At 36.6% G+C, this 72,089-nt stretch overlaps 1 long non-coding RNA gene across 2 annotated transcripts; it reads left to right on the top strand.

Annotated features, from left to right (window-relative positions):
* Window positions 1-16,230: 16,230 nt before the first annotated feature.
* Window positions 16,231-53,508, top strand: LOC143686483 (uncharacterized). Of its 2 annotated transcripts, none has more exons than XR_013177186.1 (3): window positions 16,231-16,683; window positions 19,035-19,092; window positions 53,408-53,508. It is a non-coding gene; the product is annotated as an uncharacterized LOC143686483 (long non-coding RNA). The 2 variants fall into 2 exon arrangements; XR_013177187.1 differs by lacking the exon at window positions 53,408-53,508 and adding an exon at window positions 20,623-20,848.
* Window positions 53,509-72,089: the final 18,581 nt, after the last annotated feature.

Here is a 72,089-nt window from a genome sequence, read left to right as displayed (position 1 = left end):
CAGACAAAGATACTACAAGAAAAGAAAATTACAGATCAGTCTCTCTAATGAATAGAGCTGCAAAAACCCTCAGCACAATACATGCAAATCAAAGCCAGTAGCACATTAAAAGAATTATACACCGTGACCAAGTGGGATTTAATCCAGGTATGTAAGGATGGTTCAACATAAGAAAATTAATTAATGTAATACACTATATCAATAAATCACAGCAGAAAAACCACATGATTATCTTGATTGATACAGAAAAAGCATTTGACAAAATTCAACATCCTTTCTTGATGAAAACACTTCAAAGCATAGGAATAGAAGGGAACTTCCTCAGCATGATAAAGGAAATATATGAAAGACCCACAGTTAACATCATCCTCAATGGGGAAAGACTGAAAGCTTTCCCTATAAGATCAGGAACAAGACAAGGATGTCCACTGTCACCATTGTTATTCAACATTGTACTGGAAGCTCTAGCCAGAGCAATTAGACAAGAAAAAGAAATAAAATGGATCCAAATTGGAAAGGAAGAAGTAAAACTTTTATTATTTGCAGATGATATGATACTATATGTTGAAAATCCTGACAAATCTACAGCAAGCTACTAGAGCTAATAATTGAGCAAATTGGCAGGGTACAAGACCATCACCCCAACATCAGTAGACTTTTTACACACTAGTAATAATCAATCTGAGGAGGAAATTAAGAAAAAGAATTCAATTTACAATTGCAACCAAAAGAATAAAATATTTAGGAATTTTTTTCTTTTTTGTTTAGGAATAAATTTGACTAAGGATACAAAAGACCTATATACAGAAAACTACAAGAAATTGCTAAAAGAGATCATGGAAGACCTAAATAAATGGAAGGGTATACTGTGTTCATGAATTGGAAGACTAAATATAGTTAAGATGTCAATTCTACCCAAATTGATAGATAGAGTCGATACAATACCAATTAAAGTCCCAACAATTTATTTTGAAGAAATAGAAAAACTACTAACCAAATTTATTTGGAAGGGAAATGTACCCTGAAAAAAGCTAGAAATATCTTGAGAAATAAAAATGAAGTGGGAGGTCTCACACTATCTGACTTTAAAGCATATTATGAAGTGCCAATGGTCAAAAAAGCATGGTATTGGTATAAAGATAGATATACTGATCAGTGTAGTCAAATAGTGTTCAGATATTGACCATCTCATCTATGGACAATTGATCTTTGATAAGGTAGTCAAACCAACCCACCTGGGATAGAGCAGTCTTTTCAATAAATGGTGCTTGCAGGACTGAATATCCATATGCAAAAGAATGAAAGAGGATCCATATCTCACACCCTATACAAAAATTAACTCAAAATGGATCAAAGACCTAAACATTAGAGCTAAGACCATAAAACTTTTAAAGAAAATGTAGGGAAATATCTTATAAAATGCAATAGGAGAGCGTTTCCTAGACCTTACACCTAAAGCGTGAGCATTGAAGAAAGAAAGAAATGGGAACTTCTCAAAATTAAACACCTTTGTGCATCAGAGAATTTTGTCAAGAAAGTAGAAAGGCAGCCTACAGAATGGGAGCCTATATTTGGAGACCACATATCAGATACTTCATATAAGAATGATATTGTCCATATTTTAAATCTTCTGTGTGACACCAAAGAGAGATGTGTATTTGGTGAAAATTTATATTTTGGGTAGCGCATTTCCTAATTTAACTTGTATGGTCGGTTTAGTTGAACACCATAAGTACATGAAATCTTGAATAGGGCATAAGACTTTGTTGATTTTTCCAGGTTAATATGATGCTCTGATATAGCCAGATAATTTGGGCAGTGAATAAAGAAGTATTTGCAAGGTCCACTTGAGGCACTGGGGAGAAAGGAGGAAATATTCAACTTCCCCATTAAGAGAATTTCTGATATTCTCACAAGCACTAGGGATAACCAAATCAATAGGCTACACCCTCGATCTTGGAGTTCACTCCTATGAAGCTTATTTCTGCAAAGTATAGGCTAAGCCCACTTAAAATTAGGCCTAAAATCACCCCTAGAGAACCTCTTTTGTTGCTCAGATGTGGCCTCTCTCTCTAAGCCAACATAGCAAGTGAGCCCACTGCCCTTCCCCTCTACATGAGACATGACTCCCAGGGGTGTAAGTCTCCCTGGCAATGTGGGACAGAAATCCTGGGAGGAACTGGGACCCAACATTAAGGGATTGAGAAAACCTTCTTGATGAAAAGTGGGAAGAGAGAAATGAGACAAAATGAAGTCTCAGTGGCCGAGAGATTTCAGAGTTGAGAGGTTATCCTGGAGGTTATTCTTATGTGTTATATAGATACCCCATCTTAGTTTATGTTGTATTGGAGTGGCTAGAGGGAGGTACCTGAAACTCTAGAGGTGTGTTCCAGTAGCTTTGTTTCCTGAAGATGATTGTATATATAGCTGTTGCAGTATGACTGTGTGATTGTGAAAACCTTGTATCTGATGCTCCTTTTATCTAAGGTATGGGCAGATGAGTAAAAAATATGGATAAAAAATTAAATAATAGGGGTGACAAAAGTTAAAATCAATTGGGCCAATGGAAATACTAGTGGTCAATGAGATGATGGGGTAAGGGATATGGTATGCATGAGTTTTTCATTTTTTATTTATTTTTTTTTCTGGAGTGATGCACATGTTCTAACAAATGATCGTGGTGATGAATATACAACCATGTGATGATAGTGTGAGCCATTGATTATTGCACACCGTGTTTGGAATGTTTTTATGTTAAGAATGTTTGTATGTTGAGATTTAGCAATAAAAATATTTTTTAAAAAAGATGGACAGCATCAGTTCAGTTTGCTTATTTTTCCACACTTTTATGAACAATAATTACAGATATATTATAATTTTAATACATTTTTAAATATATGTTAATAAAGTTTAGAACCAGCATTAAAAGTTTGTCACACGTGTAAGAAATTCTGAGTGTAAATAAGTTCAAAGAAAAAAAAGACCAAAATTACAAATTAATAGAATCATAAATATTTATATAAAATAAAAATACAATATAAAAAGTTCTAAATTTCTCTCTTGTTTGAGGAATTGTAATTCTTACAATTTAATTTTGTATTGTTTTGAATGTTGAATATGAAATCTGTGCATGTGTAAGTCTGTAAGTGTGATTATTTAATTATATACACAGTATGTTGAAAAACTCTATTACTTGATTTCTCAACTTAATGAGTATCTAATTCCATGCATTTAAAAAAATTCGAGGGATTTACTTCACTTTACATTTGCCTTGGGCTTCCCTCTTTCTCCCAGTCCTTGACAATGATATATTAGTTCTAGTAAATTCCTACTAATTCCTTGTGTGCTAATGTACAAGATTGTATCTAGGTGTGAATGTAATCCATGTGTCTTGCTCGCACTAATTTTTGGCCGTTTCAATATTCAGACTGGCTATTCTTTTGTGGGAAGTCGTAGGCTACTATTTCTATAATTATCTCTTTCCTTTCATTTTTGTCTGCTGCTCGCTAAGCACAGCTGGCCTCTGCATGTGTGCGGTTCTATTAGCTCACCTGTGCATGGGTGCGGTTCATTAGCTCACCTGTGCATGCGTCTGGTTCATCTGTTCCCCGTTCCTTTCTCTGGGGAGGGAGACTGTGGAGGTAGGAGGTAAGAGGAGCATTAGGCTGCACTTTAGGGCACATGGAAAGATGGACGCAAGGCTGGGAACAAGGACCTTTGCCAATTCCATAATCTGCTGGGCTTCCCTCTGTTGGGCTAGAACCCACACCCTGAGCCCTCATGGTCTTTGGGCTCTTTGTTTTACAGAGTGGTAGAGCATTCTTTTGATTTACATCATGTTATTTATCATGTTTTCTTTTTTTTCTGAGAGCAGTCACCATGAATCACATACTAGAGTGCAGGAGAGGAGAGCAGCCGTTTCAGCACAGGTGTCCCTGAGCCAATCTTTCAATTATTCACCTTAATTTCTGTCTTGGTACCGATTCCTATTCCTAATTCTAATAGTCCAGAATGACTATTAGAGCTCCAGATAGGGAGCCCCCCGCTTCCAGAAAGTAGGATGGTGAAAAGGAGGGAAGAGTGGTTTACCCCGTGCCTTTAAGAACAGTTGGTTCTCTCGGGACACCCAGGTGTCCTGTGCCCTGGAGGGCTGCGCTCCTTCCTGCGGCTAAACCCAGCTGCTCTCCAGAATAGGAAATGTAATCCTTGATCGCACAGAGGCTGGAGGGCCACTCACAGTTTTTGTCTTATCCCCTGGTGTGTTCTCAGGGCCTGCTATGAAATAGGCATTTGATAAATATTGTGTCAGTGAATGAAAACTCCTGACAATAAGAAATCTGCAAGGTAACTAGTATTCCCCATTATACAAATAAGGAAACCAAAACGTGAATTTTTCTGTGTCTGTGGTAGGCTGACATATTTTCACTTTTTTCTATTAAAACGTGAATGTTCTTATCAGACGGCAGATGAATAATATGAAATGGCTCAAATGCTTGCTTTTAATGAGGTATAACCCAGAGGCCAAGTCTAACTTCTCTGAAATTTGACATTTAGATAATAAAATTGTGTCCTGTGGATATCCTCGGGCCCCCTGAACACTGCAGTGTCTGAAGGCAACACACGGCCCCACTGTCCCCTCTATGCTCACACAGCACCTCTGGGCAGTCAGCGGTCCGTTAGGTGTCAGTCCAAAGGTTAAACATGGGTCCTTCCTCATTTTCTCATTTTTTCCACCCAAAACTCACTCATCTGAAATGTTCTTCAGTGTGAATGACTTGAAGGAAGGTTTTGTTTGTTACATGTTGAAGGTAAGTAGAGAAGATTGACAAGTAAAGAAATCACATAAAAAGACAACCTCAAACACTAATATTTGTGTTTTTAAAAGTCTTTTCTTCCACGTGGGAGACCCAGGTTTGATTGCCGAAGCATGCATCCCTCCCTGCCAAAAAAAAAAAAAAAAAAAAAAGCAAAAGTCTTCATGCTGCCAAAGAGCTGGTCTCATTACCTTTTCAACCTGTAAAATACCCGACATCCGTGTCTTTCTCCCTCCCCCCACCACCCCTCCATGTGCCCTCTTTGCCCTCCCTGCTAATTCTCAGCTTCTATTTCTTTCTACTCTCTGGAAACTCCAAATTATTCTACTTCTGCTAAACATAATCATTCAGCTTTCTTCTTCAAGTTATTCAGCAGGAAATATAAAATGACATTCATTGAATAATGTGCATCCTCTGCATATGTCTGTGGCAGTTTAATATTTTGTGTGTAATTCATTTGCTGGACTTTGCAGAGAAAGGTAATATGCGCTAGGTGAAATATTGTTGTTGAGATTTTTTTTCTCCTCTCAAGTTTCTCTCTGAGAGAAGAAGCAGAATCTGGAGGTTGTATCTTTCAAACTAGCACTCAACATATTTATCATCCAAAAATAAACTTTGAGAATCCTTAAGAATAAAAAATATCGCTTTGAGGTTAGATTTTGCTCTTACTAGTTTTGATATATTATAAGTAATATTTATGATATAACTTTCTTCTCATCCTTATATAAAGATCCAATTATTTTTCACTCCATATTCAGTGGACTTAATGATTACAGAAAACAGAACAAATATTCCCAACAGTCTGTTCATGGTAAACTGCCTCATTTATAGTTATTGAAATTCAAGCCAGAGAAAGGCTAAAATATTTCTGCCAATTCTTAAATGCAAACTGAAACAAGTGAGTTATTTAAAATTAACCAGCTGGATCTATTAATGTTTATGTATATTCCAAAGGAAAAAAATGCATACTATTAAAGAGGAATCCTCTCAATTTATTGAATAAAATTTTTGATCTTTAACAATGCAAGTTCATTGAATTATCGGGCCTCTGGGTGGCCAAAATTTCTGAATATTGTACTTTCTGTATATTAAGTGTTGTACTTCCAAAAACATTTTGAGGAATTAAATAGAACAGAATGAATATCAGATGGATCCTATTTCCCTTAAAACAAACATTGGTTTAAAAATTAAGGAGGGGTTAAGCGTCCTTTTTCTGGCCCACATCTCACACTGCATTTAGTCCTCATGTCTTCTTGGTCTGTGATCTGTGACAGTTTTTTAAGCCTTTTCCTTGTTTCCCACAACCTTTGCACTTTTAAAGAGGACTGGTCGGACATTTTGTGGACTGTCCCTTGGTTTGGGTTTGTCTTATTTTCATATCAGTCTTCAATAACAGACCGCTTTTGAGTTTTATTTCCTTTAAAGTTAACAGGCTCTTGACAGACAGATAGACAGACAGAATGACACAGCAAATGTGAAATGTAGCAAAATGTTAAAATTGGTGAATTTGGGTATTAGGGGAGAGAATATGCTGGAGTTCTTTGTATGGGTTTTGTATTATTTTTGCAACTATCCCATAAGTTTGAAATTATTTCCAAGTAAAAAGTTCAAAGAAAAACAAAACAAAAAAAATGAACATTCTCTTGCTCACAAGAGTTTAACCGGAGACAAAGCTTCCACATGTTTTTTGCAATAGTGTTAAGGTCTGGCACTAACATTTCAGCACTCTTGCCTCTTTTCCCTTTGGCAATACCGTTTTTGCATCTTCCTGGAATTCAGAGTGTATGTCGAGTAAAAGCTAAGATATTTTGTACTATAGCTAAAAGACAGGAGGGAGTTCACGAGTTCTGAGCAGTGTGCTAAGAGCTTCACCCTCCCTCTGCGTAGAGGGCATGGAAGCCGTTTTGCAGATTAGAAAAAGTAAGGCTGATCTTTGTCTTTTAGAAAAGTTTTGTTCCCAAGAAAAGCAGGAATAGATTTTTTTCACCCTGATTGAGTTGGTGTCATGTATTCTTAGCTATCACAATATTCATGGTTTGGGGACTTTGAATTGGTAATATTCATGAAAAAGCATGATTCATTCTCCGTGATCTCAACCACATATAAATGTATGCTCAGTTGTGTCTATACACATAAAGGGCCTAGAAAGATATGTCAAACTCTTAAAAAAAAAAAAAAAGAAGGGGTTGCATTTTGTATTTTTCCAAAGCCCAAATATTCAAAGGCTTACAGTCCATTACAATCATCATCAATTTCTTAGCATCCAACTCAGGAGGATTTATACCTGTTTACTGTTTGTCAGAAATTTTTCTAGGCATTGGTTCCCAGTTGACAGTGTAAATGGAGGAAGATAGATTATGTAAGTATATATATAAATATGTGTGCATAAATGATAAAATGTCAGAAGGTGATAGAGATAAGGAGAAAAAAATGGAGTTTGTCTATTTTATATATTTTTTCTATATGATAATATGTATGCTACATATTCATTTTATAATGAATAATTACTTTCAAAAAGTACTTTTTTTCTTATTTATAAAAGAATAGTAACAGGCTTTCTAGATGCAAGTAAGACACGGTGCTTTATCTTTTCTTTATGAAAACCCCTTACCCATTAGTGTATTAAATCTTTATACATCAAAAGGCCTACTGAACCAATAAATTCCCTGGTATGGAATTAATAAATATACTCTTAAATTAGATATATATTTCTACAGATTTATGAAAAAATACAGAAAATGTGTTAATATTTGAAAAATAAATATCTTTAAATTTTTTTATAGATGTTTCTTAGTATTTCTTTAAATAGTTGTAAGTAATAAAGTCAAACACGCATACAAAGTCTAATCTATATATATGAATTGATATGCATGAAAGATTTTTTTTATCTACAGGAAGACAAAGATTTGTGGATGTGTTTTCACAGGGTCTGTGGTATAGAGATCAGAGAGACAAGGGGAATGGAAGCGTGCTATGCCAGCTGTCCTTTTCTTGTCTGCTGGACTTGTATGAGCTTCTAATGAAACAGGAGGCTTTAAGAGATTCAGAGTACAAGCAGAAGTGAATCACAAAATTGGCGAAAGGGACGTTCTTCTCAATTTCTTCATAATTCTTATGACTTTGGGAACACAGAAGTTTGGTCGAGGACCGCTGTTTCCAATATAGCAGCAGGAAAATCCATGATTTTCAAATAAAGAGTGCTAATGAAGGGCAGTGGCGAGCTGCTAGGCTAAAGTGAGTTTCAATCAGTAAATATTTGAAAAGGAAAACAGTCTAAACATGTCAACCAGGGTGATCCTTTAAAAAACAAGTTGATCTCCCAGTGGCTTCCTGTTGCTCATAGAATAAAAAGCAATGGTGATAACAGTGGTGTATATTCTTTGAAAGTATCCCCACATTTTCCCTCAATGATCATTTAATAATGGTGTGATTAGTCATCTGATATTGCTGTCCTTCACCAGGATGCAGCTCCCTGTAAGGACAGACGCCGTGACTGTCATCTTCCCCAGAAACCAATACGGAACCAAGCCCATTGGTTCAATGAGTGAGAGAAAGAGTGAATGAGTGAATCATCTTTCTCTCCTATATTAGGCATTTCCAGGGAAGTAAGGCAGATGGAGAAAAATTATTGCCTTTGTGAAAGAAATCTCCAAGATTTGATAAGGGAGAAAACTGAATGCAAACGCTGATGAGCTCCTATCTTCTCCTGCCAAAGTTGGAGGTTTGGGGATAACTTATTGTTTGACTGAAATTTGCAAGTACATGGTATGCTTTGCAGGTTAGTTCATCTGCCCGAGAGGATTCTTGAAATTGGTTTCTTCAACTTCTGATAGCACACGGGATTCCTCAGGCTTCCTCACATCCCTCCTTTGACTACCTCAGTTCCGGAAGCTTCTTTTATAGGAACACTATGAGGCTGTCTTTCAGCACCTCTAGTGATAAGATAACATTGGCCTTTACCCTTCATTTCTAAGTTTCATGACATTTATCTTCTCCCTCCTGTTGGTCCTTTCAACCCCTGCTGTCTGCCTGAGCTGCCTGTTAATCTCTTCTGATAGTTACCATCCTGACAGACGCCACAGCTCTCCACACAGACTCGTATCCTCTCCAAACCCTCCCTCCCTCACAGCTCTTGCTACTGCATATTTTTTAAAACCATATGTTCCAGAATATCAGGATGTTCAATCAAATTTTATGAAATATTATGAATAGCATAATTGAATTCTCCTTGCCCACATCCTTTTTCTCTTCCATCACATTTCCGTACATCCCTATCCCAGGTGTTTCTACTTTATGGAATATAAGAATTGTAACTCACCAAAGACCCATTATAAAACAGGCACCATTCTGTGAACTTTGCGTATATTTTCTGTAATTGTTACAATAGTCTTACAAGGTAGGAATTATGATCCTGTTTTCCAGATAATGAAGAGTCAGATATTGGGAATTCCTTTCGACAGAGTTTACAATAGATTCTTCAAGGCAAAGTATGCTGTGTGAGAGATCCTATGACTGAGAAATTAAAATTTAAGGGATGATTATGGTTGCTGAGTCATTATATAGATATTCCTTTCTACTTTCTGATATATTGGAATAGATAGAGGGAAATACCTGAAATCTTTAAATTGTAATCCGGCTGCCTTGATCTCTGATAACAGCTAAAAGCCTTTATCATGTGCCCTTGTGTTTGTAAAACCCTTGTGACTAACTTCACTTGTACCCATTTATCCAATTTTCGACTTTATAGTCTTGTGATCACTAAAGACAGCCTCTATTGTTTGTTAATGAAGGATCTTTGGACAGTCCAGAGCTAAGCTACCCCAAGTTGAAAGTTATCTTGATAACAAAAACTGGATCTAACAAAAAAGGGCCCACCTGACATGCACAATATCTTAAACTTTAACCTATAAGTCACCTATACCTCATTATAATGCTACAAATCATGCCCATATTAAGGCTGCCATTTTCTTACTTATGTTCTATGACTAAGCATGTAATCAATCTGTGCATGCTCAATAATTAGACCCCCCTAATTATGTCATCTGGGACCACTGTGCTTATTAACCTAAAACCTGCCCATGTTTTAACACTATAAAAGTATCAGAATTATTGCAGTTTGGGGAGACAGATTTTGGGACCAATAGACCATCTGATCTCCTACTTAGTACCTGATAATAAACTCTTTCTCTCTTTGAAATCCTGATGTCTCAGGAATTGGTCAGTTTAGCATAGTGGGCAAAAGAACCCACTGCCTTTGTCCAATAACAATCCAAAAATGGTTGATGGTATTTTCTCATTCTCTTCACTGCTCAGAGAACTGGGAGTAATGGAACTCTTCATCCTTGTCACACATGAGGAAGACCAAGAATTCCATACTTTTACTTTTAGGTATCCTGAAAAGTAAAAAAGGAATTGTGGGAGTTTTCTCTATTAAACTATTAGATAAGTCCCAAAGTTCCCCTGGCTTAACTCTGAAGAAGATAAGTTCATTTGGTCACACTGAGAACACAATTGGGCTTGATCTTAGGCCATTGCCTGGAAGAAGGAAAAGGCACTTTGAGTTTTAAATGGTGGTGTGCCTTTGGGACTATAGTGCAGAATTATCTGAGTTCCAGCGGTATCTTCTTTTCTCAAAGATGTTTCCCACACTGCCACCTGATAGATCTTTCTAAATAGAAATATATTATCTTCATGTAAAACCCTTCAATGGCTACCTATATACTTTGCCTAAGCTCCTTATTATCATTTATGAGATGCTCCAAAATCTGCATCACTGGGTCTATATGTAGTTAACAGTTCTTTCTTCCTCGCCCACCAGCTGTGTCCAGCCATATGAATGAGATTTAGTTGTTCCTGTGTACCTCAATAAGTGGGTGTACACTGTTCTCTCTGCTCTCACCCCTTCTCATCTTTGCCCTCAGGAGCATCTGCTTCTGATGGAGGTGTCCTATTTTTCATGTGTGCTGAGGAAGAAAGTGGTTGAGAACCACTGCAGGTGGATTTCTGTAGGATCAGTGTAACATCAACACTCTGTAGCAAGTATGTGCACACATGACCATCGCTTTTTGCCAGGTACATTAACCTTTCTGCATTATTCATGCTTGTATGCCACACAGTGGATTATAAATTGGCAGTAATTGAATGTATAAGTGTTGGGATATTTTCCAGAAAAATGGCTTGTATATCTGTCTTTCCTTTTTAAGATATTCAGCTTCAAGACCAATGGAGACCCTGATATTTGAGTTTAAGTTACTGAAAGAAAAGACCCTTTAGATATATACACGTAGCTTTATCACTGGAGTGCTGCCAAATCAGTCCTGCTATCATTAACTTGACTAGCTTCAAATATTATAAATGGTCCCATACCTAACATAAATGCCAAAAGATAGAAGGAAAACCAACCTGGCTTGACTATATTCAGAATGGCGAACCCAGATAGTTTTGAGAGACTAGTGAATTTATGGCAATTATAATTAGGCTTGATTTGTGGAAGTTAGGAAAAAGTAATTTCTGTGACCATGACAATTATTGTTTAAGGTTCTGTTCTCAGCAACTCCATAATGAGTCAGCTGCAAAAGGGAAGCTCAAAGGGCACATTCTCAACCAAGATTTGCAAATCACACAGTCTTCTTCAAAGGCTCCTTTGAACTTGAGGGAAGTAACACTTCAGGAAAGTGACGCTAGCTTCCAGTAATGAGCTCACTGTCTCAGCTTTTGCATCTTTATGATGCTAAGAATGCTTGATGGTGACTGACATGCCCTCTCTTTGAAATAGCTAGCAGGTCACAAAGAAGGCTATTCCTTAAAACAACAGACTTTCTAAAGCCACAGATGGGTGTGCGGCATCCACAATCCTACCCCTGTCTCACTAACAATACTTGGCATTTACATCAACACCCTGCATGAGCTGAGGATTGCTTAGTGTCTGGGAATCTTGGAGAATCTCTATGGCCATGAATAAAGACAGTCAACATTGTCACTGGTTGTCCCTATGAGTGGGAGGGGAAAACCACAAGTTTTGAATTCTACATTTAAATAAATTAACTAATGAATAGAATCCTTACACGGAGACCAACTCCCATTCCCAATTTCACCAATAGGGGTTTCTAGATCCCTCGTTTCCTGGAGGCAGAATTTGTGTTATGCCTTTGATTTAAACAGGACACATAGCATAATGCAGTATGGTTTGGGTTCTTTTTAAAAAGACAATAAATAAATCTTTTATTCACGCCATTTTAGGAGATACTGTCTTTTAGGAATTTAATCATGCAACCAATATTTACTGAAAGTCTACTACATATCAAGTGCTGTACCAAAGCACAGGGGATAGAAATATGGGTTCCTTTTTCATTGGACTTAAGCAACTCACAAAAGCAAAGAGAAATATGAATAGGCATATTAAAAAAATTGCAATTTGTAAAGTATTAAGATCTATGTTTGGATATTGTGTGAAGATGACAGAGTTAGCATTTAATTCTTACCAGAGAAATCTCTGACATTTTCACAAGGAAGGTTTCTTCTGAATTGTGTATTGAACAACGAGTAAGAATTTTAATACAGCTTCATAAAATTATCTTGAGAATTATGTATACAGGGTTGATTTGTTTTGCAACTGCTAAAAAGTTTAAAAGCATGGATTAAATTTAATCAGTTATAATAATTCCTAGGAAAACTCTCTTCTGTACTGTGCATATTTAAATTTTTTGTTTTAGGAAAATGAAGACTTCCTCAAAGTCTGTACTTTTAAAAGACATTTACACCTATTACCCACATTCTCACAACAACATTATGACTTACATCCATTAGAACTATGTTGTCAATGAGAAAAATTAATCCTCATTAATGAGATTAATGAGTGAGAGAAAGTGACTCCACTTGCCCAAGGCGATACAATCAGAAGCAGCTTTAATATTGTCTTTCCCTGTGACCTTTCTTGAAACCTGAAGTGCACAGGAAACTGAGATACTCTTCTTTGCTCAAAGAAACAATTATATTTTCGTATAATGTCAACAAAATTCTAATTTTTGTTTGACATTCAGAAATATCAAACAATTGGTGTGAAACATTGTCAAGTTAAAACATCTGAAAAAGGACTCTATCAGTTAGGAAGCAACTCGCATCTATTTGTCACACAGCTCCAATTCTTTGGTGTGTGACTATATCTAAGATGTGTTTTCCTCACATATAAAATGGAATAATGATATGTTATGGTCTTATTTTATCTTATCTGCTGTCACAAATACCACACGATGGGGGCTTGAACAATGGAGAATGTATTGGTGAGGATTTTGAGACTAGAAGTCCAAAATCTAGATATCCGGTGGGGTTGCTTTCGCTCCAGAGTCTGTGGTGTCCTGGCGCTGGCTGCAGGTAACCTCGGGACTGCTTGGCTTTCCTCTTCCATGTTTGTGTCCTCTTCCTTCTCTCCAGGTTTCTTCCTTCTCCCTGTGCCCTTCTCCTTATAAAACTTCCAATAATCTGGATTCAGATTCACCCTCATTTAGCTGGGCCACCGCTTTCCTAAAAATAATGTCTTCAAGAGGTCCTACTTACAGGGAGTTTACACCCACAGGAATGTGGAATAAGATTAAGAATAAGATTGAATTGGGGTACATAATTCAATCAACCACACTTACCTACTTTCTTCACAATTATTTTAAGATACAAATGAAAAGTTTTATTAAACAGCAATATTGCAGAATACAGAATGTTCCCATTAGTCTATAAGCAATCTCCTTCTTCCCTCCACCTCCTTTTGGTGAAGTGTCAGCTGATAAAGGTAATAGTTACGTTACATTTTGAGTAATTTTTAATTATATATTCAAGATAATTTTTAAAAAGTGTTTCTCATTTCACATTACTCACTAGGTCTCTTTTAGGTGAAATGACAGAACCTAATTCAAACTAGCTCAAGTAAAAAAATAAATACCTATCTAAAAGCTTATTATAAATTTGTTCGCACGTCATATTATAAAAGTGCAAGTGAAATTAACTAAACTCTCTCTCCTCCCTTAGTTCACTTCTACTTTGTCAAGTATTTAGACATGTGCCTTGCACATGGAAAGCATTTTGTAAGTTTTAAGTAAAAATAAATGAAGAAATAAGTAATTATATGCCACCATGGGTAAGTTTCATTCTATTTTATTGCAGACACTCTTCTTCAATAAGGCTGCATAAAACAAATATTGGAAATCCCATATTCATATTCTCCCAGCTTAAAAAAATGCATTGGAAACAGACCACTTAGGTCACTGTCCAAAAAATTAATACTATGGAATTAATCTGATTTTCCATTTGTATATCATATCCTACTCTTGGACAAGTTCTTCATTACATAAAAATATAAGAATAAATACTTTCTCCCTAAGTTAAGAGCAAGACAAGGATATATATGCTAAATGATTCTAATCAACATTTGTGATAGTTAGCTTCATGTGTCAGCTTGTCTAGGTGATGGTGCCCAGTTGTTCCGTTGCTGTGAACTTAAATCATCAGTCTGTGAAATTCATCTGTGACTGATTACATCTGCGGTTGGCTAAGGGTAGTGCTTTCAGCAATGAGTAAGGCTTAAAAGGAGAGGTCAAAGAGAGAGAAACAGCTCAAAGTTCAGAGCCAGACATTTGGAGAGGCAGAAAGGAACCGCCCCAGGGAAAGCCATTGGAACCCAGAAACCAGGAGATGAGGTCAGCAGGCAGGCATCACCCTGTGCCTTCCCATGTGACAGAGAAACTCAGATGAAAGCTAGCTGCCTTTCCTCCAAAGAACTGTAAATTTGTAACTAAATAAATACCTTTATAAAAGCCAGTCCATCTTTGGTATATTGCATTCCAGCAGCCTTAGCAAACAAAACAACATTGTACTTGAAGTCTGGCTAGTGCAAAAGGGCAAGAAAAAGAGAAATTATAGTCTTTAGATTGGAAGGGAAGATAATTGTCTTGATTCCCAGGTAACATGATCATATTTATAGAATATTTGATGTAATCTACAAAAATAAGTTAGTATGCCTAATAACTGAGTTTAGCAAGGTGGCAGAATTCAAATTCAATATACAGAAATAAATTTTTTTATATACAACACATGAATAAAAAAGAAATTTAAAATTAAAAATGCAAACCATTCAGAATAACACCAAAATGTAAGAAATTCTTATGGATAATTTTGATAAAATATGTGAAACGCCTGTATATTGAAAGTGTCATAATATTGCTGAGAAATAATATAGAAGCCTAAACAAATGGAGAGATATACCGTGTTCTTGAGTTGGAGCGTTCTGTGTTTAAGATGTCTGTTCTCTCCAAATCTACCTGGAGACTCTTTGAAAACTGAACAAAAATTCCAGCAGGCTTTTTTGTTTGTTTGTTTGTAGAAATTGACAATTCACATAGGAATTCAAAGAACCAAGAATGGACAAAACCACTTTGAAAAAGAAAAACAAATTTAGAGGATGAACATTACATGATTTCAAGAATTATAAAGCCACAATAATCAATATAATGTACTATCAACATCAAAGCATACAAATAGGAAGTTGGACCCAACTATATATGGACAACCGATTTTCAGCAAAGGTTCAAAGGCAATTTAGTAGACAACATATAGTCTTATCAACAAATGTTGTTGGAACAATCAGATATCAAGACAAAAAAGTGACCTTTAATTCATATCTCACACAATGTATAAAATTAACTCAAAATGAATTATACAGCTAAATCTAAACCTTGTGAAAGTAAACATTGGAGAGAATCTTGGTGACCTTAGGTTAGAAAAATATTTATTGTATATGAGACAAAACCCATAATCCTTAAGAGAATAAATTGATAACTTGGACTTAGTAATAAAGAAAAAGAAAGGCTGTTCTTTGAAATGCATAGTTAAAAGAACAAGAAGACAAGCTAAAGACTGGAATGAAATATTGAAAGCATGTGTTTCAGGCAATATTTTTATCCAGAATATATAAAGAGTTCTTACAACTTAATAATAAGAAAAACAACCCAATAAAAATGGGCATAATGTTTTAATAGATACTTCAGAAAAGAAGATATAGGGATGACAAGCACATGAAAAGATGTTCAAAACTACTAGTCATTACGTAAATATAATTTGAAACTGCAATGAAATACTTCTAGATGCGGTTTGGCCCAACCGCTAAACTATCGGGGACCCTCTACTCCTCAGCTTCTCACTGCTTGCTAGTCGACACTGCCGCACGCAGAAAAGGGGCTCGAGCCGGGGGTCTGGGTCCAAGGGGCGCGCGCAGGAGACCTCGCTGCGGGTCTAAAGGACTGGAGGCCGAGCCAATTAAGGCATAAAGCGAGGTAGCTTTATTGTTGATACAGGCTTATGCCAGGGCCGCCAGTAGCTAAAGACCACGAGGCTTGGCAAGCCCTGGGTTATATACAGTTTGAGGAGAGGCGGAGTTAGGGCGTGGCCTCCAGGGGAGGGTAGCCAATCACACAGGGAGGACGGATGAGTGACTGTGACCATAGAGATGCTGTTCCTGAGTGTACCCGTAGCAGAGGATGTTGGGTAGGTGGAGGACTAAGGAGAAGACCAATAGGGTTAGAGAGACAAGACTGCATCATCACTAGTCGCCAGTGAGGCTTGTAATTCAGAGGCTTAGAAGAACCCTACGTGCCAAAATGGCAAGGGAGGGAGAGAAAGAGACTAAGCCACCAGGCCAAGAATAAAATTATGCCACATCTAGACACCAAAATTAAAAAGATTGACGATATCAAGTTTTGATGATAATGTGGAGCAACTGGAACTCTCAATGTTGGAGGAAAAGTAAAATGTTAGACCTATTCTGAAAATGTAGCTTCTTAAAAGCTAACTGTGCACTTACCATATGATCCAGTCATTCCAATCCGAGGTATGTACCCAAGAGAAAAGAAAACATGTCTGTACAAAGACTTATACACAAATGTTTATAGTGGCTTTATCTATAATACCCCAACATTGAAACAATGCAGATGTCCATTAATAGGTGAAATGGGTAAGCAATCTGTGATACAATCATACAATAGAATAGACTCAGCAATGAAAAAATAGGACAAAAACTTTTGACACGTAGCATCAATGGATGGATCTCAAAATAATTTTCCTAAGTGAAAGATGCCAGAGAAAAAAAGAACACATACTATATGATACCATTTATACAAAATTCTAGGAAGTGCACATTCATGTTGTATGACAAAACAGATCAGTGGTACCTGGGGACATAGGACTAGGGTGGAGAGTGGTAGGAGGGAGGGATTGCAAAGTGGCACAAGGAAACTTTTGGGGGTGATAGATAGGTTCATTACTTTGTGCTGATGATTCCACAGGTGCATAAATATCAGAACCTATCGAATCATAAACTTTAAATATGTAGCCTTTTTTTGCACATCATTTACCTCAGTAAAAATGTTTAAAATTCCTAAAAGTTAGAAAACAGTCTCACTTTTAATTCAAACACACACACTCCCACACACGATATACCATTATCCCCTCCCCTCAAAAAACAATCTAGAATAATATTTAGTATCAGCCTCCAACTCTAAGTAAAAAATTTTCAGGTCAAAATCTGACTCCTGCTTGTCCTACAACTTTATGGTTAATTAAAATATACAACCCCTTCAAAGCAATCCAAAATTTAGAGGTGCAGGGAGAACACCGTTAAAACTCCAGTTTAAAATGAAAGGATAGGCAAGGCAATTTATAGTGAATATCAGTGTATAGAAGTCATCACATGCTGCTTGATTAGAGTAGGAAATAATCCAAATAAACCAAGGAATTCAGCCAAGTGAATTTCTTGACTTGCCAATCTGGTGGCATATAATAATGCTCTCCAGATCAAAGTATTTATATATGGCCTTCCAATGCCAAACTCAGAGCATTTGAAATGAACATAATGGAGAAACCATCCATTTCAATTGGCTGTATTTTGCAGGTGTAGAAACTGGCTGGCAATAATAATAATTTTAAAAATCAGAGTGTTTGGAGGTCCTAAGGTGTTAATGAAACAACCTATCAGGCAGTTAATCAATTTGATTATAATACCATGATTAGAAACAAACTATAGATATGTTGCAATCCTTAATTCTTGAGTCTGGGTCATGTAATTGTGGTCATGCCATATTTCTTTTTCTAAGCACTAGTATCTGTTTTTTGCACCTCTTCCTATAGCCCTCACAATAGTGGTGTCCATTCTTGTTTCTTCCTAGGGGCAAAATAAAATAGCAGGCATGGGTGATGCAGTATAGCTCAACAGTTCCCTGTCACAAGGATGCATCCCATAAATAGAAATATTTTATCTCTACCATATAGGGTCAAGAGCAGGAGATGAGGGGTGAGTGGTGCAAAAAAAGAATATCACTTATTTTTCTAGATCCCCCCCGAGTCCCCAAATTGCCCTAGATTCATTTGTTGCCTAATTGTCTATTTGTATTTCACCTTACAGCAAAATGATCTTGAATTCCTGGAGACCAAAGGCTTATCTGATCCTCAGGACTCTGGGGTCGCTGGCCTCAGATAGAAGAGGTCTCTCTTTAAAAAAAGAAAAGAAATGCATGCTATCCTCTTTCTAGTGTCAGGCAATACACTTTTTACTGAAGTTGGTTACTTTCTGTGAAGACTCTGAATATCATAAGAAACAATGAACATACCCCAAGTTCTTTATACTTCTAAGTCTGGCATGCACATGGACAGGCATCCAGATAAAAGTTTAACCATCAGCTGTCCTAGTGTACAACAGGTATTGACAAACTCTAGAACTCACTCTCACCTCAGCGTGGGATATCCATTTATCTCAATTGGTTTCTAATTTAGACTGCTACTTTCAACACCAAAATCCTGGTCTCAATTTCTATATTTTTTATGAAGTATTTGATGTGGAAAACAATAGAAATGCAACTCAAAATACACTTTCAGGAATGATTAGATTCAGAGACACAGACAATGTGAGCTTTCTCTTGCTTTGCTCCTTTTCAGTGCTGGCATCCTTTTAGCCCATAGTAGGTGATTTATAATCAAACAGCCCAGGGAACACACTGGAAGAAAAAGGGGTCAGAATCATGATGTTTTACAAGGGACCTCTTGAGACAGCTCAATGTATAAGCAATAGATTCCATTTAGAAGTGTGGGGGGGGGAGGGGGAGGGAGTTGAATGTGAGGAGAGTAGGAAAGGAGGTAGGCGTAAATACAAGAATGAGAAGACCAAAAGCATTTCACCTGTTCCCACAGCTGCCCCTGAAGCTAGTCCTCCAATGGTGGGTGGAAAATCATATCTCCAAAAGGAAATGTGAGTAACATGGAGGTATTTTATCAATTAATTAGTGTTGAAGCTTAGAGGTGGGCCTACTCCCTTACTTAATGAGAGTTCTGTATTCTGGATAAGAGGTGGAAATTAAATCACTAGCAAAACTTGGAGGGGGAACTGGGTCATAGTATATATAAATTTGGGCCTATAGAGCAATACAGAACAGTAAGGAAAAGGCTGAAGAAGTACAGGTTATAACATGTTACTTTGGGTGGATTTATAAAATTTTACCTGTTCCTTCTTTTTTTCTTAATTTATTTGGCTGCTTTGATTTTTAACCATTATAGATAATGCTTTCATGCATATGCTTGAATATATATCTCAGACCACATCTCTGAGTATTCTTTAGAAGAGATTCCTGGCATGGATTCATTGGATCAAGTATAGAACATTTTAATGCCAGAAAAGTAAAATTGATAAACAGCATGAATAGATAAGACATATACACACCAAAACAAATAAAATTCATGGAGAATCGTATACAGATGTTCAAAGTCACCATCAATCAAAGAAATGCAAAACTTAGTACTACATATATTATATAGCCTACATATAATGACTGCACATATATGTGCATATATATATACATACTTATGCATGTTTGTGTGTGTATATACACACACACATGCGTACTACATACATACTGAGAATAGATTTTAAAATTACAAACAAATATTACATGATACATTCTCAATGTTGTTGGGAGCCCTTTGGCAATAGGACTCGGGCTTTAAAATGTTAATAGTTTTCATTTTTATTTGTAAGTTCATTAGTAGGTGTAAAAAAATCTTTGAAAGCTATTGTTTTCTATCCATACCAAAAATTCTTGTCAGGTTTCACTGAAGTACCCATATGATTTATAATATACCATATTCTCTCTCAAGTCAAAGAGAAAGAGAGGTTAGGAAAAGGAATACCCTAAAATTCTTGCAATGTTTATTTCTAGGAAGTTGGGTTTGTGTAATTTTATTACCTTCTTTATCCTTTTTTTAGATTTTAACTTAATTTTATAATCAGAACAAACAATGAAAGCTAAAGAACCAAAAAGAAAATCTGAAGGCTCAGATAACTGAAATGGGTGATTGGACCTTGTCTGGCTGAGCCCTTCTCTGCAAGATGGGTACAGGAGGTTGCACTGGGTTTTCATGCCTCTTGGGGTGCAGAAATATTTTATGAAAGATTGTGTATTTCTCTGGGTCATTTGGTTCTTATGTGGGTCTCTATCAGCCCATAACTGCATGTTGTAGAAATAATGCCTGGAATTCCCAAATGATTTCACCTGATGCCAACCTCACCCCATGACTGAGAAACAAGAACCAAGGATTGTAAGGATGCTAGATCAAGCAGTTGTTGATTTGATTTTCTCCTGGTGACACTTTACTGGCTTTCACAGTATAACAAGAAGAGTATGTTTTGTGGTCATTGTACTTTCCTTTTATGATGGTTTTGTCTTCATCCATAAGAAAAACATGGCGGAACTCTGCTTTCTTCGTAACGCTTTTATTTTTATAGGCAGGGATCTGAAAAAGCACAGAGTCTGGGTTGAGTTCCCACAGCTCCCATCTGCTGCTGATATTCCCCCAGAAGTCCCTTGTGATGGAGTAAAGGATGAGTGTTTCGAATGTTGGTGAATGAGCAACAACAGGGAACTGATGAGCAAGCCCATAAAATATTGCGTCACTGAGATGGAGTTCAAGAAACCAGGACTTGGATTTTATTTGGGGGAAAAGGAGGAAAGACTCACTGTACCTAAAAGTAAAGTTTTCATTTGGCTATGCAAAGAACACTGCTTCTTTCTCCTTGATTTTGCTGAAAATGATAATACCTCTTGTGTTGGGCTTGGATGCCGCAGTGGATATTATGTAGAGCTTCTCAGACTTAGCTCTGTCTAAATATTGTCTGGTAACAGGGAGAGATTTGGAGAGAGGGAATAGGTTATCTCTGATTTGCAAAGGTAATCAATTCTGAGAGAGCATCACTACCACAGCAAAAAAAAAAAAGTGACCAGGAAACGCGTTAAAAGACGCATAGTCCCATAATCCCAAAGCATTCAATTCGATTAGTTCCATGAAAAATGCATGACTGATTCAGAACACAAAGATCCAAGTAGGTCAGGGAGTACTGAGCCTAAAAGAATACGTCTCCTATATGTATAGGTTGTGTGACCTTGTACAAGTCCCTGGACCTAATTGGGTGTCAGTGTTCTCATCTGTAAAGGAAGGAGTTGAGATAAATGGTTGGATTTTCTTCCTTGGAATTCCCTCTCATTCTAGAGAAAAAACGATCCCTTCCCTTTTTTTTTTCACTGTTAAATATTTGTCTCATCCAGCCTTTTCAGATCAGCACTCCAATAATTCCCTTCTGGACACTGATTCTTTGTTCTCTCTCTTCCTTTTCCCCCTCTTCCTGCTTGTTTCCCTCCCTCTCTTCCACTCTCACCCTCTTTCTCCCTCTCTTATGTTTTCAATCTATCCTTTACTAGTCCCTTTTTCTCTCAGAGAATAAGCATGCTCTCATCTTAAAGCAATAGTAATAATAATAAACCTGACCTTGAAATTCGATGGCTTATCCTCTAATGCATTACCTCTGCCCTTGACTTTAAAGCTAGGATCCTTAAAAGGCTACCCTGTATTAACTCTGTTTCACTCTCTAGAGCATACGCATGACTCAAAGAAAGCAAGTGATTGACTTGCATGCTTTTCATGCAGAATCATTTCCAAATCAATTAGGTATGAGAAAAAGGCCCATGTTCACCAGAACCCTTCTCTAAATCCTCCCTCCAATAAAAAACTTTAGCTTCGTCAGAATCAGCCTATACCAGAATATACTAAAACGAACAAAGTAAATCTGGCGTGGTTCTTTAACCTACAAATAAAGTACAGAGCCACCACGTCTTGGCAGGTTTTTTTCTGCCTTTTCATTTTGACTTCATGCAATCCCTAGTCCTTTCTCTGCAAACTATGTTCTATTATTATTGTTGTTACTGAAGTTGTAGGTTTACAGAAAAGTCATGTGTTAAGTGCAGAGTTCCTAAATACAACCTTATTATTAACACCTTCCATCGGTGATGTACCATTTACAATCAATAAAAGGACATTTCTATAATTGTACTTTTAACTTCCTTATCATCTTCACTCCTTAACACTTTATAATTTGTATCTGAGATGTAATACCACATCCCCCTAACTCTGCTTTTACCATGATCTCTAATAACCACCCAGCTACTCAAGCCAACAGATCCCTTTTGGTTCTCACTTTATTTGGATTCATAATAATTTCTGGAACTTCTCAAAACTTCTTTTCATTCGATAATTTCCAACAAACATTTTTTTTTTCCTACTTATGCCTTTCTAGTCTTTTCTCCGTTTGCTCTTCCAAGAGCCAAGTTGTCCCTCCCTCCCCTGACCAAGGGTTCTGTAGTTGATATTCTTTTCACTTCTACATCCTCTGAAGATGAGCTTATGGTTATACACACACACACACACACACACATAAACACACATATATGTATATAGTATATACTTGTATAATAAAGTATATTATGTATACACTTTGGTTTTTTAATATATGTATACATATTACATATTTCTGGACCAGATCTCTTTTTTGTGATGGAGATACAGTTTACTGTCCGTACTGTGTTCATTTATAATTCATTAATAACCTGGAGATCAGCGCAGGGTGCTAGTATATTAAATTCTCAAGATAAGTTAGTCATTTGAAAACAAGGCAACAGCACACTTCTGCCTTGTTTTGTACGGTCACACTGTTTGGCATATTTTGAAGTTGAGGCTGCCTTCCTCGCCAGTCTATTCTCCCATCCCATATCCCTTGTACCCTGCCCTTCCATCACACCAACTCAGGGCGCTCCTTCCTCTGGAATCTACTTTTCCTATTTGACCTGGCAAGTATCAGGTCAAAAAGTGCCTGGTCTGTGAAACATTTCCTGAATACCACCCCACCTCCCCAAATCCCCTTCCTACTACTGACCCACAGCACCTTTGCTTCTCTCCCTGCATCTGTGTGGATTTGGCCACTTCACCCGCAGAACTGAAAGGCGCTTTAAAGTTCCTTAACAAAAAACACTCCATCATCCAAAATAATACTTGGCCTGCAGTAGGTACTCAGGAAATATCTGCTGAATGTATAAATGAGTTAATGAGGAAAGATGATGGAATTCCTACTTTAGAAAATATAAAATATGTTCTGAGAAGGATGTTGATCTGAGTCGTAACATTTTAGAATTCGTAGAGCACTTTCTATTTTATGACAAATTTAATGCCCTGAAAACTGATTTGCTTAAGAACCATTGCCTGAAGGATTATTTAGCCAAATGACCACTTTGCTTAATTCACCAGATCTATGTTTCGCTAAAACTTATACTGTACTATAAAGTCTCCAGCCGTGAGATAGATCAGGAAGGCTAAATTGAAGAGCGTGCAGCTGTGACTTGCAGACTGGTGTCTTCAGATCCCCCTGCGGCCTCCAGTTTCCCTTCCTCCTGCCTCTGAAATTCCCTGCTCTGCACCGGCACTTGTCTGGGATGGGCAGGCCAGTGTTGAGCGCGGAATCTCCTGTCTTTCTGCCAGCAGAGGGGCTCCTCGCTCCACACAGGCTTCTCCAGACCCAGCACGTGCAGCTGGGCAGAGACTAGTGAAGATTTCTTAAGCAGCTGTTATGATGGCAAAATAAAAACTGACTGACTGACCTTCCATAGAAATCTTTCGACACAAATAAGACCATCTAGAGGCATATTAATCATTGTAGATTGTCTTAATAGTTAAAGCAAACAAGTGTTATTTGTAACTAAATAGGGCAATATGGCAAATTTTTCAATGAGCAGATTTTGGAAGAATCCTAAAGAAATGCTGAAATGTTGGCAAAAGAGCAGGCAACTTTTAAACGATTAAAAAAAGAATCAATATAAAATGACATCTCCACATATGAAATGCTGACACTTTAGTTAGAGTCATAAGAAAAATATTCTTGAGAGAACAACTATGTCATCAGTAATTTTTGGGTTTGACAAACTGAACATTCCTTTTAAAATTCTGGTTAGAAGTTTATATTGATTAACTATAATTGGTGTATTCTTATAATGAGATTATACATGAATGAGACTATTAAAAAACAATCACTAAACAAGATTTTGGTAGATTGATACATTCAACAAGTTAGTCTTCGAACCAAATGAGGCTTTGTAGAATTAGCTTTTGGGGATTGATCTCTTTCCTCAATTGAGAAAGCCAGGACCCGACAGGTTTTATGATGTGCGCTGGTGGCCCAGCTGAGGAAAATAATGTTTACCGGCTACAATTTACCTCTTTTCAAAAAAAGGAATAATTTCTAAATCATCAGCATAATAGAGCCTTCAAATAAGACTTCAAATGAGGTTGATCAGATTGAGAAAACAAACAGCAGAGGTCGCGGTTCTCTGTCAGATTTACTTACTTTATAGATTAGAAATTCATAAATATAAATCTTAAATTTCAAGGGGGTGACTTTCCCAAGGCTTTGCAAATATTAGGTTTCTATGGTTATTTTCTCCTTCCCTTTATCTCTGTCTCATGCTCTACCTTTGTTTCTTCTGGGATGCCAAGATTCTCTTTGACCTGATGTGAGGGGTAAATATCTCCTCTACTCATTTTCCATAATTAGCCGAAAATCCAGAGCAATTCTGCTGATGACAAACAAAAAGTTCTGGATTCCAGGTGTATTTCTATTCCAATAAAGTTCTGGATGTTGCCATCCAGAACTTTTCCTTTCCAATTCCATACTGGCTTCCCATTGTATTTTCCTCCCCTTGAAATCAGGCAGAGGTGAGCATCAATTATGACACTTAAGTTCATTTTGTCATTTTATGTTATAAGAGCGTGAAATGACCTCTCAGGGCAGTGAATCCTATGGAGTCCCCAAAAGACTGAGCAGCAAAGGGCATCCTAGGACTACATGAACATTTCGGTTTTCAGACCCCAAGTATTAGTCCTAAGAATTTCCACCTCACCTGAGACAGAGATGAATGATCTGCCCTCTAAATTCCAGAGTTGGACAACTAAAGATTTTTTTGGAGAACCTCTAACAGCCAGGCTGACATCTGAACCATGGTTGAGAAAGATTGAAACTCAAAACTAAATTGTCAACATAAGAAAAATTAGCCAAGGAATATAGCCCAAAAAGGGAATTGAGTTTTGGTAGTAAGTAATGGTAAAAATGTTCAAGTCTTGCTATGTAAGTTTAACTTTATATAGTAGTATTCAAACTCTATGGTTTAATAGAATACAGATACTGGAATGTTGTTGAAATAATGATGGAGAGATGGAAAGTGCTGTATGCTGATTCTGCAATGGGTTCTTCCTTTGCATGGCTATTTAAGGAACCTTAAGGTTTGTCTAGTTCTAGTATCAGCTTTTCCAGTTCTTCCTGCTACCTACAGGCACTGATAAAATGTATGGGAACTTGATTTCTGCTGTCTCTGAGTGATACTGTTGTCATAAAGGAAGCAGCACATAGCAAATTCAGACTGGTTACAAAAACCCAAATGGGCTGTTGTGCCAACTAGTCACAGGATTCTGAGTTTATCTAGGGGACTTAATTTGATACAACCTATTCATTGCACATATTGTGAAATTTAAATCTGGAGAATGCAAGTGACTTTCAGGCAGTAAAGAAAGTCTTATTTTCTGCTCTCTCTGAGCTAACTACATTGAGCAGTTAACATTAATCTCATTCTGGAAAGGTAGTATTCCCATCCTCATTTTAAAGACACAAAGCGAAGAATGAGGAGGTTGAAATAATCCATCCAAAGTCATATGGCTTATAAATAGCAGAGCCAGGTTTGGAATTTGGATCTCTTTGCTTTAGTGGCCCTCTACTTTCCATGCTATCAAAGGTTTGATAGATAGGACATTCCTTTTTTATGGGTCCACTAAGTGCTTCAGGGAATCAGCTGATGTTTTATTCAAAAGGCATCATGTCTAAGGATGAATAAAACTACAAACCTCCCATAGTCCTATATTCCACATATTCTATTTAGCAAGTCAATGTCTAAGGCAAGTATTGATATGATACATGCTAAGTATATTATTCTAATACAATGCCGATGTGAACTCAACTTTGAATTTCTGAATCACATTCTGTTCTAAAGACTACTACCACTAGTAAATAAAATAAGAAAGAAAATAAAAAGAAAGGAAGAAGGAAAGAAGGAAAAAACATTTCAAATTCTTAGGGTACCTAGTCAGACATATCTAGCGTGTGGCAGTATAATCAATGGGTTAAATGCTTTGATCCCCTGTCTGTGATTATTTCTTTGTAATATATCATTTCTCTCAATGATCGAATTTCAGAAATTATGAATTGATTTTCATTTTTAAATTGGTTCTTCCTCTAATTTAATATGAGTGAAGTCTTTTCCTTCAAAATAAGTGTATTCAAAAATTGTCAAATAGCAATTATTACTATTGCTATACCATAGCTGCCAAATTTTAAAAAATGTAGTTTTTTTTAAAAAAGCAATATCAAAAAAGCAAAGCTAGGTTTTAAAAGGTGGGAAAGAATCAAGTTCAATTTCTAAGGGGTAATTTTAGATTTTAAAAATGTGAGATTCAATTGCAGAAAACAGATGAAGTGTCAAACTGCCAAGGCATAAAATAGCAGTGGAGGATCTTGAGAGAATTTAAAATTGTTTTCTCAGAGTCTGGCAATCAATTTGAGGGGTCTAGAGATGGGCTTCAGGGGATTTGTGAAGAAAGAAAGTGGTATCAAATTTGTGTGCGCGTGTGTATGGGCTTGCATATACGTGCGTATTTTTCAGAACTTACAAAGGAATTAATGTTCATTTGTTTTATGGATTTCAAATCCAGAGGCACAAATGGGCTCTAAGACCCCTCCCCTCTCTAGATTCTGTGAATCTAGGTGACTATTTTCTGTTAGCGGAAAATATAAAGTTGACTTGATTAAGGGTGAAAATACACTAGGGAAGACCATTAAGGATATACCAGTTGGAAATTTTTAAAATGCATGAAAGAGATGGATTGGATGGACAAAATACATACCCTGAGCTAAATCAGGCTAAACCACCTTGAGGACAGGAGCCTGACCTGACTCAGTCTTGCGTGTGCCTAGAAGCAATCCCCTTGGGTCAGAATTATACATCATCTTTTAATCATTGCTCAGTGTCTCAAGTGTAAGCCACTTGCCTCCCACAATGTTTCAGTAAACAAATCTTAGGAAATTCACGGATATATTCTTTAGCTCCTAATACTATCAGCATAATTCATCTTTGCTAATCCCTTACTAATTAAACAAAAGTGATATAAAGCAATCCTACCTCTAAAATATTATCTATATCCAGGAAGCACTTTCACGCCAACACCCTCAAAGAGGACTGACCCTCCTGTTCTAAAAGATTGCACTGAAAGTAGATCCCTTAGTAACTAACATTCCTTCTTAGGATTTAGGATCCTCAGGCTAAAATGTAGATCCCTTGAGCCTCTATAGGTTCTTTCCTGTCATTGCGGCTAATACTTGTATTTCTCAAAATGTATAAAAGATATGAAAGAAAGATTTTCTTGTTTTTAGAAAGGAAGATCATTTGATTTCAGGTATAGAATTTTTTTTTCTTGGTGCACAATCAAACCAATACCTTATATTTCCACTTCAGGAAGAGGGTTAGAGAATATTTTGTTCTTAATTTCTTCAATTGTTCAAAGGGATTTAGAATATCTTCAACTTTCCTTTCTTTCTTTCACTCTGTTTATTACAGATGGTACATTATGGCTAGTAATAGCAAAAACTTAAAACTTATATTTATGTGTATTTGGACAATGAATGCAATTTATTTTTTAAATCCAAAGGGATTTAAAATGGCCAGAAAGTTCAAGGAGAATTTTAGGCAAGGTTGTCCTTTTAGAGCAGGCCTTCATATCCGATCACTGTGTCCATCCCCTACCTGTACCACATGTAAGTTAGCCACTCTTGAAAGAAAATGTATAAGATTATAAAGAATTTTCAATTGCCTTTGTCTCCAAACATTCCTAGGAATGTAGTTTTTAAAAAATTTTCCTTTCTATGGTAAGCCACATAAAAATTGAGATTATGTTAATATTGAAGAAAAGGGCAGAAGGGGCACTGAAGTAGGCAACTAGCGGTGTTTACTATCACAGAAAGGCCAAATCAGATAGTAGATATTCAGAGGTGAATGGGAAGTGAGAGAGTGAATTAGTATGTGTAGAAACTTCTAGTAGTTTGAAAGTTCCATAGGGTCGAGGCTGCTTCTCACACTGGTTTTTAATTTTTTTTTTTTTTTTAACATGGGCAGGCACCGGGAATCGAACCCGGGTCCTTGGGCATGGGTGGCAAGCATTCTTGCCTGCTGAGCCACTGTGGCCCGCCCGGTTTTTAATTTTTTATACTATATTCTCCTCCTTTCTACAGACCCTCATGGCATTTTGCGAAAAGAAGAGGATCGAAACTATTATCTTTGTTATTTCCCTATAGCAACAAAGTCTTCCCACATCAGAGATTTCAAAGCACAGTCATTCCTCTCTGACTTTTCTGTTAGATGCACTGTAAACTCCAGAGTGAAATTATGCTTCAAATGGATATCCAGATTTCATCTTCTTTTTACCATGGGGACACTCGGTGTTTTGAGCTCCTACCCTGCGTGGCTGATATTAGGAATCATGCAGGGTTCTACTGAGCAAATCTTCCTAGGGCAGGTGCTATTAATTATGTTGCACAAACACGTCAAGTTGTAAGTGGTCATTTTGTAATGTAATGAAGAATTATACTAAGGTCTGAACGTAACTAAAACCAAAACTGTGCAATACATTTTATTTCTGAGTTTTATAAGAGGCGTGGGGTTTTTCACCAGTCTTTTGCTTTCAACTAAAAGAATTGGGATCAGGGCAACCATCCATTTTTTGGCAAAAAACAAGTTTGTCATCAGTCCCCTTAGAGGTAATATTGGACATAGATATTGGTACGCAGGCCCAAAGAGTCACTTGGTGACATTTCTATATAAGAGACAATGTTGACATAGTATAGTTTAGGTGTAAAACAGAACAGTAATTATTCTTCCAAAGAGAAATATGAATGGTACAGATAAGCACTAGAAATAGCCCAATAGAAAAAAAGTGAGCACATGTTAATTACTCTTTCTGTTACTAGCTAGGGTGCTTTTGACAGGCTGTGTGTTCGAGTATAAGGATTCCTGTACAGAAAACAGCCATGTGAACAAAGTACTAAACATAGCAGGCAATGATTATAGGTTAATAAATGGAATTGTAGAATCCACAATTTTGCCCTAGTGAATTCTACAGTACAAGGAGAAATCAAACGAGTAAACGAATGATAAATCTATAATGTGATGAATTCCATAAAGCATAAATTCTGTGGGACATCAGATGAATAAAAAAAGGCAAATCAATTATTTGTGTCTGGGGAAATGCATGCCTTAGAGATAGAGTGTAAGGTGTGGCTTAATTGGGTAATGAGCATAATATGTTTAAAGACTGAGTCTCCACTCTATAACGTAACAGTTATTTTCTTTGGACCATAATAGAGTGGTATGAGGGTAAGGAGTGGTTACAGCCATTTTGCATACAGGCACCAAACATTGCCTATGGCTCTGCGGCACAGAGTTTTAATATTAAATATTTTAATATCCCTTAAATGTGTTTAGATACTTTGGGGATTAATATAGCTTAATTACAGAATTTACTGTTGTTTTTGTTTTTATTTTCCCAATGTATTCTTTCACAATGAATAGATATAATGACTAGAATCACTATGAGGTCTAGAAAGGATTTTTTGTAATCATTTTGTTAGTTGAGCACTTACTAGGTGCTCAGGATTTTCCAAACACTTGACATTTATTGACTTAAATTCAAAAACGTTTCAAACAACTGTTCTAGGTAATGGTAACCTATAGAATTATATGAAGAAACAATTAAGTAATGATGTGTTCTCTTTAGAAAGATGGTTTGTGGAGGGCAATAGTAGGGAAGGAAGGGAAGGATGACATCTGAATCTAAGTCAGAGAATTTGATAGCTCAAGCTAAGAGACTGACAGTAGAATTCAATATGAGAAGATTGTAATGAGAACGTTTTGGAGACTTGATGACGCATTAGTTTTGGTATATGTGGAAAAAGAAGAAACCATGGATAGCAGTAAATAGTGTTTAATTTAGATTTCTATGATACAGTGACATGAATAGGGAGGTAGAGGTAAGTGAGAATGAGTTGGTATGATTCTAACATGTACTAATATGTATCTACATGTAGGAGAGTATGAAATTGGCTTACATTTGTATACACTAAAGTCTTTTCCCCAATGCATAGTTTATATTATTCTTGCCTCTTCGGTTAATTAGAAACATTGAGTCTCAGGGAGGGATTAAAACTGAATGGACATTCAATCTGTTTTTAATGTTAACACATTGACTTCGTAAGGCAAATAGCATAAGGTCTGCCTCCTTCCAAATAAGAGAATTCAGAAGGTTTGAAGATTCATTCCTGCTGAATCTTTTCTTCTTCAGTCTAAAATGCATGAACCCATCTCTTCTCTGAGACACTCCCCTATAAAGGAGTGTGAGATTGCATCTGGATACTGAGTTGTGGGTTGACGAAGTTGATTATTTGTTGAGATGTGTTTGGGTCTGAGGAGAGGAAATTCAGGGCATCTTTCTTACACCATGCTATATATTTCTTGGCTCTATCAGGTATTCCAGATACACTAGATTAAAAGAATTAAAGTACCCTTCTCTTTTCCATCCTCACTGCTCAGAAATGATTAGGCAAATGGGTTTAGTCTCAGACAAGGAACTTCAATGCTAACTATTTCCAGAATAACATAGGAGAAATGTCAGCCTGGGCAAGAGGTAGAAGAGAAGAAATGTTGATCTCAAAGAAAAAACAAAATAAACAAGGTAAATAAGCTATCCATCCTTGGATGTGGTGGACACACTGATGTACAAATCAAATAGATGTTTTCTATACTTTGGACTTATAAAACAAATAAATTTGAGGCTAAATAGCTTAAACTCAGTTTGTGTCACATCACTTGGAGCACTAATGTAGAAATGCTGTGATAAAACACTGAGTTTTAGGGGTCCTGAATAGAATCTCATAGATTCCAAGGAAAATTACCAGTGCAGAATGGCAACTTAAACCTCCATTTGAGGAAAGACTAATGTTAGAACATCAATTAGACAGACACAGGGATGTATATTCCATTGAGGTAATTTCACTATAAATATTTTATTCCATTATCCATTCTTCCTTTTCTAGATAGTTGCCATTCATTCATCCAGAGTCTATTGGATATTTCATTTTTAAGTATTTCTCAACCTAAAATAAAATGCTTAGACATCAAGAATATATTAAAAAAGAAATAAAAATTGTTATTGACCACCAACAAGAGATATTTTATGTCTCCCTTATAATCTTTTAACTGATGTGTGACTGTGTACTTTCTTTTACTGATCCTTTTACATACCTATGATTCAGGCACAGTGGATTTCTTTATTTGCTTAAATAATTGCATACCATGGTTCTTGATTAGGCCTTTTGCATGTTTCTCTTGATTTGTTGTTTGTTCTTCCCCTGGGCCTTTGCATGACTGAATGCTTCCTATTATTTAGTTATCAGCTCAAAATTACCTCCTCAGTGGGCCACAGTGTCATGTGACACAGGAAGGCTATGAGTGACAAGAAGATACAGATTTGGTCAGACATACCAGAAAATGAGTACAGACTCCTATAAAGAAAGAGCTAAAGAAAAGAAGTCCCAGGTTTTGTGTGTAAACTCTGCCCCAATCTCTAGCTGCTCCCTAAACCATGCTTCTGAAGAGCAGACCCCAAGAACTTCAGCTAAAGGTAAAGGAACTGCAAACAAGAGCCCAAAGAAAAGTGGGTGTGGTAAATGGATCTATATGTTTCTATCTTTTATGTGAAGTGGTATAATACCAACTAAAAATATATGGGGAAATGTTTTAATGGCATTTGAAAAGGTAATGCAAAGACATATAATCATAATCCAAGTGGTTGGTTAATCTAGAACCCATAAGAATTATTCAGATAATCTGGAAGAAATCTGGAAGGGAGATCAGACGAATAACAACAGCTCAATATCCAACAAAGCAGAGGGGGATGAAAAGTCAAACAAATAGTAAATGGGTAGACCAATGATTATATAACTATTAGTGGAATGAGCATTCTTATTAAAAGTCAGATATTATCAGAATGGATAAAAAGTCAAAGCTAAACTATATGTTGGAAACAAGGGGCACATTTTAAATATAATGAACACGTGTTAAAAAATAAATAGAAAAGAATATATCAGGAAAATATTTTGGCTTAAGTGACTTTTTAAGTATTAAATTAAAAAGATGTCAAGACAAGCAGTATTACCAGAGATGAAGATGGACATTTCATCGTGACAAAAGGGTCATTTGATTAGGAAGACTTACTAATCATAAATATGTTTATATTTAATACCAGAGCCTAAAAAAAACTGTGACAAAGTTAGCAAAGAAATAAATGGATTAAACTTCAACAATCATAGTAGGTTTTAACATTCTTCCATCATCACTTCAGAGAAAAACGAGACAAAAAATTACTAAGAACAGATGATCTGAATATTCCAACCACCTTGACCTAATAAATATTTATGGATCACTATACCCCTCAATTAAAAAATATACATTCTTTTCAAATGCACATAAGTTCATCAAAATGTACCATATGTCAGCCATAAAACAAGTCCAAATAAATGTAAAAGATGTGCAATCACACAGAGTATGTTCTATGACTATAAAAGAAATACATTAAAAATTATTCAGATATTAAAAAATCCATCTCTTGTAAATTAAATGACACATTTAAAATAATACATGAGTCAAACAACAAACCATGATATAATATTACAAATAGAATAAAAATCCCAAATAAACATCAAAATTTGTGGGTTATAGCTAAAACAGTGTTTAGAGGGTTTAACTGGAAATGCCTGTTTTAGAAAAAATGAAAGTTTAAAATCAATGACCAATTTTACTCCTTGAGAAGCTAGAAAAGAAGGGTAAAATAAACTGAAGGAAGTAGATGGAAAGAGATGATAAATATAAGGAGAGAAATCCACAAAATGGTGGACATAAAATAGAGAAAAATTAACACAACTAAAGGTTCTTTGACAGGAATAGCAAAATTTATAAAAACTTATCTAGTTTTTCAAGAAAACAGGACAAATAAAGCACCTATGTCAACAGTGAAAGAGGATTTATCACTATAGGTATTACAGACATTAAGAAATTACAAATCATTATGAAGAATTTTATGGCCATCATAAACAGCCTAGATGAAATAATTATATTATTTGATATGTAACAATTTTCAAAATTGGCATTTATTAATAATATGAAGAGCCCAGTATCTATTGAAGAAGTTGAATTTGATAGCTAAAATCATTTGCAAAAGAATATATCAGATCCATTTGTTTTACTGGTGAATTCAAGGAATAAGAAAATACTGATCTTATACAATTCTCTTCAAAAAAATAGGGGAAGAGGAAACACTTCCAGACTCACATTATGGTAGAGATTTTACTAGGATATTACTCATAGATCTTACACAATACAAGAAATGTTCAGATCAATATTGCTCACAAAAATAGATGTAAAAAATCTTCAATAAAGTGTCAGCAAACCAAATTAAACAATTTATAAAAAAATAATATGCCATGTCAAGTAAGGGTCTACCAAAGGAACAGAAGGGTAGGCTTTTCTTTCAATTTAACAGTGCCTTCCTCACTTTTCATAGAGCAATTTCTGCAATAGCTTTGCGACTTTGGAAATTTGTAACTATTCACATAGAAAAAAACAGCTACAGAGATTAGAAAACTGAAACTCAAAGACTGCATCATAATATACGTTTTTAAAGCCATGGGTAAATTGGAAATATAACTGTGTCTCGGTTCAACTTCTTTATCTGTATTTTGACTGGAGAGGAGGTGCGCTGGGTGGCAGGGGTGTGGAAATCTAGAAAGACGAGAATTAGACTTTTCTTTCTTCCATCTCCCTAATCAGTAAGCACCAGCCACCTTATGTAATGGAACTGAGATTTCTAAGGCATCACTTCTAAATATGAACCACACTACAGGGAAGTCATTCATCTAAAACCCTGCTCAGAAATGGCATTCTGGACAGAAAATTTCTTCCAACTCTCTAGTGAACACAGTTGGCTGTGTGTTTACACATAAACAAGCAAAAAAAATTAAAAGTGTATCATGAATTTTGAGTCACGTATTTTTTTTTGTTGTTTATCTTTTTTCAATTAATTTTTAAATTTAAAAATATATACAACAACAAACACAAACATTCTTAACTTATGATCATTCCATTCTACATATATAATCAGTGATTCACAATATCATCACATAGTTGCATATTCATCATCATGAACATTTCTTAGAACATTTGCATGAATTCAGAAAAAGAAATAAAAAGACAACAGAAAAAAATTCATACATACCATACCCCTTACTCCTCCCTTTCATTGATCACTAGCATTTCAATCTAAACTTATTTTAACATTTGTTCCTCCTATTATTTATTTTTATTCCATATGTTTTACTCTTATGTTGATAAGGTAGATAAAAAGAGCATCAGACACAAAGTTTTCACAGTCACATTGTGAAAGCTATATCATTATGCAATTATCTTCAAGAAACATGACTACTGGAACACAGCTCTACATTTTCAGGCAGTTCCCTCCAGCCTCTCCATTACATCTTGACTTACAAGGTGATATCTATACAATGTGTAAGAATAACCTCCAATATACCCTCTCGACTCTGTTTAGAATCTCTCAGCCGTTGACCCTTTATTTTGTCTCATTTCTCTCTTCCCCCTTTTGGTCGAGAAAATTTTCTCAATCCCTTGATGCTGAGTCTCAGCTCATTCTAGGATTTCTGTCCCGCATTGCCGGGAAGGTCCACACCCCTGGGAGTTATGTCCCACGTAGACAGGGGAAGGCATGTGAGTTTGCTTGTTGTATTGGCTGGAGAGAGAGAGGCACGTATTTTCAAAGTGTGGGTCTTGGGACTACCTGATTCAGACCTAGAGCAAAGACACTTAAATTTTGGTTGCCCAAGAAATAAAGAAAATGTTTATGTAGATATTTTACAAAGCTATCAATGTTTTAATGTAGCTATGTGACTCTAATTACTTAAGTTATCTAATTCCTAATTTCTTAGGGCAAAATGAGATATTTGAATAATATTGCTGATGTCTAGTTTTTTTTTATTGTTTTCTGTTTATTTTGTTTTGTTTTTTTTTCAGCTATATTTCAGCTCTATTGTATTATATATATAAAGTGTATATAAAATACACTTTACTATTTTCTGGTATTAAAAAAAAGTTTGACTAGTCAGTGACTCTACTCTAGCTGTTTGACAGATCACCTGGAGAACTCATAGCCTATCTCTTCTTGGGCCCCAAATCAGTCTAATTGAATCCAAATCTCTAGGAGTTGGATCAGTGTTATATTTCTTTTAAAACACTCCAGGTAGTTCTAGAGAGCAGCCCAAATTGAGAATTACTGGCAGATTGTTAGCAAGGCAATTTGTGGTTCTAAGATTCCCCAGTGCTTAAAATTCACCTTTTAATTAAGTTTTGCTTACATTTCTTTCCCATTTAATTTTTGTTTTTTTCAGTTGCATAAGTGCTTCTTTTCTCTCTTTTGCTTTGTAGGAAATAGCCACGAATAGGAGCAAAATACCTAAAACAATATTTCACAAATGACAGGCTATAGACCTATGACAAAATTTGCCAAAGTTTGCTATGGTAACAGAGGAAACTACAATACAATAGCCAATTTTCCGAAAAGGATTTTTTTTCAGTTTAAAATATTTTCTTTATACTGAGTTTTTTATGCTTTTGGTGTTAGAATATTTTTTTTTAAGAATTCATGGTGAAAGCAGATAATTGATGTTTTAGCAACTCAATTTTGAAAAATAAATTTTGTCAACTCTACGTAGGTCTCCATTTTATTTGTGAAATGCTCTGATCAGAGAAATCCAAAGTTTAGGAAGCACTGACTTAAATAAATGAGCCAGTACCCTAGCCCTTCTTTGACCTGCCTCTACCCCAATCATGGAAATCACACACTGATGAAATTCTTGGAGAAACCAGTAATAGGTAAGTCTGGGAGACTCTGTAGATCTCCATACTGGAGATTCAGAACCACGATATTCTAGTCCCTTGGGCATGGCTGATCAGAACTTGACCCCACTGGACTTAAACTAAACAAATTCCTGGGATCCCAGAAGGCCGCATTGGTACTTAAATTAGTTTGTGTCCATTGGTTAGTTGTCTTTTTAAAAAATATGAGTTAGATTTCAGGAAGAATGTTAATTAGTGGGTCATGAGATTCCCTTAACTTCACTGTGAGCATTTCAGGCATGGGGACTATAAAAGGATTTATCTCACAGGTTTGCTCTGAATATCCATGGAGATAATACATGTTAATCATCTAGAACAAGGTGCAGTACGTACACTGCACTATAGATATAATATATAATGCACACAGACACATTTATCGTATATGCCAGGGTGAGAATCAAAACCTTCTGAAGCTTTTAGAGATGGATATTTGCCTACCATGGTGGCAGTGCCACCCCCAAGGGTACCAAAGGTGCTGTGACCCCACCCAGATGCAGACATTACAGGAATTTTGGCCAGGAGACACATGGGGACTTGACTAGGTGACAAGCTAGAAATTACTGATAAACCTTGGCTAGTAGGGCCAGAACTGGGGTGGGGGGGTGGAGTGTCTTCAACCTTCCTGGACCTTTACTCAGCTCTGAGAGGAGTCAAGGGCAGTGCCCTGCAAGCAGGACTTTTGGAGGGCTGACCTTCAATGACACTGAGCTTTCAAATAGATATCGGACATAGAACAGGGTCCTGGAGGCCTCTTGCCATACAAGGGATTAACTCTCTTGTGGTTGAATCACGGAAAGGTTTAGGGAATACTAGGAGAAGGACTAGGATTCACAAGGCAGCCAGTTCTCAGGAAAGTAATATTTGTCAGCCCCTACCATTTTATTTCAATTCTAAAAAAGGTGAACCATACCACTGGCAACAACTAAACATGACCCATGCTTGCTTATATATTGCTCCTTATCGATGTGGTATATTACATTAATTAATTTTCTTGTGTTGAATCACCCTTGCATACATGGGATAAAACCCACTTGGTCTCGGAGTATAATTCTTTTAATGTGCTACTGGATTCAATTTGCAAGTATTTTTTGAGCATTTTTGTATCTATATTCATTAAACATATTGGTCTATAATTTTATTCTCTTGTGGTATCTTTGTCTGGCTTTGATATTAGGGTAATGATGGCTTCATGGAATGAGTTAGGTAGCTTTCCCTCCTCTTCAGTTTTTTTGAAGAGCTTGAGCAGACTTGGCACTCATTGTTTTTATTAAATATTTGGTAGAATTCACATATGAAGCCATCTGGTCCTGCACTTTTCTTTTTTGGGAGTTTTTTGATGACTGATTCAATCTCTTCACTTGTGATTGGTTTGTTAAGGTCTTCTATTTCTTCTCAAGTCTATGTTGGTTGTTCATGCTTTTCTAAGAAGTTGTCCATTTCATCTACACTGTCTAGTTTGTTAGCATATAGTTGTTCATAGTATCCTCTCATCGTTTCCTTTATTTCTGCAGGGTCAGTATTTATGTTCCCCTCCCATTTCTTATTTATTTATTTGCATCCTTTCTCTTTTTCATTTTGTCAACCTAGCTAAGGGTCCATTAATTTTTTTATTTTTTATTTTTTTTTGGCATGGGCAGGCTGCAGTAATCGATCCTGGGTCTCTGGGATGGCAGGCTAGAATTCTGCCACTGAGCCCCCATTGCCCACCCCATTAATTTTATTCATTTTCTCAAAGAACCAACTTCTGGTTTTGTTGATTTTCTTGATTGTTTTCATGTTCTCAATTTCATTTATTTCTGTTCTAATTTTTCTTATTTCATTCCTTCTGTTTGCTTTGAGGTTAGTTTGCTGCTCTTTTGTTTCTCCAGGTGAGCAGTTATTTTCTTGATTTTTGCTCATTCTTCTTTTTTAATATAGACATTTAGGACAATAAATTTCTCTGTCAGCACTGCCTTTGCTTCATCCCATAAGTTTTGATGTGTTGTGTTCTCATTTTCATTTGCTTCCCCATATTTACTGATTTCTCTTGCAGTTTCTTCCTTGACCCACTGGTTGTTTAGGAGTATATTGTTTAGCCTCCATATATTTGTGAATTTTCCACCCTTCATTCATGATTGCCAACTTCATTCCATTGTGATCTGAGAAAATACAAAATTATTATTTGTATAATTTCTATCTTTTAAAATTTATTGAGACCTGCTTTGTGTCCCAAAATGTGGTCTCTCCTAGGGATTGATCCATGAGCCCTCAAGAAAAATGTGTATCCTCTTACTGGGTGCAATGTTCTGTAAATGTCTGTTAAGTCTATCTCATCTATTGTATTATCCAAAGTCTCTGTTTCCTTACTAATCTGTCTAGACATTCTGTCCATTGAGGAGATTGCTGTTCTGAAGTCTCCAACTATTATTGTAGCAGTATCTACTTTCCCTTTCAGTGTTGTCAGTGTTTGCCTCATGTATTTTGGGGCACTCTGGCTCGGTGCATAGATGTTTATGATTGTTATGTCTTCCTGTTGACTTGTCCCTCTTATTAATGCATAGTATCATTCTTAATTGTTTTACATTTGAAGTCTAATTTGTCTGATATTAGTATAGCTATCCCCCATTTTTTTTCTGGTTGTTGTTTGCATGAAATATCTTTTTCCAAACTTTCACTTTCAACCTCTTTTTTTGTCCTTAGGTTCTGAAGTGAGTCTCTTCAGCCTATAGATGGATCCTGTTTTTTTTTTTTAATCCATTCTGCCAATCTATGTCTTTTTTTTTTAACCTATGTCTTTTGATTAAGGAGTTTAAGCCATTAAAATTTAATGTTATTTACTGTAAAGGTAGCATTTCTTCAACCATTTTGTCTTTTGAAATCTATCTGCAATCTTTTATTTTTATTTTTCTCTCTTTTTACCCGATTATTTGCCCTTTCTTCTAATCTTTATCTCTATAGTCATCTCCAAACCTCTTTCTCTTTTCTTTTCCTATTTGCCTGTAGTGCTCCCTTTCATATTTTTTATAGAGAGGTGTCTTGTTTACACTCTTTTAGTGTCTGTTTATTTGTAAATATTTAAATCATCATTTTTGAAGGACAGTTTTGCCAGAGAGAGAATTCTTGGTTGGCAGTTTTTCTCTTTCAGTATCTAAAATATGTCATACCACTGTCTTGTCATCTCCATAGTTTTAGCGGAGATATCCATACTTATCTTATTGAGCTTCCATTGTATGTGATAGATTGCTTTTCTCTTGCTGCTTTTATAATTCTTTATCTTTTATGCTTGTCGATCTGATTAATAAGTGTCTTGGAGTAAGTCTATTTGAATCTATTCTGTTTGGGGTATGCTGCACTTCGGGGATCTATAATTATATATCTTTTATTAGAGTTGGGAAAATTTCAGAGATTATTTTGTCCATTATTCTTTCTGCCCCTTATCCCTTCTCTTCTCATTCTGAGACACCTGTAACACAAATATTCATGTGTTTCCTGTTGCCATTCAATTCCCTGAGACCCTGTTTATATTTTTACATTCTTTTCCCTGTCTGTCCTTGTGTGTAGGATTTCATTCTGTCCTTTAGCTCACTAATTCTTTCTTCTGCCTCCTCAAATCTGTCTCCATTTTGTTTTTCATCTCTTCTATTGTGCCTTTTATTCCCGTAAGTCCTGCCATTTTTTTTCTCCAAGCTTTTACGTTCTTCTGTATGGACACCTCGTTTCTTCTCTATATCCTTCATCTCTTTATTTTCCTTCAGCTCATTGAATTGATTTAGAAGATCTGTTGAACATCTTTAATTCATTGTTTCAACTCTTGTATCTCAGTTGGGGTGTTTGTTTGTTCCTTTGGTTGGGCCATATCATCATGCTTCCTGGTATGAGTCATGATTTCCTGCCGGTGTTGAGGCATCTGTGTTTCTTGCTTAGTTTTCTCCCTTTTGCCTGGGTTTTTTTGTTGGTGGTGGTGGTTGACTTTGGTCTCCAGCTGTTTCCCTATCTTGCCAGTCATTTGTCACATTGGCTCTGCTCCTGTTCTCCCCCCAAGCCAGATGCCTACAGCTGCCTGGCCCAAGGATGGGACGAGGCACTGGGCACCATGGCAGCTTCTCTGTCTGTGGGTGAAATGAGTCCACTAGATCCCAGTGCTGCTCTGTTTTTTGCCAGCTCACGAGACCTGGGTTTGTTTTAGGGCACTACTTTAACAATTGGGCCATCTGTATTTCTCCACCAAAATAGGGATGTGCTCCCATGCAGGGGTTCTAGACCAGCTCCATGAGGTCTAAGACATCTTTCTGAAACTTCTCTGAAAAAGCCCTTCAATTCCCTTGCACTTCCGTTGTACCAGCAGATGACACTACTTGATAACTTTATCATCCTCAGAACCTATTTTCCTAGTAGCCCCAGTTACATCAGGCTGGATGGTGCTGAGACTGTGGGCATTTTTTCCCTCTATTTATTGGCCAAAATCTGGCTCAGTGTGGGGCTGTTTTGTGGCAGAGGACTCCCCCATGTGACCCGGTCCTCTGTCAACTCTCAGGTAGGCATCAGTCCACCCACTGCTATTTCCCTCAGGGATGGGGGAATGGTTTTCTGACCCAGGGCTGGAAATATAGACTGTCTACATTTTCTGAGTCCTTATCCCTCACTTGAAATTCCCTCCCCCATCCTTTGAGTCTCCAAACAGTGGGGGTCTGTCTCACTGCTGTGACAGAATTTATATTCTGTGTCCTCAGTAGGAGTTATCCTCCCTGCTGATTCTGGGCCTTTTCCGTGCTGTGTGTGAGACTGAGTAAGGGGGAGGGCAGAGAACTGGCTGCTCTGGTACAGAGGTTTCCTGTCTGATAACATTCTCTCTCTTCAGCCTGCACTTGTAGGGTCCTTCTTCAGTTTATAGCTTCCTCCAGAGTTCTGAAAAATTCAGAATTGTCCTTTTTATTCATTGACTCTCCAGGGAGAGACTTTCAGTAACTGTTTATGTTGCCATGTTGATGATGTTACCCCTTATTCTACTATTGATGAATTTAATATGTCTCCCCAAATTTGCTTATGTAATGAAATTGTCAACTAGCATTCTAGTGCACATGTTTTTGCACATGTGCAATTGTTTATATAAAGTACATTTTTATAATTAATATTTATTTTGAAAGAAATTATGATTTTTTAAAAGTCAGGATTGATTTTTTTTTCTCAGCCAGAATTTATAAAAGTTCTTGTTTCCTCAGATCCTCACACTTGCTATCACCAATGTTTGTCATTTTCTAACAATATAATAGGAGAAAATTGTCTCTCTTAAAAATATATCTTTTTGTAATTTCTATATTTGAGCATTTGCAGTTGCTCTTCTGTGAACTGCAAGTTGGTAGAGTTTTTCAGTTTTCTCTTTGGCCTCTGTTTTTATTCTTATAGGTTTGTAGAAATCACATTTTTCACTTCTTAGAGAATATGAAGTCCTAGAATGTTTGAATTGACTAGTTGATGGTTAAAGAATCAGGAGAGCCCATCTTATGATGTAATTTTCTGGATTGCTAATTCCACACTTTCACCCTGACTCTGATAAAAAGCAAAGCAATTATTGAGTGGCATATAAGTTAATGGATGTATTCCTGATAAATATGTATTCAAAACTGATTATATTATTATAATAAAGGTATTTTATAGGCATATCATAGGTGGATTAGGGGGCCCTTCACTCCTTCCAGGCCTTTGCTCAGTTCTAAGAGGGGCCAGTTATAAACTATTATATATAATTTTGTATTCCTAACTAATATAGTCATGCATATATAGACATACAGAGAGAGATAACCAGTTAGAAATGCATTCAACTATGAGTATGAACAAAATCTACCCACAGTGACTTAAACATGTAGGGAATGAATCTTATGCAATAAAATACTCAAGACTGCATGGTTTGAGACTGATGTAATTATTCTGAGCAGTCACTGGGGACATGGGCTTCATCCACCATACATCTCTGTCTTTCTACCCATGGAAAGAGTCTTGCATTTCCCAGGATTACACTTGCATTCCTGGATAGGAGGAAAGGTAAAGAGGAAAGGTTCAAGAACAGGGCACATGCCAGCTTATTACTAAACAAAGGCAGTGGATTCCTTTGACTGATATTCTTAAATGACCAATTCCTGAGACATCGGGGTTTCAAAGGGAGAAAAAGTTTATTTCTAGACGTGTAACATATCAGATGGCCTAGTGGCCTAAAATCTGTCTCTCCAAACTTCAGTAATTCTGATAGTTTTAGAGAAGAAGATGGGCAGGGTTTGGGATAATGAGCACAGTGGCCCCAGATGATGTAATTAGAGGTGATCTGGTTATTGAGTGTGCACAGATTGATTATATGCTTAGTCACAGAAACTATGTAAGAAAAGGTGGCCTTAATATGATGGTGGACATGATTTTTAGTATTATAATGAGATATAGATAATGAGTAGGTTAAAGTCTAAGCTACTGCACATGTCAGGTAGGCCCATTTTGGTTAGATCCAGTCTCGGTTGTCAAGATAACTTTGGACTTAGGGTGGGTTAGTTCTGGGCTGAAAGACTCTAATATTGAAAATCTGGATAAATGGATGTAAATCAAAGTTTTTACAATCACAGGGACAGAAGATAAAAACTATAAAATCATTATCAGAGATCAAGGCAGCTGGATTGCATTTTAGAGATTAAAGAATATCCACATAATGATTCAGTAATCAAAATCAGCCCTTAAATCCTAATTTCTCAATAAACTGAGAGTATACATTTTGAGATGTTTTCTCTGAAACCTCTCCAACAGATTTCTAATTCTTCCCTTTTGTAACAATTACATCACCTGCCCACTCCTAGCCACCCAGCACAAATGAGTCTGGGAATATGAGGATTTGTTTTCCTGCTCCTAGTTTGGGAGAGGACAAAGGGAAAATGCTTTTTAGTGGCTTTTAGTAGACACTCACTACTTCTGCTCTGATAACCCTTTACTGAGCACCACTGCCTGGGAAAACCATTTCTGGTTTTTTTGCAAAGGGTTTGAAGAGCATGAGAGAAGGAAAGACTTTAGAGCAGCAGATGGGCAGGCATCATTACCTTTGTTCACAAAGATCAGAACTCGCTGGCCCAAGGGTTCTATTCTAGCTAGTGACTAGAGAAGCACATTTGCTGCTTCTCATTGTCCATGACTTAAATTCTCATGTCTGTTTGGGTCTATCGTTGGGCTGGGACTGTTGTAAATTTGTGAAAACAACAGCAACAACAATATTATTTTTCATTATCACATTATCTCTTTTAAATTCAATAGAATTATTCAAAATTACTCATTATTTTTCTCCATTATTCTGATAGAGAAAACTGACATATAAGAGATTAAGTGCTTGTTCCAAGATTATACCAATAGCCAGTCTATTGCAGAGATCAGATCTAAACCTAGGCAATTTGACTCCATCTTCTGAACTCTTAACTGCTCTACTGTGATGCCAATAATACCGCTGGGCTGAGAAGGACAAAGCTGAAAATTACAGAGAGGACAGAAGGCTGGACAGTCAGGAGAATACAAGTTAGAAAGACCTCAGAACTTGTTCTAGAAGCCCCTTGATCAGATATCTGGAGAGGAAATGGAGAGACCAAAGACAAATTGGCAGAAAAATTCTAGGGTGACTGTGAGAGAAAAAGTTCATGGGAATAAGAGGAAAATAAACTTGGGAAGCAAGGAAAAGTTTAAGGAGTTGTCATGGAGTTTGTTTGATTTTCTTTTGACTAGTGGATGATGCAAACCTCCGCCAACCCACCAAAGTCCCTTTATTCTGTTATAAAGACATGCTTATCACATTTAGGCACAGCTAATGCTTGCGAAATGGGCCTGCCTGAAGATTTTCTTTTTTCATTGTGGTTCCACTACCACTTCCTTTATATCTTACTCACCTAATAAGTTCAGACTGCATTTCTCCATAGGCAGTTTTTTTTTTAAAAGGTTTTACAGTAGGACTCATATTGTGTCATTGGGTCTGTCTGTTTTAAAGTGAGATAAAAAGCATTTACATTTCCAGGATGTCTTATATTTGGTGATATCCAAGCCACATGATTCAACCTTTTGAAAGCTTCACCCAAGAGCTGGACATGGAGATGGACGGAAACCCAGACTCATGAGTTAACCAGCATCATGGGTGGGCCTTGACAGGCTACAGTCAGAGACCCTAAATTAGACCTAAAAGAGAGAAGGAAATTAGAGAAATAAGCAGAGGCAGTGTTGTCTGCCAGAAAGGGAGGCCCACCTTAAAGAGGAGAATAAAATGCATTTTCCTCTAATTAGAGGACATTTTCTTTAGGTATAGTACTTTTTATTACATTTTAAAATTTTTATTAGTTTGTAAGTTTACACACTCTTCCATACTGGTACTAGTTATATTTAAATTGATGTTTAGATGAACGAAATTCAGATATAGCTTAACAAAGTATGTTTTTCATTCTTCCATATCAAAGTACATGAGAATAATTTGATGAGGATTATATTTTCTCCTGGCTTAAATCCTATTGCAGTTGAGTAATTTCCATCATGTAATGTGTAATTCCAAAAATTAGATATTATTGTTATTTTATTTACAATTGTTGTTGCTGCTGTTTTTTTTAATAACTTAATTTTTCTTAAGAGTTCGTGTTATATTTACTTGCTTCTCTCATCATTCTTGCTTTTTTCATCCTTTACTTTTATTCCGTTATTTTTCATCTTCCTTCAGCATATTTAAAAATAATTTTTTTAGCGGTGATCTGTTTTAGTAAACCTTTCCAATTTTTGTATGTCTTAAGTCTTGTTTTGACCTTGAAATGTGTCTTAATTGAAAATTATTTCCTTGCCTTATACTGAAGATATTACTCCCTTCCTTTTTACTATTGCAATGTCGTGTGTCTCAATATCGATGAACAAACTGTTTTTTATCTTTGGCTGCCTTTTTGTCCATCTCTTTAATGTTTTATTCTTTGGTTTTACTGTAATATTTTGAGGTGACACATTTAAAATAATATTTGAGTTTTTCTAGGCTTCTTGAATATAATGATTCTTGCTTTTTTCCAGAGTAGAGTAGAAAATGTTTAGCAGCTATATTTCAATATGCCTTTTACCTCATTATTTATCTCTTTCTGAAATCCATCTCAGACATATGTATAGAAAATACACATTCTATTATCATCTAGCTTAATATGTTTCATAGTTTCCATCATTTAGTCCCTCTGTGCTGCATTATTTCCTTAAATCTATCTTTAAATTACTTCACTCTCTTTTAGGTTGTTTCTAAGCTGTTGTGTAACCTATTCAATTTCTAATTTTAATTCTTTCGTGTTTTTAAAAAGACTCTTGCAATTTCTCATCTAATTTTTCAAAAGGCCACTGTTGGTAGTCTCTGGATTAGTTAGATACTATATTTAAAACTTTAAACCTACCAAAAGAAGTATTCTCTGTTTTTTTAACCTGATACTTTCAACATCAGCAGTGGTTTTGTCTGTGGTCCTCCATTTAATATTAAAGCTTACTCTTTGTCCTGTTTGTTCATTCCTCACACATTTATTGTGAGCTAATAGTCCTTAAAACATTGTCTTTAAATTCTGACTTTAAAGTCCATTTCTTCAGAGGAGATTTGCATTTGCCTCTCCAAGGGCCAACAGACATTGCCATCTGGGGACCCCTTTAATCTAAATGATCTGCTTGCCATATTTTCAGGTTGTGAAGAAAGAGTAAAATCTCTCTCCAAACAGGCATGAGGTCATAATTGTGGTTAGGAAAACTTTTCTTTTTTATTCCTCCCACTATCCATATGTCTAAATATATTCACATGTTCTGAAAAGAAGCAATTTTTGTTGCTTTTGTGTTTTTCTGCTTCCTTCACTGGATTGTCTTTTTGAGGGTTCAGATTTTATGCAGGGGTCTCTGAGTAGACAGACATCTCATTTTGCACATGCCTCAGGCTTTCTCTTGTGCCTTTAGAATTGTACCCAACTAACCCCAGGCTCTAAACCACCAAGAATAATTCAGCATGCCCAGGACAAATGCAAGCTTTGATGATTGTCCACCCACCCGAATGGGTGCTTTCTCACATTTCTTTCCTCTGAAAAGTTTTCCTTTTTTCTGCTAGCTCAATCATATATTTAAAAATATGTTTTTCTCCAATATTTCATTGACCATTCTATACGTGGAGGGTTTCTCTGAGTATCTAATCTTCTGTATTGCTAAAAAATAAAATCCCAGCTGTATTTGTTTTTGATTAGGAAAATGCAAGTTTGTAAAGTTGCCAATGTTTCTCTGCATTTATTCATAAATTAAAAATAAACTCACAGCTGAAAGGCATTTTGAGAGATATTTGATAACATTATTGTTCTAAAGTGCACTTGTAAACATAAATATGTAAGCAAAAATGGAGACAAACATATGAGTACTGAAAATGAAAGAACTTTGCCTGATATTAAAACATATTTCAAAACTTTGGTAATTCTTAATTGTAAGCTACTGGCATAAGATTAAACATGTTAGATCAATAAAACAAAGTGGAGTTAAGCATTAGGCCCAAATAGGTATGGAAATTAAAAGCAGAATTCCAATACAAAGTAGGAAAAATGAATTACACAATAAATGGTGTTTTAAAGCATTGGCTGGTCATATGGGAAAAATACAGTTGAATCTATATAAGCCAAACAAACTCCAGATGTACTAAATGACTAACATAAAATGCTTAAGAAATTAATATTTTATCATAGGATCAATTTTTCTAAGCAGAATTTAAAACCCAAATTTCATAAACAAAAATGCTGATAATTTTTTTTATTTAACAAATTTCTGGGAAGCCAAAAAGAAAAAGTTATTCAAACTTGAAGTAGTGAGTGAAGCTAAAAAGAAGAAAGGAAGAGAATAAGAGAAAGAGATAAATAGAAGGAGGGATGGGTGAGAGAGTGGTAGATAAGAATAAGGATAGAAAAAAGAGGAAGGAAAGTAGGAAGGGGGGAAGGAAGAATGATGTAAGGAAGGGAGAGAAAGATATAAAGAACACTGAAAGACAAAAATGAGAAACTTATTTATAACAAATACATGATATTAATAACTTCTCATATGTAGAATGATTTCCCACCATTGCACTGTAGACTCCATAAAATTAGTAATCACATTTGTATTACATGATTATGCCATCAGTATTTATGATATATCCTGCCCACTCAGTTTGCACCATTTACAAAAATTGGAGAAAAAAATTAGATTTAAAGTGAAGCAAATAATTTCAAAGAAAAAGACTGGACAAGGAAAACCAATAGGTTCTGAAGGTTAGATGTAATACAAAGAGCAATAAACACTTGAGAATTCACTCAAAACTCTTAATAATGATTGAATAAATAAAAATAGTAAGTGAGAAAAATACTGCATTTTTCAAATCCAAGATTGACAAAGATTAAGACTTTTAAAATTCAGAAATTTGAGAAATTAGAAGCATTTCTTATTAGGAAGATCAAAATGCTTATTACTTTCCACTAACAACTTCCCACTGTCCTAAGGTTATACGTATCTCAGATAGATGAGATACAGCTAAATAAAATAAAATAAAATAGATTAGAATGAACAAATAAAACTTTAATTATTCATGAAGATATGATTTTCTACTTACAAAAAACAAGTACTCCACATACAAATAATTGAAACTAAAAAAGAGATGCTTGCTGGCTATAACTGCAGTATGCAAAACTCAAATCAATTCCTAAAACCAATAAGAATAGTTAAGGAATGTAATTTTTTAAATGGTGGAACTGAAAAGAGTATTAAAATGTATCAAAGAATGAACTAACAGAATAATAAACTTTTAAAATGGAATATTTATATATTTGTATGTATGATGTGTGTGTGTTTGTTGTTGTTATTAAATATTCAGTTTTGGAAAAATTTAGGGCAGCATTTTCAACGTGACCCCCCTTTCATTCTCCCAAGCCCCAAATCCACGGTTTACTCTGGATTATTCTTTCTCTCCCTCTAAATCCTGTTCACCCAGATTGCTGATTTTACCTAAGTGTTTTTTTTTTGTAACCTGTCCCCTTCTTTCTTTCCTCACTAACTCTGCTTAAGTTAAGTAGCTTCAGTTTGGGAGAAAAGTATCTGCCTTCAAATTTCTCCTGCACATTTTCTCCCCATCAGCATGAGATTGCCAGGCTCCCGTTCTAACAAAGGGGAGTGTGTGTTTCCCGCACGTCGCTTCACGTAGGGCTCACCAAGGCTCTGAGAGCCTTCTGGGCAGTGAACACTGTGACACTGACACAGCCTGTGGGAAACTCACTTTCTCTTGAACCCAGGCCTGTTTCCTTTCTCTTCTTCTCTACATCCTTGACTTATATATATATATATCCAGTTTTTTTCCACGTGCGACTCAGGGCCTGGGAAATATGTGATTTTTGGAAGGGTTCTTAATGAGTTTGGGTGTCAAGTCTTCACAGTCAGCTGCTGTCCCTGAGCAGGGCACATCTAGGAGCTCTCTGCTTGGAAACTATGAGCACGGGGCTCAGTGCTAATTTGGCCCCGTTTTCCAAACGTGATGAATACAAAGAGTCTTGAGAATTTCCCACATTCTGAAGTCGTTTGATTTCAACTGCTCCTTCCTTGGCTCGTCATCCTTTCTCTCCCCCAGCATTTCTCTGCTTTGCCCTTCTTGAGAGTATAGCAGCATTTCAGAAGGCATGGAACTGGAGAGACCCGTCCCAATCATACTGCTGGGAAAAAGCACCAACGGGTTCAGGTGTCTCCTTTCAACACAGCACCTTTTTCTGAATTAAAGCACCAGGGCTGCCATCCTTAGAAGCCTGGCTCTTCTCACTTGCCAAGATGCATGAGTCAAAATTTGGCAGCCTCTAGATTTAAAGTTCCCCGAAGCCAATGTCTATAAGAGACACAGTAAGAAGTGGGAACTTGGGTAATTTATCACAAGTGCTTTTCTGAATAACCATGAGAAAAAGTTGTTTTTAGCTTGTTTTCATTTTTGTTTATGCTTTTGCTTTCACCTTTTTCTTTTTAGGAGAATGGAGAGAAATGTTTTCTCAGCATCCCTGATTGATTTTCACAACTTCCTCTTTTCTTTGTATATTTTGCTTATTCTATTAGTACTGCATTTGATCAAGTCTGTAAAATGTGATTAAGTATTCAATTAATATTGACTTTTTGCAGTTTAAAATCATTCATTGATTTGCCCTGAATTGGTGAATCTTTCCAAATTTTAAAATTTCAAAATGCCTCACTTGTGGAAGAGAACTTCTTTTATTCAACAGACTATAATGTAAATTATTTTCTCCAGTCTTTATTGAGGGTGTTGAAATTCAGAAATTTTGAAATTAGATAAAGTTCGAATTCTAGGTGTGATCTTTTAAAATTTGCTCAACTTATGTTTTGACCTAGTGTCCTTTCTTTGAAATGACTATAACTTGTATGCTTTAATATTTAAATACTTAATAAAATAACAAGTGCAAGATAGAATTCTTTGAATTCTTTTCTTTTTTTTACATGAGCAGGCACCGGGAATTGAACCCGGGTCCTCTGGCATCGCAGGCAAGCATTCCTGCCTGCTGAGCCACCGTGACCCGCCCACAAGATAGAATTCTTAAGATGGAAGCAATTCTTTTTAATATTATTAGAAGGTTACAACAAAGAAAATACATCACCTGTATAACTTTACCATTGTAATAACCTAGTATGAAGTGAATTGATACAAACCTTTATAAGATTTCTAGGTGGTGGGAGAAACCATCTTGTGCTGGTTGGGGAAACCGCGACTACTATGGTTCCATGTTGCTTGGCAAGGTGTTGATTTTCTGCATAAGGAGTTGGCAACAAAGGCCTGCCACCTGTGTAATAGGTAAAATTTTATTGGTGCACAGCCACATCCATTCATTTAGATCATACATTTTCAGTGAGGCAATCTCATCCCCAGAGAGGCAAAATTGATTCTTAGGTGGGCAAAGCAATCTTAGATATTCCAATGGTTTGTGATCCTTCAAAGGGCCACAGTATATAAACAGACACACATTATTTCTGTGGTATTTGAATTCCACGTGTCCCATTACATAAAAGATTGTCTACTTTTGTTCTGCAGCCATACATGAAGAATAGAAACAGAGGTGTTGAAAAGAGTATAAAATGTTCAGTGAAAGCCTAGCATTCAAGTCCTTTGAAGCAGCCTGGACAAAACTTGGAGAGCTCTGTGAATTGAGCCAGAGTAAAATTAGGTTAACTAGTTTGTCAGGGACACCTTGACTTTAAGATAATCACGAGGGGAAAGTATAACTCAACCCTTGGCTGGCTCATGCTGCTCTGGGCATACTGCCTTTTTTAATGCTCGTTGAATTTGTCAAGCTCATCCCCACTTCAAGATATTTGCATTTGCTGTTCCTTCTGTGCAGAATAAACTTGCCCTAGATATTTGTAGAAATTACACCTTTACTTCACTCAAGTCTCTTCCAAATACCACTTGTTCAAAGACATCTTTCCTGCTCATTTTTAATTTCGCCCATTAGTAAATACTTGGAATTTGTGTATGTATTTATGCGTATGTGTATATATGTATGTGTATTGTATATGCATGCATAAACACATGTATTTATATGTAGAAGTATGTGTATATGTACATAGACAAATATGTGTATGTGTTTTGAATAATACGAATAATGTGTATACAGTATATGTGTGAGTGTGTGTATGCATGTGTATGTGTCAGGATTGGCTACTACGCAAATAATAAGGCTCTGGAGAAAAGTAAATACCTGCATATTAGGAATTGATCACTTCAAAAATTCCTCTAAAATAAACTTTAAACCAATGGCTAATAAAATTCATTAATGCTTCTGTTACATTAAAGAAACATATTTCGGATAAGTAACGTGAGAAAGTCATATATTTATTTATTCACGAAAGACCTGATGATACACAAAGACTAACTATTAAAATCAGCGCATAACCACATTCTAGTTCAGGACGCTTGAACATGTTCCATCTTATTTAAATCCTGCCATAGTTCCGTGAGTTTATGTAATTACAGTTGGGTTAAAATAACTTGCCAAAGATCCTATAGCATTCAAATAGGGATCGTGAAGTTTTGACCTGGGTCTACCTGATGTTGAAACTCATGCTTCTATTTAGCCTCTATACTTTACAAATGCCCAAACAGCACCTATGCTATGAACTCTGCAGTCAGAGATAATGACTGTGGAAAAACACTATGCCTAACAGCAGACTTGGTTTTTAAATGGGTAAAGAAAATTCTGATCAAAGCTAAATCTGCAAACAATAAATAGGAAGCGACATAAATGCCACAGTGATCTGCTGATATTCTGTAATATACCTCCAAGGTTCCCTGGCATGGCTTTCACCATAGGCATTTTAGGACCTTCCTCTACTAAGGGTCCTGATGTGAGGCAATTGCATTTAACCCACTTGTCCTCAAACACGGTCCAGTCTGCCTAGAAGAGTCCTGTTTATCCTTGTTTTACCAGAATAATAATTAATGTACCAGTTTAGACAATACACTTTATGGTCATCCAAATCACAGTAATAAATATTGATAATTGAACAAAGATTATGTGTCAGGCTCTAAAATCTATTTTAAATGTTTTATGTGATTTTTCTTTAAAAATATCATATATTATTCATATTTTATGACAAATAACCAAAGTTAATAGAAGATAATTCAACAGCCTCAGGTTTTGCAAATCATATATATATAGGTCATGAGCTTGAATTCTAATCCAGGTCTGAATCAAGTTAACAGTTATGCCCTTTCCACTGTCTCAAGCTCCTACATCAAACATGATACCTGTATTTCAGATTATTTTCTCCTAGTACCCTGTGCTTGTCTTTAACAATAGTAAAGCATACATTTTTTACTTTTCTGTCTCCTTTCCTATACTATCTTAAGCATCTCTATAGTACCTAACTAAAATTCTTATACACATGTACATATTCACCTGTATATATGAATATTTATATATATATAGTTATAATTATAAAATGCATCCGTAAATGGCCTATACAGTTGATTTCAGAACACACATATGATCACGTTGTATATTGGTAAAATGCCATATTGAAGCCATTCTTCAGAACCTCAAAAAACAACATATTAAAACATTTTTGAGTTTTAAAAGTCCTTTGCATCACAGTTTTTTGCATCTTCAGGACATGTCTTAGTTTGTCAGAACTGCTGCAACACTATTTTGCCTAAACAACAGATATATATTATCTCACAGGTTTGGAAGGTGAGAAGGTCACAATCGAAGTGTTGGCAAGGTCATGCATCCTCTGCAGCCTTTAGAGCTCTGGTGGTAGCTTGCTGGCCATCCATGACTCAGTCTCTGACTCCTTCCTATGGCCATCTGTGTCCTTCTGTCTCCTACTACTGTGCCCAAATTACCTTTGCTTGTAAGGACTCCAGTCATGTGCGATCAAGGCCCACCCTGATTCAATTTGGCCTCAACTTAAAAAACATCTTCTGAGATCTTATTTACAATGGGTTCATGTCCACAGGACTGGGAGTTTCATGTCTTTGTGAGGAATATTGTCCAATCCATAACAGAATGTCTTCAAAGAACCCAAATCATCAGTCAATGAATAGCATTTATTGTGCCCTGTGCCCCATATAGGAACTTGTTCTAAACATTTGATGGAGACAAGCTTGACTTGTTATAGTCAAGATGGGAAGATGAGCTCTTCCAATTACCAATAAGTCTAATTAATTCATAATAGGTTCCAGAAAGATACATACTTCAGAGACAGGAGACATTCTAGTGAGCTCAAGGTTAGGTACAGCTTAGCTGGGCAATAGAGTATAACAAATAAAAAAGGATGTGGGGAAAGTGTGGCTATTATGATCAGACACACCTGGTTTTAATTCCTTTAATTAATTCCCTTCATTTTTAGATGCATTTGTTTTTTTCCATTTTCTGTGCATCCAATTTATGCCAGATATGGTTCTAAGTTAGGACCCCTGCCCAAGTGAAGTTTATAATAGTAATAGTATTTTGGTGGTTGCAGAGAAATAGTAAAGTTAAAAGCATAAAGATTGCAATAAGTATTATGTAACAGTCTGCTGAGATGCTAAAAAAAACCTGCCTATTTCAGATGGGGAATTTACAGCCTGAACAAGGAGAAGAAGCCAAATATGTGAAGAGACAGGGAATGAAGAAAATCAAGTAGGGAACATCTGATGTCTAAAAAGCCAGTGTAATTGAAAAATAGCAAGAAAGAGAAGAAGTGGGAGAAGAAGTAATGGCCAGATTATTTAGGTGTGTGTAGACCACAGAAGCCAAGGTAAAGAGATTTACCTTTTTTTTTTGTACAGCTCAAAACTTTCACGTGTAACAAAAATACATGCTTGAAGATGAGTGTGGGCATTCTCCAAAGGAGGAGAAGCTAGACATTTACTTTCAAGTGCAAAAGGAATCCATGTGACCTCCTCTAAGGTGATTCTGTCCCTCTGAGCCTCGGATTCCAAATTTTAAAAATGGAAACATTTCCCCAATAATCAATCTAAGAATTAAATGAAATAAGGCATAAAAGTCTGAGCATTGTCCCTGTCATTTAAAACAAATAAACCAAAAACCCTTAATGAATAGTATATTAGTGGATATCGGGACCTCATAAACTCATCGTTCTCCGTAGTGAATGTGGACTTTTTGGAATTCTAGGGTAACTTAAAAGAGGAAGATTACGTAGGTAGTTTGGACAAAAATCTTAGTGGATTTTTCTGGCTACATGGCATTAACCTTGATAGTCAGATATCTCAGGCTGTAACCTACTTAAAAGAGAAATTTTTACAATTATTTTACGAAAAATATTTCTATATTTTAGCAACTCTATCAGTCACTCTGACACACCATACAAGAAATTGAACAAATAACTTGAGTTTCCCACATTTCTTATCTCAGCTGACAGTGATTTGTTAGATATAGTAGACTCTCCATTATTGCTCATGAAACAAGTTATCTAAATTTCATGGGTGATTGGAGTTTGTGGGTATCAAAGATGGGAAAGATATGAAAAGGTATAAATTGAAAGTTGTATTGTAATTATTTGGGGCAACAAATAGAACAAAGGGAAAAAAGGAAAAGCATCATGAAAATAAGTGATCATTAAGAATTTCAAAGATATTGTGGTTTGTGGGAAATGTTAGAAAATGGAAGTAGACATACTTGTAAATTTGCTGTTTCTCAGAGTTCATTTCCTATAGTATTTTAATAATATATCCCCAATAGGGTACCGTTATTATTTCTCAATAAAACTCTGTTGCAAATCCATTGTGTGATTTTGCAGTGACATTTAAACTCTCTCAGCCCTAGTTTCATTATATGTAAAATGAGGAATTGGTTAAAATGATCTCTAATGTCATAAAAAATTAGGTCTCTCATTCTTTTAGCTCCCAGAGAGATATGTTATGCTGCAGTTTAATTTATGAAGTAATTTGGCAGTCAATTCTCTTTGATAATATCTTATCATTGTTGAGGGAGTTAGAATAAAGATGGTAATCCTAAATCATGGTTGCAAAACCAAAAATCTGCGTGATAAAAACGGCATTGATGTCTTCTCCTTCACCTCTCATTTCTCCCTTCTCCTTCTTCTTCTTCATCTTTTTTTTTTCACTTTCTTCATTACCAGTTGCAAAGTTCTAATCTTAAGTGTTTCATTAAATAGACAAAACTGTATGTGTATGTACGTGTGTATATATGTACACACCCACACATCTCCATGCCCTCTGGAAACATAATCCAAAGCCAAATAAAAGACATACTTCCTATCTTTAATACAGATAAGCCGGGCTACATATCTCTTCAACATGACTCATATAATATCTAACTGGTTTTCCAAGAAATGACTTCAGTCAATTCTACTTCAGCTTAGTATTCACACCTCAGCTCAGACGTAACTTCCAACCAAAAGCTTTTTTCCCACTCTCATGTACTATCTAAACGAGTTAGATGCTCTTTTAGAGAACCCCACTTGAAAATTTGTAACAGGGCCGAGTGAGACCTAATGTTTTATTCCCTTGGCCAGATTTAAGGTAGCTTGCTGAGGAGGGGGTGTGTATTCTTACCAAAAACATCCTGGCCTTCTCAGATTGCAAAGGGATAACCGTATGTTTCTACTGGTCATCACTGCTATCAATATGTCACATAACATTCCAGGAAGTGTAAGCCCTGCTCTGAGCCAGCAAATTTCTTGTTGTGAACTGTAATTAAGAAAAATGATTTCAGGTTTATATGAAGTGTATTTCTTCCATACATGGAATTTCTTTTGTCGCTTCCTCTTCCTGGGATGTTTAATTATAGTTAAATTTTTGATCCCTCAAATTTCTTTGAGTTCAAAACTCAGCAAAACTGACTGAAAACCAATTTCAGATAAACACTCTGGCACTCTGAAGTTAGAAGGTTATTCACCACACAACGTCATTTTTCATGCAGCTTGGTTTGGGACTGTTTGAGGTCTGCAGCCTCTACTTGCTTTTAGAGATGAGATAACTTCTGGTATTCTTGCAACAGAGCTGTCCTTTTAAGCTCCTAACATCTGCAATTTGGGAGGATGGGAAGATAATATGATCCTACAACACCAAGATAATTGTCCCAGCATCCTAGGGCTCATCTAGGAATGTAAAATCCTAGTCACTGGTGGGTGATGGGTGTGAAGAGGGAGCAACTGGGTTTGTAGTTTATCTTTCTCTATTGACATTACTTTCATCCCATTGTACTAATTAATTTTTTATCAGAATAATTATGCCTTATATGATTAAGCATATATATATATATATTTTTTTACAAGTACATGCATAAATTCTCTCTTGCTTTCTCTCCTTGTACATATATATTTCAACCCATTCTTTATTTCTTTCCATGTAAGGCACACTGCTCAGACCTGTGGAAAGGATGAAGGACTTCCCACGCTTTCTGTTTCTTCAGACATCTGCGTGTACACGCACACAACTTTTCTAAGTGCAGTCCAGTTCTTTCCTGTCCCTGGAATTTAGATAATATGTTCTGACAGCCACTTCAAAACATTGTGACGCTCAAACCGCACCCAAAAATAACTATGAAATTTGTGGGGGAAAATTTTCCTTAACTCCACTTGCTCTTCCTCTGGTTTGTATTTCACAAATGCTAAAACAACTCCTCAAAAAATTGTATTTCACAAATGCTAAAACAACTCCTCAAAAAATCTTCTGAGTTTTCTAAACATGAAGATGGTTTTACATCACAGCAACACAAAAACACAAATAAATTTTACTTGCACAATTATGCTTAAAAGTATCTTCTGCCAGCTTATCAGAGAAAGATTTTCACAGATCTTCTCCCCAGGTGGTTTCTACAATCCTCTCTCTTCTTAACGCCCTTGATTTCTCCTCCTTCCTTCTCCCACATTGAGCCCAGAAACTTCCCAATTTTCACTTTTTCTTCAAACTATTCAGCCTTCTTTCAGACTGACAAGGTCCACACAACACCCAAGCTCATTAAGGTGTGCAGTAAAACTAACTGACCCTCCTTTTTACCAGGATCCACCTGCTTTAGAGAGTAATGGCACTTGCCCATATACATTTTTTTCAGTTGTACTAAGTTCTCATTACTCACCTCTAGAATATGTACCACAGTACTTACCCACCTGCATTCTCAAATAAATCAGAAGAGACTACGGTCTAGTAAATCCCTGGAGCAAGGGGATAGATGTAACTCTGAAATACTAAAAGAATCCTGGCTATGACTGAATCACCTTGAAGCATTTCCCCTGACATAGAGTTCAGAGAATTTTAAATTACAGCCCTCAGATCTCCGAGATCATTTCCAGGAACTTGAAACCTCCAAATCAAGTATGGGCAATTATGTGTGAGCCCTACTTCATGATATTTCCTCTTCAGCCACAAAGGATAGATAGAAAAGAGTTCTGCTGTACAGACAGTGTCTCCTGCGTGTTTGCTGATGACAGCTAGTGTTTCACAACTTCATAGCAGTTTTGACTATTGGCTCCCAAAGTCTTTTGGGAGCGTCTCGCCTGAAAGATGCTATACAAATATCAGATCCGAAAGCGCATTCTTCACCTCTGCCTGTTGAAGGCTGGAGAGTTTGCGGTCGCATCGGGTTACCTGCCCTCCAGTGCCGGTAAATAACACTCCGGATGTGCCCACCTTCCTGCAGAATGTGTGCTTTCTAGTTGGCTGTTGCCTGCTCAGTGTGGCTGAAACGACCCAGCTATAGAGAGCTTCCTCTGCTCCAAGGCCCTCGGGCTGAGACACCAGCCCAACATTTTGTTTTCTTTGTGTGAGCAAAATGAAAGCTTGCTAACTTAGCTCAGACTGTGACAACTCTATCTCTGAAAGAATCTATTCATGGCTCCCCAGCCAGTGTGAATGTGGGAATTTCTCAGGAGGGAGAGCCAAAAGAAGCCCAGATTCCTTTCCTACACAGATCTGGGCCGGCACTGGGTATGTGACAGTGGTGAAGTCACTGAACTCTTTAGGGGCCCCAAAGGCCTCATCCTTGTTTTTAAATAAGAGCAAAATCACTTATCTATTAAGTGTGGTGTCACTGGAAACATGCTTTGCAATGTATGAAAACTATAGAAATGTAAGTTGTATCTCTGCTTACCGGAATTTCTAAAATAATAACAACAGCAATAAAAATTATGATTTTATGAATTGCAGCAGCAAGTTTGAGTGAGACAAGGTGCTTGAGAAAGAACTAAGCTCTAAATATTTTAAAAATCATGAACCCTATACTTCTACTAGACAAGCAATACATATATTGCATTCATCACTTGATTCTATTTTAATTGTCTTCCTCCCACATCCATCATTATTTTTTTACTTAAATATGCAGGAATTACATTAACAATTACATCTTATTTTTACCTTCAAATGGAAAAAGATTTTAGCAGACAAAAATATCCAGGTTTCCAAAATCAGGCTCTCTTAAACATGGCTGCCTGTTAGGAGTGAAAACTGATGTAATCCACCTCAAGCACATTAGACCCTATGGACTAACAGCTTTTTAAAATTTATCCTCTTTGATATAACAATTACATTTCTAGTTCATCATTCAAACACCAAAGTGAAGATGGATTAAAATACTTAGCTGAGAGTGATCACTGCAGTATTTAGAAAATAAAGAGAGGAAAACTACCAAAATATTTAGAAATATAGTATTGGTCAAGGAATGGCATGCAAAACAGCCAATATTGATGAATGAGACAGAAATTTGTGGGAGAGAAAAATAGCAGGTGAACTAGAAATTTTTCAGATGGACATGGAAAAACCTAGAAATTAGGAAAAGTGAATTGAGAATGATTCTATTTATTGTTACCAGTAAATATGAGAAAGTTTTATGAAGTTACCTTGAGCAGTGTGTATGGGGGTAGGGGTGCTAAAATTATACCCCTTGGGTCAGAGTCATGGATGGCTTTGTCAGAAAAATACTGTTAATTAAATGCAATTAATTATATCATGTTAATTAGATAGGTAAATTTCACAAAGCATTGAATCTTAATGGTTGTAAGATAGAGGGTTTCAGTGTACTCAGGAAAATGGAGTGCACTTCCAGAATGGAAATCCTTCACTGATATGCTCTACAGAGCTGGGAGCCTGGGCACAGCTTCACCACATTTGCTTCATACAACTAGTAGAGGGTGGTGTGACGGTGGCTCAGGGTGATGCGATGGTGGCTCAGTGGCAGAATTCTTGCCTGTGATGCTGGAGACCCAGGTTCAATTCCCAGTGCCTGCCCATGCAAAATAAATAAGTAAATAAAATAACAAACAAAAAAACTAGTAGAATTAGGCAGAGGAAGAAGTTATTGACATTTAGTGAATTCCAATAGCCCTTGAGATTGAAAACTCCCCAAATGGATGGTAAACTGGAACATTATTTTTCTGGAGATAGGTGTGACACATCCTAGAAGAAAATGTAGTATAAAGATACCAAATGGGAGAAAAAGTATCAGAAGACTGTGGACCATGATGGGAGAAGGAAGAGAGTCAGGGACAGAGTGAGCTTCCTCCAACAATTTAGGCAATAAGCTTCTACAGTTTGTGAGGTACAATGCAATAAAATAGACCTGAGTCTTAACCTTTTCTTTACTTCCCCTTTCTCCCTGGTACTACTATTTGAATGTGTCAATAAAAAACTGCTTCAGCCATCCTCAGGATCCTTACTATATTTGATTCAAGAAGGGAGAAGTGAACAGTATTCAAAAGAGACCACTTCCATAACTCCATGTATTGGTTTTCCAGCTGCTTAAACAAGTATCATAAAATGGGTTGGCGTACAACAGGAATTAATGGCTCACAGTTTCAGGAGCTAGAAGGCTTGTTTCCTCCTGGGGTCAGGATCTCCTGCCAGGCCAAGAATCTGTGGGGTTCCTTGGCTTTTCTAGCACATGGCAATGCACATGGCAGTGTCTTCTTTCTCTTCTGAGTTCTGTCCACTTCCAGCTTCTGGCTGCTCCCTGTGGCTTCTCCCTCTGGGTGCAATTTCCTTTGCTTAGAAATTACTACAGCCAAATTGGATTAAGCCCCACCCCCCATCATTCAGTTTGGGTACACCTTAATGAATAACACCTTCCATTGTCTTATTTACAAATGGGTTCACACCCACAGGGCCGGGGGTTGGGAGCTGAGTATGTCTCTAGTTGGGGACATGATTCAATCTCCACAATGGTCTTCAGATGGATATCAATAACAGTCTCATTATTAACCCAAATATTGATTAACTGTATTTCTCATAGTAATGGGTGATTTTGCTATTTTCTTTTCTTATTATATTTCACCTAAATTTTCCTTAATGACCCTATATTAATTTTGCAAAAAGAAAAAGAAAATACATCTACACTGAAATATTACTTCGGGGCAATGTTCCTGAATGAGGCTGTAAGATAGGGAGAAAGTGCAGATAATCACTGTGCTGAGTGGTAATCAACAGGGAGGCACAACGAGCCCTGCAGTGGTCAGTGGCATTAGTGGCAACAGCAGGGTTAAAATGGCTGTCTGAACAAGACGTGTGAGTGAGTTAGGATTTCAGGATGGAACATGTACTCCTCATATTTAAAAACTTTGATTTTTATAAAACCTACAGTTTCCCACAAGCTACTGTCCTGATATCACTAAAATGCCTTTTCTCACGGCATTTAAATTTGGACTCTCATGTCCCATCTGGCAAAGAATCATTTGGAGTTCTTGTGTGCTGGGGTTTTCTGGCTACCACTGACACAGCAGGAAACAGGACTCTCAGACATGAGTTTTGTAGCAAAAATCTGTGGGCCTGAGAAGAAATGTCAGTTATTCACTATAGGCAGAAACTTCCATTTTGCCCAAACCCCAAAACCCCACTCTATGCCACAAGGATGCCCTGAGAGTGGGTCTGACAGACTGGCTGATTTATGAAGGATCACCACCCAGGGGACAGGTGCCACATCATTTAACCCAAGCACCTGACTTTGCTTGGATTAACCCTGCCTTTTTCCTTTCTACTGGAAATGAACAGAGTTTGTACGTGTGTATGTGTGTGTGTGTGTGTGGGGGGTGTTTCTTGGAACTGCTCAGTCAGGGACAGTCACAGACCCTTTCCCCTATCTCATTACCATGCGAGATGATTGCCCCTATGGAGATGTTAACACTTAAATGTTCTCTACTTTTTTCCCAGGCTTCTGTGGAGGTGTGAAGGTGACGTGTGGTGGGTTGCTTGCATAAAGAAAAGAGAAAATTCGTAAGTAGATTTCTTTTTTCATTGGGAAAAAGGGTTTATGGGTCAGGGTTCTTCAGAGAAACAGAACCATTAGGATATTTGTACCTACACACACGTACACACATATAAAGAATGCCAACTTTAAGGAACTGGCACACATGATTGTGAGGATTGACTAGTTCAAAATGCATTGGATGGGCTGGCAGCCTGGAAATTCAGGCAAGAATTGACGTTGCAGTCTTGAATCTGAAACCTGTAGGGCTGACCATCAGGATGGAAACTCAAATAGGATTTCTGTGTTGAGGTCTTGAGGCAGAAATCCTTTGTCTGTGGGAAACCTCAGTTTTTGCTCATAAGACCTCCAACTGATTGGATGGTGTGGAAGCACATTATTGAAGGCCATCTCCTTTATTTAAAGTCCACTGATTATGCCTTTACGGCAACATATAAGCTAGTGTTTGACCAAACACCTGAAGTCTAGCCAAATTGACATATAACTAGGGGGTGACAAGAACACAGCTGTCAATCCCATGTAGAATGAAAGCCCACCTGCTCCTGGATTGCCCGTAACTAAAGTCACCCAGCACAGACTAATACCATAGATTTTCTAAAACATTTTTCTATCTTTCCTTGGTGGATACTTCTTTAAAATTGTATTGCTCAAGTTTTGGATATTTGATATTCAAAATCATTTTGAAGATCACCATACAAAATTGTCTTTAACTTTCTAGGCTTCATTTCCTACTATGTGAATATATTAAAGACATCTACCTGACAGGATAGTTTTATGGAATAAATGAAAGAATCTTGGTTGGCTGCTGTAAAGAAGCTCATTATTGTAGCTCATTTCAGGTCTCTTTCTTTTCCCTGGAGAGTTTCCTTTGGATCCCTGGATGAGCCTGAAGCCCAGTCTTTTTGAAAGGACCTTGATTCTCAGGGTTATTTTATCACTATACAAGGAATGTGGCATGTGTGGACTCCTTCCATGTTTTATGTTGTTTATTGATTTTCTTCCGGTTAGTTTAAAAGCTCTTCTAAGGATAGGGATATTTTTCTACTTATTCCTGGGCACACAGTGGGCACACAGTAAACTCAGGTTGAATAAACGGATGAAAAGATGTATTCAAATACAATATGATGGCTGAAATGTAACAGGTGTAGGGAGAGAATACTCTGAGAACCCAAGGAAGAAATAATGAGCTCCACATGGAGGAGACGGCGCATCTCCATATCAGTTGGGGGGCCTATTTTAGTCTAGGAAGCAATCACCCTGTGATTAAAAGCAAATGTCCTCCCTTCCCAAGAAATCACGGGATGAAGTGTGCTAATGGGGGCATTGACGAAGCGTTTGACACACGTGGTCCTGCCTTCGCACTGGGGTCTGCAGGAAGCAGTGTGCACTCACCTTCTGGCTGGGAGCCGCCCCAGTGATAAGAGAGGGACTGGGGCTCAGATAAGCAGGTAGAAAAGTCTACGTACGAAGGTTTAAAGTGACTCAGAAACCATAAGGATAATGGAAAAATAGAAGAGAAAACAGTAGTGAAGGGCATATGTTTTCACTGTTGTGTCTGTTAGAACGTTTTGAACTTTGGGAGTGTATGCACATATACATGCATACCACACAAACTAACATGGTCAAAAAAGAAGAAAATTCCTAGAACATTGTATTTGAAAAGACCTATGAAATGCAATTTTTCTTAGTGGAGATAAGCTAGAAAATCTTACTTTTGGAATCCTTGCCTTGAAAGAGCATCGTACTGGATAAAAAAAGTCCTTGTTATACTTTTTAGATAAGTCACTGCAGTTAAAATCACTTAGATGAGTGACTTAGGCTGAGATAAGTCACTTAGACTAAGACCAAGGCCTAGGGCTTGTGAGAATAATTAAAGTGAGGTTGCAAGTATCAGTGCTAAAATTCTAAAGTCGAAACTGAGTGCCATACCAAGGAAGCCAAATTTTAGGGAGAATAGGAGAGGGGGAGAACATTAATCTTAATATTGCACTTATGAGAATCTGACTCAGAAAAATAACTTCAGTTATACCAACTATTAGGCACTTGGGCCAGAATTAGAGTACAGATGACACATGTCCCAATCAGATATTAGTTAAACAAGACAGTTTCTTTGGGAACTATTAATAAATAGAAATATATGGCATAGGTCAAATTCCCATTTCATTATACTCAGGAACTGTGCAGTGCCTGCATATTCTTTGTTGTGCTCAGATTTGATTGTAAAAGCTTCACCAAGAAACTTTATATTGCAATAATTTTTGTGCAAATAACCAAAATCCTGGAACAGCAGAGTTTTTTTTTTCTTTCTCATATACTTAGATTTTATGAGAAAAATATATGTTATAACAATAAAGGCTGTCAGGAAGTTATTTAAATCATTTACCTAATAAATGCAGATACAACCTTCACTCAAAGCCAGAGTTTTGCACACTGAGGTTACTGACCAGGAAAATGAGTCACAAGTACTTCAAGATCCTGAACTAGGGAATGCCCGAACTTGTTCAGTATTCTGTAAGACAAAACAAAAAAAATCAGGAAGAGCTGAAACACAAAGTAGATTTTGGCAAACACACTGTAAATTGAATTTTTAGATTTATCAGAAACTTTCCATAATCTTCATAATTTCAAATCCTCTATTTATCATGTGGATACCTGACTTTTCAATATTTTTAATGTTGTAGACATTTTCTCCTAACAATATATATGGTCATTGCCCAGGCTTTGGGCATGTGTTAAAAATGATTTTAGCAAACAGAGATATTTTATTTGCTGTAAAAAGCCCAATTAATTAGGTGACTTTGGTCAGAATGGAATTGGGTATGAAAATAAACCATACTATGATAGAGCCATGATGCATCCTAATTTAGAAGACAATGAAGGATAGCATGTTATGTTCACCTATTATAGCAAAAAAACAGTCATAATCTTAGACTTGAACGGCTCCCTAAGGTCTGATGTAGATTAAAAGTGAAACAACTGAGTTCAATAATACATATGGCAGAGAAAGGAATGTTTCCATATGCCAGGAATCTCTCTCTCCACTGACTCTCCATGCTGCTAACTTGAGCATCTTCACAGCGTGGCAGTCTCCAAGCGGTCAGCCTTCTTGCAAGTGGTAGGTTTCCCCAGAGCATGTGTGCCGACAGAGTCACAGGTAAGTTATAAGATGTCATAGGCCCCAGTTTCGGAAATCACACTGCATCACATCCAGTCTATTTCATTTGTAAAACACGAGCCAAAGGCCAGTCCAGATGCAAAGGGAAGAGACTGCACAGGGATGTAAACGCTGGCTGGGATGGTTCATCAGAAGACCATCTTCAGAAACTAGCTACACATATATTTTATTAACTTCCCTTTTGCCCTAAGACACCTCTTCTTACCTTCCCCTGTAACCTTGCTTTCAGTCTGATTCAGAGGCTTTTCAAAAGCCTGTGGCAAGGACTAGATACAAAAACTCTAAAATGGATAACACAATAATACCTAATTGTAAAGTAATCACGTTTAAACACTGAATGAAGCTGCATCTGAGCTATAGGTTTTTGTTGTTGTTGTTGTTGTTTTGTTTTTTGTTTGTTTTTGTCTGTCTGGTTGGTTTTTTTTGTTTGTTTTTTCTTTTTGTTTTTACTATTATTATTACTTTTATTTTTTTCTCTATAGTAACATTCTATATCTTTTTCTGTTGTGTTGCTAGTTCTTCTAAACCGATGCAAATGTACTAAGAAACGATGATCATGCATCTATGTGATGATGTTAAGAATTACTGAGTGAATATGTAGAATGGTATGATTTCTAAATGTTGGGTTAATTTCTTTTTTTTCTTTTTTCCATTAATTAATTTAAAAATTAAAAAAAAAAAAAAGCCTGTGGCAAGAGAGAGGTAAGGGGAATGGTATGTATGAGTGTTTTCTTCTTTATTTCTCTTGCTGGAGTGAGACAAATGTTAAAAAAAAATGATGATGGGGATGATGATATGTGAGCCACTGATTGCACACCGTGTTTGGAATGTGTATGTCAAGAATGTTTGGATGTTTGTTAAGTTTTTACAATAAATTTTTTTTTTTAATTTATGGCCAAAATTCCTAATGTTAGCTGTATCATAACTGCTCCTGGTTTCCTTTTTAGTAGGTAATCATTTCTTTGCTCATTTATAAACTAAGTAATTTATTTACTAATCCAAGAAATCCTTAATGAGCACCTCTTACAAGGGTGAATGTGACAAGACTCCTGCTCCCAAGTATACCACGGACAGTCAACATGTTAATAGTTATGGCTATGGCAAGATGAAAACAGTTTTAGTGTATGTAATATCAGTGATATGAAAGAAGCGATTTGAATACAAAGATAACAATTCTAGGTTCTTGCATATAGAATGCAAAAGTTATATTTCAGGAGCATTGAAGAGGACAAAAGTGAGGGTTAGCAAAATGTTTAAGAGATGTTTAAATTATTAATGAGAGATGTGATGTGCCTTGTTAATATAAAATTCTCAGTAAAGTTACTGGACCAGTGAAATACCAAGTGTGATTTCTAACAGGTAGTGGTAAAGGGGCCAAGTTTGCAAATACACTAGCTTAGGGTTTGTGTGGTTTTTAGCTATGTATCCCAGAAAAACATGTTCTAAAACTTAATCCATTTCCGTGGGTATGAACCATTTTAAGTAGTATATTTTGATGAGGTTATTTCATTTAAGGTGTGGTCCAACTGAATCAGGATGGGTCTTAATCCATTAATGGAGTCCTTTATAAACAGAATAAAATTCAGAAAGATGGTGAGAAAGCCAAGGGAAGGAAGCAAGAAGCTGAAAGTCAACAAAACTCAAAAGAGTAGGGAGAGGCAAGGCAGGCTGACAACTGCATTGCTACATAACAGAGGAGCCAAGGATCAGGGATCACTGGCAGCCAGCCCCAGAGTACCACAGCCTTTGGGGAGAAAGCATTGTCTGGACGATGCCTTGAGTTGGACTTTTCCTTGCCATAAAACTGTAAGCCAATAAATTCCCATAATTTAAGCCAACTCATTGCATGGTATTTGCTTTAGCAGCCAGAAAACTAAAACAGGATTCAATGAAGACAGAAAGCAGGCACCTAAGAACACTGAGGAAGAAAGAAACATGAAGAAATGGGGAATCCATGAGGAAAATCTTCAGCTGTCATAGTACTTAGAATTGGAATTTAGGCCAATTTTACCTGATCCTCAAGCATTGGAGGAGCTCACAGCCAATCACTGGAGAACATTATAAAGGATGCAGAGGGCAAAAGGGAGGGTACTTGAGACCATTTTGTTACCTTACTTAGGGGACACATCTCATTTGCCCATGTTATTTGTATTAATAGTCCACAAAACAGTTCTGGCTTAGATTTACTTCTTCCCTCAACAAAAAAATGATAAGTCTGAACATAAAACCAATAAATAGATTATAGATGTTGGTTCTGAGTAAGTCTACCACAAGTGCTCCTGGGACAGTGGAGTCATGCTTTAAGTCCTTTATCTGTTCTTATGCAAGGACACTGCCCAGAAGAGTGTCTGAACAGAGGGGAAGGGAAGACAAAGAAGGAGGCCAGGAGAAATGCTGAAGGGTGCTTAAAAAATAACAATGATGTTCACTGGAATACCTAATTCTTCTACACTTGGATTTTCTTCTACCATATTTTAAGAGGAGAGATGGGTAACCATTTTCTGGGCAATAGAACATTGTATTAGTTTGTTAAGCTGCCAGAATGCAGCGTGCCAGAAATGGAATGACTTTTAAAAAGGGAATTTAATAAGTTACAAGTTTACAGTTCTAAGGCTGTGAAAATGTCCAAACCAAGGGATCCAGGGAAAGTACCTTAATTCAAGGAAGGCACCTGGTTAGCATCTGCTTGTCCATTGCTCCTAAGCTCCATTGCTTTCAGCCTCTGTTTCCTGCATGGATTCCTGACTTGGCATCGGTGGGCCTTCACTTAGCTCCTCCAGGAAACAACTCTGGGTTCTGGCCTGCTCAGAATCTCATGGGAAGGCACAAAGTGACATCCACTGGGTCCTGGGTCTCATGTTGGCTCTTGAAGCAACTGTTCTCCAAGTGTCTGTGTCTGCTTTGAGATTTCTCCAAAATGGTTCCTCTTTTAAAGGATTCTAGTAAACTAATCAAGACCAACTTGTAATGAGTGGATTCACATCTCCATTAAGTTAAAAGGCCACATCCACAATTGGGCCTGTGACTAATCTAATCAAGCTTTTCACCCTACAATATTGAATCAGGATTAAAGAAATGGCTGCTCCCACAAGATTGGATCAGGATTAAAACATGGCTTTTCTGGGGTACGTAATAGATTCAAACTAGCATAAACATTATCTCAGTCTCAGAGTCAATGAATTTATTGCACTGAAGTGAGAATTCCAGGAGGGCCAAGATCATGCCATTTTTCTCAAAATTTTTCTCTTTCACATGTGTGTGTGGAGAGGATGGAAGGGTGCGGTGTAGCGCTCAGGTACAGAAAGTTAACGGTGCTTCTGAAATTTTTGTTCTGTACAAAGACCTTCTTTTGTTTTTGCTTGATTTGGTTTGGTTTTCCTATTTTGTTCCTAATTCCTAGTCCCATTTCCTCCTAAGAAACAACTACTCACATGTGATCTTATATATATATAAGAGTATATATAAATTAGAATGTTATTACTGCATGAATGTGGTGACTTACTAAAATGTAATACTATACATATTTTGAAGTTACCATATATATATAAAGAATAATAAATTTCAAGCATATACTGTTGAGTGAAAAGTGAGTATGAAATATATAGCACAATGCCATTTATATATCAATATATATGTAGAAAACCAAACATATATTATAGACATGCATATGAAGTATATACACATGTAAATTATATATATATTAATATATTAACATTAAATTTTGCCAGATTGATTACCAGTCTAATTGCTAAAATTTACACTGCCACAAGCCGTGCAAGACACTTCTTGTTTTCCCAACTCCCTGTCACGGCATAGTTGTAACCAGTTTCTTACTTTTTGCCCTCTAGAAGTGGTAAAAGTGATATCTAACCCTCATTCTTTGACTTGTTGCATTCATTTCAACACTATCACAGAGCCTAGAATACTGTAGATGCTCATAAATGTATATTAGATAAAAACACATGCAACTGAAAATTGCAATGCTTCAATTTGAAATAAATACTTTGTTTGATATGAATTTCGGGTGAGTAAAGGTTCTCAGTACTGTGGATAGTCAGATCTTTCTGGGCCAGCTCTTTGGCATTTGCTGGCAGAAAGGTTGATTACAGGAGAGGCCATGTACCATTTGGACCCAACATGTTATGAGCTATTAACTTTCTTAACGTTTCTCCCAGGGGTTCATTATTCAATCCGTAAAATAGTATTAGATTTCTTTGTATGGCTGGCAGATATGTTTTTTGTCGTCTTCTTAATCTATATGCCACCTTTCAGAGAACTGATTCTGCCCTCACTCACAGAGGCACAGCTGTTCAGAAGCATTGTGCTTTTAGCTATGTTTGTAGTAAGTGACTTTGTCCCTCTAGCCATTGTTAATGAAATCAGGTATGGACACACAATCTCAGCAAAGTATCTCAGTGATGGCCAAAGACCCATCCTCAGACTTCACGTCCTGGACAATGAGGGGAAACAGGTGGAGGGAAGCCCCACAATTTCACCTGCCTTTCAGTAGCTGATAGAGACTAACAGAGGGAAAAATGTGTCGGGTCCATCTCAGCACTGTGTGGGTCTCATGAGGAGCTTCTTTCAATCTTCTTTCACTTAGCAGAGAGAAAACACTTTTCAACACTTGTCCCAGCATCAGTATGGTAAGAGCAAGTGTTTTTGCTGTTTAAAGCTGTCCCAGAGGGTGAATGCAGTACTTTTATCTCATGAGGCTGTCTTAGTAGATATATAGTGAAAAACTGCCACTAGATAGACTCTGTATTTCCCCCATCTAATTCATCCTAAATATTAAAAATTAACACCTATGATGTCAACAGCATATAATATTATTTAAAAGGGTTTGCTGATGAGCTTCCCCTAATTCAGTCAATAGTCTGAGGCTCATCCCCAAGGACTGATGTTAACAGGCGCACGTCAGCCAGGGAGAGCTGGGTCGAGAGGCCGTTACCGTGAAGTGTCTTCAGGCTGAATTCAATTAATTGGATTCTGTCCTAGGAGTATAGGATCTAGTTGTTCTGGTTTTAGTTAATCTCCATAAACTGTGTGACTTTTGTGAAAGACACCTGAATTTAGGAGATATAGGGCAGTCAATTTCCAAGGGACATGGAAAAGAGAAAGCTAGTTCATATGTAGAGAGCCATATGAAGTGTAAGTGAAAGAAAAGTTATGAGACAGAATATTGCTGGAGTGGGAGGGAAAATGACAGAAAGAAAAAGAGCTGCTGCCTTAGCACCTGCACCTTTTTTTATGCACGCATATGCAAGCACACACACATACAGGTGCAGACACACACACACACTCAAATACACACACGTGCCAGGTTGGTGGTGGTGGTGGTTGTTTGCTAAACTAATTTGAGTAACTTTTTTTATTTGCAACCAAAGTATATATACCTAAAAGCATTTTATTACAAAGTCAAGTGTGCAAATTAATTGAACAGTTGATTTAATGTAGAACAAATAATACAGTAACAAAATTTATGTGAATCCTTTCTAAGACATATAGATTCTCTCTGTGTTTGAAATTTATGTATGTATATACAAGTTATCATTTCACAATAAACTGCATGTGTGCGTGTGACAGGGAGAGAGAATTACAGATTGGCAAGTTTGGTTTTTTGCTTTTTTTTACAGTAAGACAAATCTATTTCTAATCAACTTAATTTCTTTGAGTTTCATCTCAGGCTTCCTTAAATCTAGTACTTTGTAATCTCATAGGTAATTAATATATTTGTAAACTCTGAGAATAATGACATCTTTTTTATATAATTAATTTATTCCATAAAGCTTTTTGTTAAAAACTAAGAAGCGAGGGTGAATTCATGGAGGATTTCTTGGCAAAGGCGAATGGTAAACTAAATAAAGTTATTCAGAAAATGGCAAGCATTTATGACTTTAGAAAAGGAAATAAAATGATGGAGTATTCAGCAATGAAATGGAAGGGATTAGGAAAAACAAATAAGAATAGAATGGAAAAAAGGTTAATTTTGGAGATTTTTTTAATAAAAGTGATTTAATTATGCATAAGATTGATGGTTAGCAGAATGTGTAAGTATACAAAGGAGATTAAACTATTAGATAAGAATGCAGTGATTAAACTAAAAAAATAGGTAAAGAAAATTAAACTGTTGGAACAAGATGATTAGGGACTCTGTCACAGAGCACATGTTTCCCTGGGGCCCCTTTCTGTGGGATTAGTAGCACTCATTAAGAGGACTGAGCTGAGATATCTGCCTGGAACACCGTATATCAATTTTACAAAAAAAAGGGACTCATTATCTCTCAGCCTGGAGCTGGCCCAGGAGAGTATAAATTCCAGAAGAGCTTAAGACTCAGAGAAACCAAGAGAGAGGCCAAACTCACACTATAAGCCAAGTGTTAGAATCAGAACTGGAGCCCAGGTTATCGTATCTGCAAATCTGATGCTAGATTCAAGTCAGAAAGATAGGCAGGTTCCCATGCCACTGTGGTTTCAAGAATCTAGAAGAGAATAATACACTTGTGGGACAAGTGTACAAATTTCTTTTGGCCAAATTAAAAGCTTGCCTTAGGATCTCAACAAGAAATATCCACCTACAAATACACACAAGCACTTACAAACATTTTTTGAACGGCATCTAAATGGGGCTCCAGCTATGAAGAATGTATATTCCATTAAAACGAAGGAGTAGTATCTCAGGAAGGTACACCTCGAGGGAAGACATCTGGCTATTCTGTCTAGACACAATGAACCAACAGACACACATTAATTCATTGAAAATCTCGACTCAAGAATTCTGATTTGGGTTCCATTCTTGTCTGTTTCTAAGAGCCACAACTACAATATGCCCAGAGAAGGCATATACATCAGGCAGCATACTGATGACATTGACCCTGAAATCATCAATCACATAGCTGCTCAGATATCAAGGAGAAGTTATCATTGAACCAAAGCTATTTTGAAATTTAAATGCTGCAAGGTCATTTCCACAATATGATAAGGATCCACATTCTAATGATTTGTCTGTTTCAAAATGTCACACCTCTAATACGTATATTTCTAGAAAGGAGTAACAAATATTGTTGCCAATCTAATATACAGAGATATTTGCAGACCAACAGTTAGAAATTCATAAATAGGTAACTTGCTTAACTTTCCTAAAACTCCATTCAGAAAAAAATGAGATTTGAACTGAAGTTTTTCAGCTCTAAGTCCACTTTTTTTTCAAAATAAGACATCGGCAATAATAGCTGATTGCCATTATGTGTGTATGTGTGTATATATATATATATATATATATTTTTTTTTTCGGGTGCATGTTCCATGAATCAAAGCCAGGTCTCCCACATGGAAGGCAAGCATTGTACCACTGAATCACCCATACACCCTATTGCCTTTCATATTTAATTAGCCACATTCTATGTTTCCTTTATCAAGGGGAGCAATGATATCACATTTCCACAAACAGAAGATTCTGAATTGCTATTCTACTGACAGATCTGTTTCGTATTCAATGACAAATCCAGAACATCCATATGATTTTTATTTACATTATAATAGGAAGAAATGGGGGTAATTGTGGTGTATTTTCTTGTAGATTTATAAGATTTTAATTTTAACTCAGCATTATAAAAGCATATTTAGGTTTAGGGGCTCAGTTTCCTAGCATAAGGCATCCTCTCCTTGATCATGATATAATATACTTTCTGTAGATTAGTGGACTCATGTTTTTATATTCATGAAAGACATTAGGATGTAACTTTCTCTTTTTATGATGTCTTTGGCTTTATACAATGAATTGGAAGGTATTCCTTTCTCTTCTGTTTTCTGAAAGAATTTTAGTAGTTTGTTACTATTTCTCCTTAAATGTTCTGGACTTGGAAAAGTGGTCCATCATTCCCTGTAAGAAAATGTTGTT

Source organism: Tamandua tetradactyla, chromosome 6 (genome assembly GCF_023851605.1).
Source record: "Tamandua tetradactyla isolate mTamTet1 chromosome 6, mTamTet1.pri, whole genome shotgun sequence".
Lineage (NCBI taxonomy): Eukaryota > Metazoa > Chordata > Mammalia > Pilosa > Myrmecophagidae > Tamandua > Tamandua tetradactyla.
This window is presented reverse-complemented; position numbering and strand designations above follow the sequence as displayed.